Source organism: Gorilla gorilla, chromosome 2, assembly GCF_029281585.2.
Source record: "Gorilla gorilla gorilla isolate KB3781 chromosome 2, NHGRI_mGorGor1-v2.1_pri, whole genome shotgun sequence".
NCBI lineage: Eukaryota > Metazoa > Chordata > Mammalia > Primates > Hominidae > Gorilla > Gorilla gorilla.
The window spans coordinates 208,032,437-208,103,613 of record NC_086017.1 but is presented as its reverse complement, the minus strand read 5'-3'; the positions used below and the strand labels follow the sequence as shown (position 1 = coordinate 208,103,613).

At 44.3% G+C, this 71,177-nt stretch overlaps 2 protein-coding genes across 2 annotated transcripts; both read left to right on the top strand.

The window, feature by feature from the left end:
• Nucleotides 1-23,533: 23,533 nt before the first annotated feature.
• Nucleotides 23,534-31,352, top strand: SMCO1 (single-pass membrane protein with coiled-coil domains 1). Its single transcript, XM_031009679.3, has 3 exons — nucleotides 23,534-23,770; nucleotides 28,627-28,776; nucleotides 29,964-31,352. Exons 1-3 carry the CDS (start codon nucleotides 23,745-23,747, stop codon nucleotides 30,406-30,408), a joined length of 621 nt encoding a protein of 206 aa, XP_030865539.2. The 5' UTR covers nucleotides 23,534-23,744; the 3' UTR covers nucleotides 30,409-31,352.
• A 2,937-nt stretch (nucleotides 31,353-34,289) lies between these two features.
• RNF168 (ring finger protein 168) lies at nucleotides 34,290-68,750 on the top strand. The gene is made up of 6 exons (XM_031009680.3): nucleotides 34,290-35,282; nucleotides 49,603-49,679; nucleotides 50,707-50,886; nucleotides 54,364-54,485; nucleotides 62,946-63,027; nucleotides 65,488-68,750. Exons 1-6 carry the CDS (start codon nucleotides 34,982-34,984, stop codon nucleotides 66,439-66,441), a joined length of 1,716 nt encoding a protein of 571 aa, XP_030865540.2. The 5' UTR covers nucleotides 34,290-34,981; the 3' UTR covers nucleotides 66,442-68,750.
• Nucleotides 68,751-71,177: the final 2,427 nt, after the last annotated feature.

Here is a 71,177-nt window from a genome sequence, read left to right as displayed (position 1 = left end):
CTGTAATCCCAACTACTCAGGCGGCTGAGGCAGGACAATCGCTTGAATCCAGGAGGCAGAGGTTGCAGCGAGCCAAGATCGCGCCACTGCACACCAGCCTGGGCTACAAAGCGAGACTCTGTCTCAAAAAAAAGAAATAATTTCAAAAGTTTAAAAATTATTTTCCAAAAAATGTTATTTCCCAGGGTCATGGCATCCTTGTTTATGTTTATGAAACATCATTCATCTCTACTATCCCACTGTGTATTCCCATTGTCTCTTCCCATCATTGACTGTGGCCACTTCCCTCAAAGCTATGTCTTCTGAGACCAGTGGTTCATAACCCTGGTTGCAAATCAGATTCACCTTTGTTGATTTGAAAACTATCTAGGCCGGGCACAGTGGCTTACTGCCTGTAATCCCAACACTTTGGGAGGCTGAGGCTGGTGGATCACTTGAGGTCAGGAGTTCGAGACCAGCCTGGCCAGCATGGTGAAACCCCGTTGTCTGTACTAAAAGTAAAAAAATTAGCCAGGCCTGGTGGCTGGCGCCTGTAATCCCAGCTACTCAAGAGGCTGAGGGAGGAGAAACACTTGAACCAGGAAGCAGAGGTTGCAGTGAGCCAAGATCATGCCACTGTGCTCCAGTCTGGGTAACAGAGCAAGACCCTGTCTCAAAAAAAAAAAAAAAAAAAAAATTAATTTAAAAATAAAAATTAAATTAAAACTATCTAGATGTCTGGATCCTATCTGTCAAAAAACTGATTCAATGCCAATTACAGAATGAGTTTAACAGGTTACAGTATCATTTAGCATGTTGCAAATCAACTTATCCTTCCAGAATACTAACAAAATCTGTATGAAATATTTTTTAAAGTGAATATGTGCACTTATCAGAATGGTTAATATAAAAAATAGTGACAATACTAAATGCTGGTGAGTATGTGGAGAAACTGAGTCACTCCTACATTGGTGGTGGGAACGCACAGTGGTACAGCTACTCTGGAAAACAGTTTGGCAGTTTCTTATAAAACTAACCATGCTACTACTGTATTACCCATATTATCCAGCAATTGCACTCCTGGGCATTTATTCCAGAAAAATATTGGACACAAATATTTATAGCAGCTTTATTTGTGATAGCTCAAAACTGGAATAAGCCCAGATTCCTTCCACAGGTAAATGGTTAAACAAATTACAGTACACCCATACTATAGAATACTACTCAGAATTAAAAGAATCACACTTAGCTTAGCTTTTTGTTTGTTTGTTTGAGACGGAGTCTCACTCTGTTGCCCAAGCTGGAGTGCAGTGGCATGATCTTGGCTCACTGCAACCTCTGCCTCCTGGGTTCAAGCGATTCTCCTGCCTTAGCCTCCTGAATAGCTGGGATTACAGGCACGTGCCACCATGCCGGGCTAATTCTTTGTATTTTTAGTAGAGACGGGGTTTCACCGTGTTAGCCAGGATGGTATAGATCTCCTTGACCTCGTGATCCTCCCGCCTCGTCCTCCCAAAGTGCTGGGATTACAGGCGTGAGCCACTGCACTCAGCCTGTAATATCCTCTTAGCTTTTTGTCATCTGTTTACATGTATAATGATGTCCCCTTCTTCAATCCTGTTATTGGTTATCTGTGACTTCTCTTATTTATTAATCTTGTCAGGAGTTTTTCAGTATCAATAACCTTTTCAAAGAACCATTTAAAAATTGTTTATTTATTTATTTGGAGAGATGGTCTCACCCAATTGCCAAGGCTGAAGTGCAGTGGCACAGTCATAGCTCACTGCAGCCTCAAACTCCCGGGCTCAAGTGATCCTCCTACTTCAGCCTCTCAGGTAGCTGGGACTACAGGTGCACACTGCCTCACCTGGCTAATTTTTAATTTTTTGCAGAGACGGGATCTCCCTACGTTGCCCAGACTGGTCTCAAACTCTTGGCCTCAAGTGATCCTCCAACCACAGCCTCCCAAACTGCTGGGATTACAGGCTCAACCCACCATGCCTCGCCTAAATTTATTTTTTAATGACAAAAAATATATATATTTATGGTACATAACGTGATGTTTTGAAATATGTTTACATGTGGAGTGGCCAAATCAAGCTTGCTAACATATACATTATCTCACAAAAAAAGTCTGCTTTTTAAAAAATTCAACCCTCAAGTGGAACCAGAAAAGACATTTTATTTCTTTAGATATGTGGTCTTGGCATGTTGCCCATGCCAAGCTCAAGTGATCCTCCTGCCTCAGCCTCCCAAGTAGTTGATACCACAGGCACATGCCACCATGCCCAGCTTCTTACCATTTTTTTTTTGCGATGAATTGTTGTGGGAACTCAGGGACCCCGAACGGAGGGACCGGCTGAAGCCACGGCAGAAGAACATAAATTGTGAAGATTTCATGGACATTTATTAGTTCCCCAAATTAATACTTTTATAATTTCTTATGCCTGTCTTTACTGCAGTCTCTGAACATAAATTGTGAAGATTTCATGGACATGTATCACTTCCCCAGTCGAGACTCTTATAATTTCCTGTGCCTGTTTGTACTTTAATCTCTTAATCCCGTCATCTTCGTAAACTGAGGATGTATGTCACCTCAGGACCCTGTGATGATTGCGTTAACTGCGCAAATTGTTTGTAAAACGTGTGTTTGAACAATATGAAATCTGGGCACCCTGAAAAAGAACAGGATAACAGCGATGTTCAGGGAACAAGGGAGATAACCATAAGGTCTGACTGCCTGCGGGGCCGGGCAGAACAGAGTCATATCTTTCTTATTGCAGAAAACGAGTAGGAGAAATATGGCTGCATTCTTTTCCCAGCAAGGAATCACCCTGGGAAGGGAACGCATTCCCGGTGTGGGGGCATGGACGGCCGCTCTGGGGCTGTCTGCCTCATGCAGTTGAAGATAAGGGATGAAATAACGCCCTGCTCTCCTGCGGCGCCCCCAGGCTTGCTAGGATTAGGAAATTCCAGCCTGGCGAATTGTAGTCAGACCGGTTCTCTGCTCTTGAACCCTGTTTCCTGTTAAGACATTTATCAATGACAATGCGTGCACAGTGGGACGTGAAACCTCATCAGTAATTCTAATTTCGCCCTGGCCTTGTGAGCTTGCTCTGCCCTTATGCCCTTGTGATCTTTTATTGCCATTTGAATGAAGCGTGTGATCTCTGTGACCCACTCCCTATTCATACCCCCTCCCCTTTTGAAATTCCTAATAAAAACCTGCTGGTTTTGCAGCTCAGGTGGGTATCACGGAAACTGCCGACACGTGATGTCACCCCCGGAGGCCCAGCTGTAAAATTTCTCTCTCTTGTACTCTTTCTCTTTTTTTCTCAGACCAGCTGACACTTAGGGAAAATAGAAAAGAACCTACGTTGAAATATTGGGGGCTGGTTCCCCCAATAATGAACACACTTAAGAACTATTCTCTTAGCAAATTTCAAGTATACAATACAGTATTATTAACTATAATCACTGTGCTGTGTATTAGATCTCCAGAACTTATTCACGTTATACTGAAAGTTTGTACCCTTTGGCCAACATCTCCCATCTCCCTGGCCTCCTAACCAACCCTGGCAACCAACATTCTACTGTCTGTCCCTGCTTCTAGAAGTTTCACTTTTTTCAATTCCTCATATAAGTGAGATCATGCAGTACTTGTCTTCCTATGCCTGACTTATTTCTCATAGCATAATGTCCTCCAGGATCTTACATCTTGTTGCAAATGACAGAATTTCCTTCTTTTTAAAGGCTGAATAGTATTCCATTGTGTATATATACCATATTGCTTATTTACTTATTTTTTAATGTCATCCATGATGAGCATGTAGCACATTTTTTCAGCATATTGTTTTTCAAATTAATTTTTTTTTGTTTTGTAAAGATGAGGTCTCACTATGTTGCCCAGCCTGGTTTCAAACTCCTGGGCACAAGTGATCCTCTTGCCTCAGCCTTCCAAAATGCCAGGATTATAGGCATGAGCCACCATGCCTAGCATACCACATTGTTGATGGCTCCTTAAGTTGATTCCATATCTTGGCTATTATGAATAATGCTGCAATTAATGTGGGAGTGTAGGTGTCCCTTCGACACACTGAGTTCATTTCCTCCAGATATGCACCTAGTATATATCATTGCTGGATCATATGGTAGTCCTATTTTTAATTTTTTCAGAAACCTCCATACTGTTTTTCATAATGGCCGTACTAATTTACATTCCCATCAATAGTGCACAAGGGCCAAAGAACTAATATTTGCCTTTGATAATTCTTTCTATTATTTATTTCTTTCTATTTCATTAATTCCTGCTCTAATCTTTATTATTTCCTTCATTCTAATATCTTTAGGTTTAATTTGCTCTTTTTCTAACACCTTGAGATGAACACTTATCTCACTGAATATGTCCAGCTTTTATTTTGCATTTGAGACAAAATTTCTTCAAAGTACAGTTTTAGCTACCTCCTTATTGTCTTATGTCACATTTTCATTGTTTTTCAATGAAACATTTAAAATTTTCATTGTATTTTCTTCTTTGAGACATGAATAATTTAGAAACATGGTAAAACACTGAAACTTTCTTCATGATGTTGGTAACAAGAGAATAGAATGAAGCCTGTAATCCCAGCACTTTGGGAGGCTGAGGCAGGCAGATCGCCTGAGGTCAGGAGTTTGAGAATAGAATGAAATTCCCTTGATTAATTCTATTCAACATTCTGTTGAAGGTGTAGACATTACAACAAGACAAGAAAAAGAAATGAAAGACATAAGAATTGGAAAGGAAGAACTAAAACTGTCATTCACAGACAACATGATTGTGTTTGCAGAACAAGGGCGTATGCGGTGACTCACGCCTGTAATTCCAGCACTTTGGGAGGAAAAGGTGGGCGGATCACCTGAGGTCAGGAGTTTGAGACAAGCCTGGCCAACATGGTGCAACCCTGTCTCTACTAAAAATACAAAAATTAGTCAGGTGTGGTGGCATGCGCCGGTAGTACCAGCTACTCAGGAGGCTGAGGCAGGAGAGCCACTTGAACCCAGGAGGTGGAGGTTGCAGTGAGCTGAGATCACGCCACACTGCACTCCAGCCTGGGTGACAGAGCTAGACGAAAGAAAAGAAAGGCAGGCGGGCGGGCGGGCAGGCAGGCGGGCAGGCAGGCATCTACAGATGAACGACTAAGTGAAAAATGGATTTAGTAAGGTTGCTGAATAAAAAGGTAAATATAGAAAAATTGGTCGTATTTATAACAGCAATAAGAAAAAAATTAAATACTACTTACAACAGCATCAAGAAACATCAAATACCTAGTAATAAATCTAATGGAAAACATGCAAAAACTCTACAGAGGAAACTACAAAACACGACTGAGGAAAATTAAAGAGAATCTAAATAAAGATACATATCATATTCATGAATTAGAAGGCTAAATAGTATGAAGATGTCAATGTAATTCTACTCAATATCCCAGCTCGTAGTGTTCTAAAAATTAGCAAGCTTATTGAAAATTTTATATGAAAATGCAAATGGCCCAGAATACCCCAGATAATCTTGAAGAGCATAGCTGGAGGACTCACACTGTATGTTATTAAGACTTTTTAATGAAGTCAAAATAATTAAGGTTGAGTGTGATTTGGGCACAAGAATAAATAAGCAGACCAATGGAACGGAATAGACGATAGAAATAGATGCTTACATGTATGCAAACTTGATTAATGACAAAAGTCCACTGCAGAGCAGTGAGGAAACTCTTTATAATAAATGGGATTGAGTCAGTTGTATATCCATATGGAGAAGAAAAGAGTCTTGACCTTCTTCACATTAATCCAAAGATCTAAATTTTAGGCATATTACAGATATAAATGTAATAGGTAAAGTGGTGAAGCTTCTAAAAGGAAAAAAATATTTTCATGACCCTGGGGTAGGAAAAATTTCATATATAAGACATCAAAATGAAAACATGATAAATTGGACTACTTTAAAATTAAGAACATTAGTTCATGAAAACACACCATTAAGATGATGAAAAGAAAGCCACGGAGTGGACCGGGTGTGGTGGCTCAAGCCTGTAATCCCAGCACTTTGGGAGGCCGAGGCAGGCGAATCACGAGGTCAAGAGATCGAGACCATCCTGCCCAACATAGTGAAACCCCGTCTCTACTAGAAATACAAAAATTATCTGGGCTTGGTGGCATGTGCCTGTAGTCCCAGCTATTCAGGGGGCTAAGGCAGGAGAATCACTTGAACCGAGGAGGCAGAGGTTGCAGTGAGCTGAGATCGTGCCATTGCACTCCAGCCTGGGCGACACAGAGAGACTACATCTCAAAAAAAAAAAAAAAAAAGATACAATGCACTTTGGGTATTCAGGGGAAAGGGTGGGAAGGGGCGAGGGATAAAAGACCACACACTGGGTACAGTGTACACTGCCCGAGTGACGGGTGCACTAAATCTCAGAAATCGCCACTGAAGAACTTATGAAACCAAACACCACCTGTTCCCCAAAAACCTATTGAAATAAGTAAAAAGTAAATAAAATATAAAATCGTAAATTTTGTTATGTATATTTTTGCACAATTTAAACAAACTTTTCTGGCTCACACCTGTAATCCCAGCACTTTGGGAGGCCAAGGCGGGAGGACCACTTGAGCCCAGGAGTTGGAGACCAGCCTGGGCAACGTAGCAAGACTATGTCTTAATTAATTAATTAATTTATGGAGACAGAGTATTGCCCTGTCGCACAGGCTGGAGTGCAATGGCACGATCTCGGCTCACTACAACCTCTGCCTTCTGGGTTCAAGCGATTCTCCTGCCTCAGCCTCCCGAGTAGCTGGGATTACAGGTGCGCGCCACCAAGCCCGGCTAATTTGTTGTATCTTTAGTAGAGATGGGGTTTCACCATGTTGGCCAGGCTGGTTTCGAACTCCTGACCTCGTGATCCGCCAGCCTCAGCCTCCCAAAGTGCTGGGATTACAGGCGTGAGCCACCGCGCCCGGCCTCAGAAGCCCCACAGTGGGCCTCTTCTTACATTTCATGGGCCAGAATTCTGCCACCTGGCCGTTCCTAAACCAATGATAATGGCAATAATAATAAAATTGCTGTGATTGATTTATTCTAAGACTCACCCCCCACTCTCACACTGGGAAGGGGCTCGGCTTCCCCTGAAGCACGTGGCTGCCCAATACTCAAACAATATCTGGATTTTGCTAAGGAGAAAAAAGTAGTGGCGGGGATCAGGGAGGACCCAGCAAGGTTTTTCTCACTGGGGCAGGGACTGATTCCCTGAGGACGCCTAAGTTTTTCCGGAGACGCACCTGAGACGGACTGACTCCCACCCCGGAGTCCCTGGGGAGTTATAAATGTCCCTTAGATCTGTCCCCTCAGCTCTCCATTCCGGGGACCAGTGTTCTGAGCTCGGCCGCCATCGCCTCACGCTCAGCGACGGGCGTGGCCGGGAGCCGCCTGCGGATGGAGGAAGCGGCCGCCAGCGCCCCCTGGAGGCTCGGACCGGCTCCACTCCCGCGGCCCCCGCCACCGCCCAGCTGCCCGCGGAGGCGCCCAGGCCGGTCTGAGCCCGAGCCCAGGGCGGAACCACCGCGGCGGCGCTGCCCTGAGTGCAAATGCGGCCTCCGCAGCGGGAGAAGATGCTGGGAGCCGGGTGGGGCCGGGACGCGCGACACCGCAGTTCTCCGTACTTGAAGACACCCATCCAGGCCACCTTTTCAGTCGGCTGCAGGGACACGTCCTACAAGGGCGTGCTGGAGGCTGAGCTAGCAAAGCTGGGGCGAGGGCGGGACGGTGGATCATTCGCAGACGCGGAGGACTCGACATCATCACACCAGGGTGTCCGGCACCTTACCCAAGGCCAGGAATAGCAACTCAGATGTTAAATCGTGTCAAACATCTGTGGAGAAGATGGCACCTTTTTCTTCTCTTTCTTTCTCTCTCTCTCTTTCTTTCTCTCTCTTTCTTTCTTTCTTTCTTCTTTTTTTTTTTTTTTTGAGATGGAGTCTCGCTCTGTCACCCAGGCTGGAGTACAGTGGCGCGATCTCGGCTCACTGCAACGTCCACCTTCCGGGTTCAAGTGATTCTCCTGCCTCAGCCTCCCGAGTAGCTGAGATTAGAGGCATGCCACAACGCCCGGCTAATTTTTGTATTTTTAGTAGAGACGGGGTTTCACCATGTTGGCCGGGCAGGTCTTGAACTCCCGACCTCAGGAGATCCGCCTGCCTTGGCCTCCCAAAGTGCTGGGGTTACAGATGGGAGCCACCGCGCCTGGCTAATTTTTGTGTTTTTAGTAGAGACAGGGTTTCACCATGTTGGCCAGGCTAGTTTCGAACTCCTGGACTCTAGGGATCTGCCTACTTCAGCCTCCCAAAGTGCTGGGATTACAGGCATAAGCCACTGCCCAGCCAAGATGGCACTTTTGACAACATCTGTTTGTCCAGATCAGCAATGAGTCAGCAATTGACTTCTACAGAAGTTTGGCTTTGAGATGACTGAGACAAAGACAGATAAAGGATAAGAGGATGGAGCCTGCAGATGCTCAGGAGTTGCAGGAAAACCTCAAAGTCCCTTCCGATCAGAATGGAGATATGCAAAACACAACTGAACAAGTCACAAAATGAACCTTCTTGCACTTGCTTGTTGACAAAAAAAGACAAGCCCATTGATTTTCACCCCCTCTTTCTTGTAAAGCTTTCCTGCACTGCCATGTTTTTGTTTTTCCTTCTTTCTTTTCTTTTCAAAGTTTTAATACTTTCAAGGACTTTAAAAATGATCATGTTTGGGACAGGCGCAGTGACTCACTCCTGTAATCCCAGCACTTTGGGAGGCTGAGCTGGGCAGATCACCTGAGGTCAGGAGTTCAGACGAGCCTGGCCAACATGGTGAAACCCCATCTCTACTAAAAATACAAAAATTAGCCGGGTGTGGTGGCGTGTGCCTGTAGTCCCAAGCTACTCAGGAGCCTGAGACAGGGGAATCGCTTGAACCTGGGAGGCAGAGGTTGCAGTGAGCCGAGATCGTGCCACTGCACTCTAGCCTGGGCCATAGAGCAAGACTCCATCTCAAAAAAAAAAAAAAAGATCATGTTTGGATTGTTTCAGTTCTCTTATTTTTGTGAGGTGGTTTGATTGAAGGCAGGAGAAGGTAGATCTGTTTAATTTCACAGTTAAGATAAATGGTTCTAAAAATTTGGGTGTCAAATAATTTCACATTTCTTAGCTTGGAGTTGGACACCAGCCTGGGCAACATAGCAAGACTCTGTCTCTATTTTTTTTTTTGGAGACGGAGTCTCACACTGTTGCACAGGCTGGAATGCAATGGCGAGATCTCAGCTCACTGCAACCTCCGCCTTCTGGGTTCAAATGATTCTCCTGCTTCAGCCTCCTGAGTAGCTGGGAGTACAGGCGCCTGCCACCACGTCCGGCTAATTTTGGTATTTTTTTTTAGTAGAGACAGGGTTTCACCATACTGGCCAGATGGTCTTGATTTCTTGACCTTGTGATCTGCCTGCCTCGGCCTCCCAAAGTGCTGGGATTACAGGCGTGAGCCACCGAGCCTGGCCCTCTTAGCTGCTTTTTTTTAGTCCTGCTTTCACATCGAAGGGCAGAGCCTACAAAATATTGTATATTTCAAAAGACAGAAAGAAGCAGCCGTGATATCTTGTTTTCTAATTCATAGACGAGTTTAGTGTGCTTGTGGTACCTTGGGCTTTGAAAGCCTTTGTGGGATACCAATCCCTAGACATTATCTTCACTCCAGCTTTAGTCCTTCCGAGCACTCTCAGGAGTAGCACCATTGCTATCTCTGGAAGAAATGCTGAGCATATTTATTATTATTATTATTATTATTTTGGAGACACAGTCTTGCTCTGTCGCCCAGGCTGGAGTGCAGTGGCGGATCTCGGCTCACTGCAAGCTCCGTCTCCTGAGTTTAGGCGATTCTCCTGCCTCAGCCTCCCGAGGTACCTGGGACTACAGGCACGCGCCACCACGCCCGGCTAATTTTTGTGTTTTTAGTAGAAAGAGGGTTTCACCATGTTGGCCAGGCTGGTCTTGAACTCCCGACCTCCGGTAATCTGCCCGCCTTGGCCTCCCAAAGTGCTGAGACTACAGGGGTGAGCCACGGCGCCTGGCCGCATATTTTGATTTTTAAAGCAATTATTTCTTCTCTTCTTGCTGGTGGGTGGGGCACCTTGGGTAAGTAGTGTTATACTTTTATACTTTGGTCTAAGTATTTGAGTTAAACTGCTTTTTTGCTAAAATGAATGGGCTGGTTTTTAGCAGGTTTATTTTTCCTGCTATTGTTACTAATGGCATTAACTTTTAGAGTCGGAAGCGGTAAGACTGATTTTTAAAAATATCCCAGAGATATGGCTTCTAACTGACCTAGAGATTTGTTGTAATTTAACTTTTTTCTCCTGCCCTTTTTCTTCAGTAAATCCAACAATAACCCAGGTGTGGTGGCTCATGTCTGCAATCCCAACACTTTGGGAGGCCAAGGCGGGTGAATCACTTGAGCCCAGGAATTGGAGACCAGCCAGGACAACATAGTAAGATGCCTGTCTCTACATAAAAATTAAAACAAAAAAAAATTAGCCGAGCATGGTGGTGCATGCCTGTAGTCCCAGCTACTTGGGAGGCTAAGGAAGGAGAATCACTTGAGCCCACGAGGTCGAGGCTGCAGTATGCCGTGATCATGCCACTGCACTCCAGCCTGGGCAACAGAGTGAGACCCTGTTTCTAAAAAAGAGAATGTTGGCCGGGTGCAGTGGCTCACGCCTGTAATCGCAGCACTTTGGGAGTCTGAAGACCAGCCTGGGCAACATGGTGAAACCTCATCTGTACAAAAAAAATTTTTAAGTCCGTATAGGTTATTACCGCTAAATAAACGGAAGCAGGTGTTTTCTCTTGGACATACTGAAAATATTTAAAAGAAAGCTTAGATGGCAGCATGAGCATGAAGAACCAAGAAAGCATACTTGGAGTCAGTGCAAATGTTAGCTACCTTTCCTTTGCTTAATTCTAGTGCTCGAGTAAGAGCTATCAGCTCAGCTAATTGAGTGCTTGGAGGGAGAGACACACTTTCAATGACGTCATTTAGAGTGACTACTGCGTATCCTGCCTTATGGATTCCTTGTTCTACAAAAGAGCTCCCACCTGTGAAGAGGATCCAGTGTGGGTTCTCTAGTGGTTTCCCTGAGATCTTCCCTGGCTGCATAGGTCTGTATCAGGACTTGTTCACAGTCATGTTCAGGTTCCCTAGTTTCCTTGGGGAGGAAAGTGGCTGGATTTAGGCGAGAACAATTTTTTTGTTTTTGTTTTTGTTTTGTTTTTTTTGAGACGGAGTCTCACTCTGTCGCCAGGCTGGAGTGCAGTGGCACAATCTCAGCTCAATGCAACCTCCACCTCCTGGGTTCAAGTGATTTTCCTGCCTCAGCCTCCCGAGTAGCTGGGACTACAGGCATGCACCACCATGCCTGGCTAATTTTTGTGTATTTAGTAGAGATGGGGTTTCACTATGTTGGCCAGGCTGATCTTGAACTCCTGACCTCATGATCCACCCACCTCGGCCTCCCAAAGTGCTGGGATTACAGGCGTGAGCCACTGCACAAGTTTTTAATTGGATGTTGGAACCCTCTAACAGCAGGGCCTGATAGTTAAGGAGTCGACTATTTGTTAGCCAAAGGCTCCCCCTAGAGTACAGTAGTCCTGCCATGTTATGTGGGGTGTAAACAGTTAAATCATTTCCCAGGGTTAATTTGGGGGCTTCTGGGACCAGTAGGGCTACTGAGGCAATGGCTCAAAGGCATGCTGGCCATCCTTTAGCCACCAAATCAAGTTCCCTACTTAGGTAACCCACTGGCTGTTGAGCTGCTCGTCAAGCTTACGTTAAAACTCCCAGGGCCATTCCCTTCCTTTCTGATACGTACAGATGGAAGGTCTTCCCTACAGGAAGGCTGAGAGCTAGTGCCTTAAGCAAGGCTCGTTTTAGCTGGTCAAAGGCCTTTCGAGCTTCAGGTTCCCAGGTTAAAAGATGAGTTTTAGGCCGGGCGTGGTGGCTCACGCCTGTAATCCCAGCATTTTGGGAGGTCGAGGTGGGCAGATCATGGGGTCAGGAGATCGAGACCATCCTGGCCAACATGGTGAAACCCTGTCTCTACTAAAAATAAAAAAATTAGCTGGGCGTGGCGGCGCGTGCCTGTAATCCCAGCTACTCGGAGGCTGAAGCAGGAGAATTGCTTGAACCCGGGAGGTGGAGGTTGCACCACACTGCACTACAGCCTGGTGACAGAGCTAGACTCCATCTAAAAAAATAAAATAAAATAAAGATGAGTTTTAGCTCCCTGAGCTTCTTTTATGAGGTTATATAACAGGTGGACTATTTCACAATACCCAGGTATCCATAGTCTACAAAATCCTGTAATGCCCCCAAATCCTCTTAGTTGCTTGAGGGTTTAGGGAGAAGGGAGGAAGAAATAGGCTGAATCATTTCTTCCCCTAATGCTCCAGTTCCCTTGGACAGCACTAAACCCAGGTACTTCACCGAGGTTTTGCAAAGCTGGGCCTTGGGTTTTGAATCCTTATATCCTCTGTTACCTAAGAAGTTAAGAAGAGCTTCAGTGCCTTCCTGAGGAGCTTCCTTAGTTGGGGCACAGAGCAGAGTATCATTAACGTACTGCAAGACCCTAATTTGAGGATGGGAACACTCAGAGACGTCTTTCGACAGTGCCTGTCCAAACAGACGAGGCCTATCTCAAAATCCCTGAGGCAGCAACGTCCATGTTAACTGGGTGGTCTGGCTGGAGGGATCTTTGAAGGCAAACAGGTATTGAGAGTCAGGATGTAACGGTATGCAGAAAAAGGCATCCTTTAAACCTAGGACTGTAAACCATTTAGTTCCCTCAGGTATTTGAGTTAACAGGGTAAAGGGATTAGGTACCATTGGATGGATTGGAACTACAGCTTCATTAATGAGGCAGAGGTCCTGAACTAGTCTCCATTCCCTATTGAGGTTTTGCACTCCTAATATTGGGGCGTTGCAGGGGCTATTACAGGGTTTGAGGAGGCCCTGCATCTTTAGGTTATCGATAATGGCTGCTAGCCCTTTCCTAGCCTCTGGATTTAGGGGATATAGTCTCTGATTAGGAAAAAAAAATGGGATCCTGACTAGGCGTGGTGGCTCACACCTGTAATCCCAGTACTTCGGGAGGCCAAGACAGGTGGATCACCTGAGGTCAGAAGCTCCAGACTGGCCTGGCCAACATGGTGAAACCCCGTCTCTACTAAAAATACAAGAATTAGCCAGGCGCGGTGGCACATGCCTATAATCCCAGCTACTCAGGAGGCTGAAGCAGGAGAATCGCTTGAACTCAGGAGGCGGAGGTTGTGGGGAACTGAGATCACCCCACTGCAGTCCAGCCTGGGCGAGAAAGCAAGACTCCATCTCAAAAAGAAAGAAAAAAAAGAGAAAGAAAGAAAGGAAAATAAGTGGGATCCTTAAGATGAATCTGGACTGGCCTAGAGGTTATAGCTCAACCTCTTCTTTCTGGAGTAGCCCACACTTCTGGATTAATGTTAGCTTCCACCAGGGGGAGACAAAGAGTTTGTCCTGGGGCTGTAAGGATGCCGGCCCCCCTGCGAGCTAGAATATCTCTACCTGATAAAGGAGTGGGACTTTCAAGCATGAATAAAAAGCCATGTGTAAATAATAGGTCCCCTCCATCTGCAGCTAGGGGTGAAGAAAAATATCAGATTAGAGTTTTTCCTGAGACACCCCTTACAGTTGTGCTATGGGAAGAGGGGAGGCCTGGATTAGAGAGAAGAGAGAGTCTGCCTCCAGTATCCAGAAGGAGATCTACCTTCCTTCGATTTCCAGAAACACCTGGAGCTCCTGTGCTGTAATGGCAGTTTGAGCTGCTGGAGCAGGGGGTTGAGCCCTGGGACTCATCAGTCCTGCTGGACCATCAGTGAGACTGGTTCTGAACCTAGTGACCTCCATCTCTGGGAGCAGTTCAATCTCCAGTGGTCTCCATCACAGACTGGACAGGGTTGAGCTGGCTTCTTCTTGCTGTTTGGGCATTCCTTCTTAAAATGCCCTGACTTGCCACATCAATAACAGCTGGTGGGTGCACCATGGGGATCCTGGACTTTGCAAGCTTGCAATGCTGCCACTAGAGCCTCTGTCCTTCTCTTGTGCTTCCTCTCTTTTTCTTGGGCCTCCTCCTGATCCCTATTATCAAAGACCAAAGTGGCTATTCTCAGGAGGTTTTCCTGGGTGCTATTTGGTCCTATAGATTGCTTCTGTGGTTTCCTTCTAATATCTGGACATGCCTGTGTGATAAACTTGCCCTTCAGGATGAGCTGTCCCTCAGCTAAATCAGGGGATAAAGAGGTGTGTTTTGTTAGTGTCTCTCTCAGCCTTTCCATAAAGGCTGTGGGATTCTCATCTGGTTTTTGGTCTATCGTAGATAGTTTACAGTAATTAAGAGGTTTGGCTCTGGTTTTTTTAGGCCTCTAATATGCACATTAAAAGTGCTTCGTTTTCCATTCATCGACTGACCTATTGTGGTTCCCATGAGGGTTGTCTGCCAGAACTGCTTCTCTTCCTAGTGGGAATGGAGTTTCCATTTTTAGTTCACCTTCCCTATTTCCTTTTTCTCTCTTTGGTCTGCTATAGGAGACATGTTGCTTATCTCTGTAGGGTCCAACCCTACGGGGCTTAGCAGGTATTCTCCCCATGTACGGAGACGAAAGATGGTAAGAAATAAAGACACAAGACAAAGAGATAAAGAGAAAACAGCTGGGTCTGGGGGACCACTACCGCCAAGATGCAAAGACCCGTAGTGGCCCCAAATGATTGGGCATGCTGATATTTATTGCATACAAGACAAGGGAGCAGGGTAAGGAGGGTGAGTCGTCCAAGTGATTGATAAGGTCAAGCAAGTCACGTGATCATGGGACAGGGGGCCCTTCCCTTTTAGGTAGCCGAAGCAGAGAGAGAAGGCAGCAAATGTCAGTGTTTTCTTCTGTGCACTTATAAGACAGATCAAAGATTTTAAGACTTTCACTATTTCTTCTACCACTATCTACTACGAACTTCAAAGAGGAACCCGGAGTACGGGAGGAACATGAAAGTGGACAAGGAGCATGACTATTGAAGCACAGCACCACAGGGAGGGGTTTAGGCCTCTGTATGACTGCAGGCAGGCCTGGATAATATCCAGCCTCCCACGAGAAGCTGGTGGAGCAGAGGGTTCCCTGACTCCTCCAAGGAAAGGGAGACTCCCTTTTGCAGTCTGCTAAGTAACGGGTGCCTTCCCAGGCACTGGCATTACCGCTTGACCAAGGAGCCCTCAAGTGGCCCTTATGCAGGCGTTGACAAGAGGGCTCACCTCGTGCTTTCTAGGTCACTTCTCACAATGTCCCTTCAGCACCTGACCCTATACCCGCCAGTTATTCCTTGGTTATATTAGTAATACAAAAAGAGCAATATTAAGAGCTAATGATTAATAATGTTTATACTAATTATTGATAATATCCATGATCATCTCTATATCTAATTTGTATTATAACTATTCTTATTCTAACTATTTTCTTTATTATACTGAAACAGTTTGTGCCTTCAGTCTCTTGCCTCAGCACCTAGGTAATCCTTCACCCACACATCTCCATATTTTTCTGCTGCCTGAAGAACTGCCTGCTTTTCAGCAGCAGTGAGAGTCTGACTTAGGAGCAACACGTGAGGTCAAACACCTGAGTTAAATTTTGGAAAGTTTCTATATATCTATCGGGGTCGTCAGAAAATCGGCTTGTCTCCCTTTATTTGCTTAAGATCCTGTAATGAGAAGGGAACATGAACCTTCATAGCACCATTTCCATCAGGCATTTCCTGCAGAGGTAAGAGTGAAGTGGGCAAAGTGGGTGATATTGAAGATGGTGGAGCTGGAGGCGCTGATGGCATGATTGGAGGGGGTTCTGGATGAGGAGGACTAGAAGGGTTGGGACGTTCAATAGCTGTCTCAGATTGCTCCTCTGGAATCTGCTTTAGCTCTGGGGAATTATTCCCTATGGGCTTGCCTGCCATGGCTGCTAAAAGAACTGAGTCCATTGTACAAAACTTGTAAAGATCTGGGTTGTCTCACAGGGCAAAGAAAGCCTGTACATAGGGGACCTCAGACCGTTTGCCCTTCTGTCTGCAGAAAAGATCGAATTTTTGGATAATATTAAAAGCAAGGCTCCCTCCAGCGGGTTTGTCTGTCCCCAGGATGGTAAGAAGGCCATGCCCTTGTGCAATAGAACATGAGGTGCTTTTTCTTCAAAGTCTCAAGGTTGAAGAAGTCCCAGCGTTTTAGAATGTACTTGAGAGGAGTGCAGGTCGTAGATGGTCTGTTTCCCATCTAGAAAGAGAAGTGAGAAAAAGCCATCCATTTAGACTCCTTCCTTTTGGTGTGTGACCCAGGGTGGAGAAGAAGACAGTGGGAGCGTCCCCGCCGACTGTTTTCCCTCCTTGGTTCCTGGGTCCTGGCACCTTGTTAAATGTGCCGCCCGTGGTTGTAGGCGTGACTCTCCAAGCCATGGAACCAGAGAAACTAGAAGATGGGATTAGTCATGCCTACCCATGCTATCCTAGTTCTCTGTGTGTGGTTCCCCTTTTATTTCCTAGACTTGTGTGATCTGTGTGCCTCCCTGGAAAATGGATCTTGGGAAAAACTATGTAAAAGGCAAGGCTCCTTTAACGGAGGGAATGTGCTGGATTGGCTACTATTATGGCCCGCACTAAAGCATTTACCCTTAGGAAATGGTTCAGGTTAACTTCCAGACTTAAAATCCCCTTACTAATTAAGTACTGTTTTAATTGGAGACAGAATAGGTGTCTTAAAGGGACTTAAGGACCTAATGGCGATTTTCCTGCCGATGGGACAGTATCAGGACTAAAATTTGGCTGCAGAGGACATTTTACTCCTAATTGTTGGGGCAGAATTTTCCTATTCACAGAAGCAGCATAAAGAAAGCTGCAAAATGGAAAAATTGGGACAGAGAGGATTTCTATTTCCACGAGGTGGCGCTGTTGGCTTAAATATACCATGTGCTCACACGAGGAACAGTAGCGAGTGACCTCACTGTGTGGGAAAGGGGAGGCCCTCTGTTCCTAAAAGATCACAAGATCCTGAACTACATCCATGGTTACTACAGCATTTCCTGATCTTCCCTAACAGGATTACTTCCCTGGGCTGCAAAAATTCCCTCACATTTGACACACAGAGAAAATAAGAGACATAGTGATCGCAGATAGAAAAAGAAGGGAAATTTTGCAACAGGCTAGCTGGGGACCCTTTACCAACACCTGGGCAGGCTATTGGAGGCTGAGTCCAGTCCAGAAGCATTTGAATAACACAAGGGTGTGCACTGGCCAGAAATTCTCAATTGCTTAAGAACTTTTCCTGGCCTCACGGGATGGTTAGGTTTCCTCGTTGAAAGGAAGCCAGTTTGAAGCATGGCCAACGTGCCCAGTGACCCATGGGTATTGGGGGGGGTCTCCATGTTCTCCCCAGTAAGCCTGATATCCAAGTCTCTAAGAATGGCAGCCACACTAACCGTGTCTTTAACTGGCTGATGGATGCTTGTTATCGATTTGATTAGATTTTAAAATGGAGACCAAGAGCCTTGGAATGAAAGGACAGATTTTGAGTCCGCTCCTCTACTCATTGCTCCATTGAATGTTGTACCTTGGGATTCCGGATGAGCCCCCAAAAATGACATGGCTACGTTGTCTAGGGAAACACCCAGGGTCCTTTGTCTTGTGCCAGGGTCCTTTGTCTCCAGCACTTTGGGAGGCTGAGGCAGGTGGATCACTTGAGGTCAGGAGTTAGAGACCAGCCTGGCCAACATGGCGAAACCCCGTCTCTACTAAAAATACAAAAACTAGCTGAGCATCGTGATATGGCTCCATTGTCTGGGAAAACATCCAGGGTCCTTTGTCACATGCCGAGAAAATTAGCAACATAGACACACGTAGAGTGGATTAAGGAGTGGAAAGTTTAGTAGGCAAGAAGGAAGAGAACAGCTCCCCCGTACAATGGGAGGAGGGCTCCAAATGGAATAACCCCCTTTAGCAGAAAGCAGTTGGTTATGTCAGGAGGCTTGAGGAGGTGGCATCTGATTTGCATAGAGCCCAAGGGATTGGTTTGACCAGGTGTGGCATTCACGTAGCCCACAAAAAGACTGGCCCTCCCACCCTAGCCTTTTATTATGCAAATGCAGCTACCTGGCTGGTTGCCATGATGCCTGTACATGTTGCTTCTACCTGGCTGGCTGCCGTGATATCTGCACATGTGGCAACAAAGAAAAAGTAGCAGGAACTGCCATATTGGGTGAACCTGGCTCTTAGCCACCAGCATTTACATATGTAAGCCTGTGACTTGCAAATCAATGCTTGCAGGTCTGGTTTTTCCAGCCACTTTCTGTTAGAAAAGAAATGTTTGTGGGGGCTGCTTTTTTATTAAAAGAAAAAGCATTACTGAGGACTCTTTTACCCTTTCTAGCTGACTAAAATAATTTTTTAATAACTCCTGTAATAGTGGTGGTACACACCTGGAATCCCAGCTACTAGGGGGGCTGAGGCAGGAGACCTGCTTGAACCTGGGAGGCAGAGGTTGCAGTAAGCCCAGATCATGCCACTGCACTCCAGCCTGGGCAACAGAGTGAGAGTCCATCTCAAGAAAATAAAATAAATAGAATACAGATGAACAGGCAGCTTTAGTGATGCATAGGGGAAGGCATAGGGGGGTGCTGTTAGATATGTATAGGGAAAGGTATGGGGGGTGCTGTTAGAGATGCATAGAGGAAGATATGGGGGAGGGTGCTGTAGAGCTTCCACACCCTCTCCCCAGCACCATCCCACCAGCGCTTCCTTATATTTGGCAACCCAGAAGCTCATCAAACCTCATTGTCCAAGAATTTTTATGGAACTTAATCTCCAGCTCACTCATTTCATTTCCTAGAGGTTGGAGGGTGGGGCTGAAAGTTCCAACCTATAATCACTTGGTCTTTCTAGTGACCAGCCCCATCTGGAGGCTATTCTAGTTGCACCACCCTAAATCACCTCATTAGCATAAACTCACATGTGATCAAAAGGGGCTCATTATGAATAAAAAAAGACACTCCTATCACTCAGGAAATTCCAAGGGTTTTAGGAGCTTTGTGACTGAAATGGGGACAAAGACCAAATATATTTCATATTATACTACAATATCACTGCTAGATTAATCTTTTTTTTTTTTTTTTGAGATGGAGTCTCGCTGTGTCACCCAGGCTGGAGTGCAGTGGCGCAATCGCTATCTCTGCTCACTGCAACCTCCACCTCCCGGGTTCGAGCGATTCTCCTATCTCAGACTCCCAAGTAGCTGGGGCTACAGGTGTGTGCCACCACGCCCAGCTAATTTTTGTATTTTTAGTAGAGATGGGTTTTTGCCATGTTGGCCAGGCTGGTCTCGAATTCCTGACCTCAAGTGATCTACCCACCTCGGCCTCCCAAAATGTTGGGATTACAGGTGTGAGCCACTGCACCCGAGCCTAGATTAATCTTCTAGAACCAACAGCTCACATCTGTCCAAACTCCTTACCAAGCTAGCTAGAAGCATCCCCTCTCTTATAAGCCTTATGTGCTGTCTCCCTGCTAGTATGTTCCCTGAGGACAAGGATTTCGCCTTACTTATCACTATATTACCAGTGCCTGGAATAGTGCTGCTCATACATTCGTAGGTTTTATCCATTCAATTAATATCTATGATGTTCAGTAAATATTGAATAAGTGAATAAAGTATTCAATGAAAGAACAAATACGTGACATGGCTCTTACCAGTTTAAATGGTGTGGTTATTTTCTTTTTCTTATATGAATCTTTTGCTCAAAACATACCTACTCATTGTTTCCTGAACACATCATTTACATTGCCACCTCTGTGATTTTGCTCACACAATTTCTCCAGTTCGTAACACCCTTAACACTCTTCTCTGATAATCAAAGACCTTGACCTTTAAGGCCAAGCCAAGTACCACCTTCAGGGTAAATATTTCCCCAAGGACCCAAGATTTCAGTGACTTAGTCTCTCAACTTCTATTATTTTTATGGTCTCTATCTACTTAGCACACATCCCATATACATTTTCTATTTAAGGATATATTCTCGTCCCCTCCCAACCATAAAAACATATACGGCTCTCCCTCTCCCTCTCCCTCTCCCTCTCCCTCTTCCCTCTCCCCTCTCCCCTCTCCCCTCTCCCCTCTCCCCTCTTTCCACGGTCTCCCTCTGATGCTGAGCCGAAGCTGGACGGTACTGCTGCCAAGCCGAAGCTGGACGGTACTGCTGCCATCTCAGCTCACTGCAACCTCCCTGCCTGATTCTCCTGCCTCAGCCTGCCGAGTGCCTGCGATTGCAGGCACGCGCCGCCACGCCTGACTGGTTTTCGTATTTTTTTGGTGGAGACAGGGTTTCGCTGTGTTGGCTGGGCTGGTCTCCAGCTCCTAACCGCGAGTGATCTGCCATCCTCGGCCTCCCGAGGTGCCGGGATTGCAGACAGAGTCTGGTTAACTCAGTGCTCAATGGTGCCCAGGCTGGAGTGCAGTGGCGTGATCTCGGCCCGCTACAACCACCTCCCAGCCGCCGGCCTTGGCCTCCCAAAGTGCCGAGATTGCAGCCTCTGCCCGGCTGCCGCCCCGTCTGGGAAGTGAGGAGCGTCTCCGCCTGGCCGCCCATCGTCCGGGATGTGAGGAGCCCCTCTGCCTGGCTGCCCAGTCTGGAAAGTGAGGAGCGTCTCTGCCCGGCCGCCATCCCATCTAGGAAACAAGGAGCGCCTCTTCCCGGCCGCCATCACATCTGGGAAGTGAGGAGCCTCTCTGCCCGGCCGCCCATCGTCTGAGATGTGGGGAGCACCTCTGCCCTGCCGCCCAGTCCGGGATGTGAGGAGTGTCTCTGCCCGGCCGCCCCGTCTGAGAAGTGAGGAGACCCTCTGCCTGGCAACCGCCCCGTCTGAGAAGTGAGGAGCCCCTCCACCCGGCAGCCGCCCCGCCCGAGAAGTGAGGAGCCCCTCTGCCCAGCAGCCACCCCGTCTGGGAAGTGAGGAGCGTCTCCGCCCGGCAGCCACCTCGTCCGGGAGGGAGGTGGGGGGGTCAGCCCCCCACCCGGCCAGCCACCCCGTCCGGGAGGGAGGTGGAGGGATCAGCCCCCCGCCCGGCCAGCCACCCTGTCCGGGAGGTGAGGGGCGCCTCTGCCCGGCCACCCCTACTGGGAAGTGAGGAGCCCCTCTGCCCGGCCAGCCGCTCCGTCCGGGAGGGAGGTGGGGGGGTCAGCCCCCCGCCCGGCCAGCCAACCCGTCCAGGAGGGAGGTGGGGGGGGTCAGTCCCCCGCCCGGCCAGCCACCCCGTCCGGAAGGGAGGTGGGGGGGTCAACCCCCCACCCGGCCAGCCGCCCCGTCCGGAAGGGAGGTGGGGGGGTCAGCCCCCCACCCGGCCAGCCACCCCGTCCGGAAGGGAGGTGGGGGGGTCAGCCCCCCACCCGGCCAGCCACCCCGTCCGGAAGGGAGGTGGGGGGGTCAACCCCCCACCCGGCCAGCCGCCCCGTCCGGGAGGGAGGTGGGGGGGTCAGCCCCCCGCCCGGCCAGCCGCCCCGTCCGGGAGGTGAGGGGCGCCTCTGCCCGGCCGCCCCTACTGGGAAGTGAGGAGCCCCTCAGCCCAGCCAGCCGCCCCGTCCGGGAGGGAGGTGGGGGGGTCAGCCCACCGCCCAGCCTGCCGCCCTGTCCGGGAGGGAGGTGGAGGGTCAGCCCCCCGCCTGGCCAGCCGCCCTGTCCGGGAGGGAGGTGGGGGGGTCAGCCCACCGCCCAGCCTGCCGCCCTGTCCGGGAGGGAGGTGGGGGTTCGGCCCCCCGCCTGGCCAGCCGCCCCATCCGGGAGGTGAGGGGCGCCTCTGCCCGGCCGCCCCTACTGGGAAGTGAGGAGCCCCTCTGCCCGGCCAGCCGCCCCGACCAGGAGGGAGGTGGGGGGGGTCAGCCCCCTGCCCGGCCAGCTGCCCCGTCCGGGAGGTGAGGGGCACCTCTGCCCGGCCGCCCCTACTGGGAAGTGAGGAGCCCCTCTGCCCGGCCACCACCCCGGCTTGGAGGTGTACCCAACAGCTCATTGAGAACGGGTCATGATGACAATGGCGGTTTTGTGGAATGGAAAGGGGGGAAAGGTGGGGAAAAGATTGAGAAATCGGATGGTTGCCGTGTCTGTGTAGAAAGAGGTAGACATGGGAGACTTTTCATTTTGTTCTGTACTAAGAAAAAATTCTTCTGCCTTGGGATCCTGTTGATCTGTGACCCTACCCCCAACCCTGTGCTCTCTGAAACATGTGCTGTATCCACTCAGGGTTGAATGGATTAAGGGCAGTGCAAGATGTGCTTTGTTAAACAGATGCTTGAAGGCAGCATGCTCGTTAAGAGCCATCACCACTCCCTAATCTCAAGTACCCAGGGACACAAACACTGCGGAAGGCCGCAGGGTCCTCTGCCTAGGAAAACCAGAGAACTTTGTTCACTTGCTTATCTGCTGACCTTCCCTCCACTATTGTCCTGTAACCCTACCAAATCCCCCTCTGCGAGAAACACCCAAGAATGATCAATAAAAAAAAAAAAAAAAAAAAAAAAAAAGGATATATTCTTTCTTCCCAATTAGATTTTACATCTCATGAAAACAGCAGTCCTATTTTATTTCCACATTTATATTCAATTCCTAATCTAATATATATATAATTATATAAAATTATATATAATATATTTTATATAAGATATAAATTATATTATATATTATAATTATATATTATATATATATTTTTATATATAATATGTAAAATTATATGTATAATTTTATTATACATATATATATATCTCCTCTTGCCCAGGCTGGAGTGCAGTGGCATGATCATAGCTCACTGCAGCTTCGAACTCCTGGGCTCAAGCAGTCCTCCCACTTCAGCCTCTTGAGTAGCTGGGACTACAGGTGTGCCCCACCACTCCTGGCTAATTTTTGTATTTTTTGTGGAGACAGTCTCGCTCTGTGGCCCAGGCTGGTCTTGAATTCCTGGGCTCAAGCAATCCTCCCACCTTGGCTTCCCCAAGTGCTGGGATTACAGGAGTGAGCCACCATGCCCAGCCATAACAAGTATTTAGTAGTTTCTAATGATAGTTAGGTTTTTTGCTTTGATATCATCATCATAAAAGATCTGGGGCACTCTTTAAACCTAATTTAGGTTGTAATTGAATAATGAAGCTGTTAAAATATGACTAACATTTCCATCAAACTTAATCCTGTACGTTACATTAATGTATCTGTATATGCATTTACCATAATGTACACAGTCATTAATTATACATGGTTGTTGCTGTATGTTGATGTACTATGGTTCAGTTTTCAAAGGCAAATGTTATAGTGCATTCCAGGACACCTGTGTCCACACGATAAGTTCTTTGAAACTATATTTGGATCTGCAGGCTATTAAAAGCTTCTTGTACTGAGTGACCTTTCAGGCAGAATGTAGACTGAGTGCTCCTGCTGCCTGTTGCTGAGAGGAAGACCGCAGAAAATTCTGGATTCAAACATTTATTGCTTTTTTTGTTTTGCTTTGTTTTTGTTTTCTTTCCTTTTGCCTTCAGAAGATGAACAATGAAACCACAACCCTGATATCCTTGAAGGAGGCAATGAAAAGGTTGCTGAGGGCTATAGGGAGGGAGCAAGCATGGGTCTGCTATTCTGGGAAGATAGGTAAGAGAAGAATGAAGAATAGAAATAAAGAACTGCAGACATGCTCATTAGAATTCTGTCTCTGTGGCCGGTGCGGTGGCTCACACCTGTAATCCCAGCACACTGGGAGGCCGAGGTGGGTGGATCACAGGGTCAAGAGATTGAGACCATACTGGCCAACATGGTGAAACCCTGCCTCTACTAAAAATACAAAAATTACCCAGGCATGGTGGCGGGCGCCTGTAGTCCCAGCTACTTGGGAGGCTGAGGCAGGAGAATCACTTGAACCTGGGAGGTGGAGGTTGCAGTGAGCCGAGATCCTGCCACTGCACTCCAGCCTGGCAACAGAGCAAGACTCCGTCCAAAAAAAGAATTCTGTCTCTATTACAGTGGTTTAAGTCTTCCAGGCCCAAACCTATGTAAATTAACAATAAAGAAAAGTCTGCTCCCAGGTGCTGTAACTCCATTGAATGTATGCATATGCTAAATCCTAGATTTACAAAAATAAGTAAAATATGGTTTCTGCCCTCAAGGAGCTCACAGCCTGTAGGAAAGAGAAAAGTTTGAAAAACATTTACAATTTAATGTGACTGACCTTACAATGGTGATGTTCCTAAAGGTCCATGCGAACCTGAAGGGAGGATCAACCAATTTTGCCTTTGACACTAGAAAAAGGAACTCTTCATATAGGGTCATTTAAGCTGGATCTTAAAGTGCAAGTAGGAGTTTATGAGGGAGAAAAATATGGGAAGGCATTCTAGGCTGAGGAAACAGTGCGTATAAGCCATATGTAAGCTTGGAACCACATAATGTATTCAAGCAGCAACTAGATGTCTCGTGTAATTGGTAACTAGGATGGGTGAGGGGACTGGTGGAAGACAGGAGCAAAGGGTGAAGGCCCTTGACTTTCCTGCCGAGGAGATCCAGTTTGCCTCTGAGTATATCACTGGGCAAGCCAGGATGACATAAACCATTTGTAATCAGTTGAGTCACAGAATCGGAATTGTGTTTTAGAAGAATGTGTCTGGAGGATGGATGGGAAATGGAAAACGGGGGTCCAGTTAGGCTACGGTAATCTTGGGTCCTAGTGAAAGATGATGAGAAACTCATTTGGTGGAGATGGAGAGGCAGGAATGGGTTAGAGAGACATAAATCAGGGGAAGAAAAAACTTGAGAATTATTCTGAGATTTCTAGTTCAAGCAATTGATTGGATGGTGAGGTCATTAACGAAACTAGGGCACTGTACTAAAACAAAACAAAACAGCCTGCGCTGAGATTTGCATGTTGGTTGAGATTTATCTGGAACAGCCTGGGACTGTCCTTTGGTGAGAGGATTCCAAAGAACTGCTGCAACTGTAAATTTTTATACTGATTGACAAGCTAGACTTCTTCCCTAAGTTTCAAACTATGGATGACCTATAAGCAATATAGTCTTAAAGGTATAAAAGTTAACACAAAATAGTATATGCCAAATGCCTTTTTTTTTTTTTTGAGACAGAGTCTCACTCTGTCACCAGGCTGGAGTGCAGTGGCGTGATCTCAGCTCACTGCAACCTCCGCCTCCCAGGTTCAAGTGATTCTCCTGCCTCAGCCTCCTGAGTAACTGGGACTACAGGTGTGCATCACCACACCCGGCTAGTTTTTGTATTTTTGTAAAGAAGGGGTTTTACCATGTTGGCCAGGATGGTCTCTATCTCTTGACCTCATGATCCACCTGCCTTGGCCTCCCAAATGGCTGGGACTGCACCCGGCCAACTTTTTTTTTTTTTTTTGACACAGGGTCTTGCTGTGTTGCTCAAGCTGAGTGCAGTGGCATGATCACAGCTCACTGCAGCTTTGAACTCCTGGGCTGAAGCAATTCTCATACCTCAGCTTCCCCAGTAGCTGGGACCACAAGTGTGCACACCACCACACTAGGCTAATTTTTTATTTTTTGTAGAGATGAGGTCTCACTATGTTGCCCAAGCTGGTCTCAAACTCCTGGACTCAAGTGATCCACCCACCTTGGCCTCCCAAACTGCTGTGATTACAGTTGTGAGCCACTGCACCTAGCTCAAATCACATGGTTTTGACTTGTAGACAGAAATTACAGGCATATCAGGTCACACAGGCTTCTATTCCTACAAAATGAACATTTTATACTGAGTCTTATCTATGTGTAAAGCAGTGACAACATTTCTTCATAGTAATTTCTGAAGATGGGGGAGGTATTAGTAGGTTAAGCTTAGGAGAGTTGAGTTTGACATCTCCATCTTTGTGGAGATGCACAAAACATGTTGAAAATACATCTCTAGGCCGGGTGCGGTGGCTCACGCCTGTAATCCCAGAACTTTGGGAGGCCGAGGTGGGCGGATCACCTGAGGTCAGGAGTTCGAGACCAGCCTGGCCAACATGGTGAAACCCCATCTCTACTAAAAATACAAAAATTAGCCGATGTGGTGGCGCCTGTAATCCCAGCTACTCGGGAGACTGAGGCAGGAGAATCACTTGAACCTGGGAGACAGAGGTTGCAGTGAGCCAGGATTGTGCCACTGTACTCCAGCCTGGCGACAGAGCAAGACTCCATCTCAAAAAAAAAAAAAAAAAAAAGAAAGGAAATACAGGTTTAAAGCTTAGGAGAGATGTAGTACCTGAAGGTGAATTAGCCTAGGGAGAAATTCAGGACCAAGAATAAAAGATGATCAAGCATAGAATGCTGGGCAGTCACAAAGGTATTCAGGTCACTGGGGATATGGAAGCTCAGAGAAGTAGCATGTGTGTTGACGCATCACTTCCCTCATAATGACAATCTAGGTGGCCCAGGCAGGTTTCCCTCATAACGACAATCTGCTTGGCCCAGGCAAGTTTCCCTCATAATGACAATCTAGGTGGCTCAGGCAGGTTTCCCTCATAACAACAATCTACTTGGCTCAGGCAAGTTTCCCTCATAACGACAATCTAGGTGGCCCAGGCAGGTTTCCCTCATAACGACAATCTAGGTGGCCCAGGCAAGTTTCCCTCATAACGACAATCTACTTGGCTCAGGCAAGTTTCCCTCATAACGACAATCTAGGCGGCCCAGGCAGGTTTCCCTCATAATGACAATCTAGGCGGCCCAGGCAAGTTTCCCTCATAACGACAATCTAGGTGGCCCAGGCAGGTTTCCCTCATAACGACAATCTAGGTGGCCCAGGCAGGTTTCCCTCATAACGACAATCTAGGTGGCCCAGGCAGGTTTCCCTCATAACGACAATCTACGTGGCCCAGGCAGGTTTCCCTCATAACGACAATCTAGGTGGCCCAGGCAGGTTTCCCTCATAATGACAATCTACTTGGCTCAGGCAGGTTTCCCTCATAACGACAATCTAGGCGGCCCAGGCAAGTTTCCCTCATAACGACAATCTAGGTGGCCCAGGCAAGTTTCCCTCATAACGACAATCTAGGCGGCCCAGGCAGGTTTCCCTCATAAAGACAATCTAGGTGGCCCAGGCAAGTTTCCCTCATAATGACAATCTAGGTGGCTCAGGCAAGTGAATTGTGTTGCTCCAATCTTTGTGGTTAATTAGACATAATGCTGGTGCCACAGCAGCCTCTGATGATCATGGCTGTTCAGAGCTACTCAAATCCCCATTTTGGGTTACAGAACTCAGCATTTCATTCTCATCAAAGATGTCAAACATACAGGGAAAATGTTATTACTGTGCAAGACCTTTGCTGGGTATTGGGGGACAGACATAAAGGTATCTAAGAAATAGTCTCTGATTCCTTCCCTCCAAGAATGTAGTTTAGTTCATGAAAGGCTTTACCTAATAGTAAAGCAGGAGGTGGGGAGATGGGTTCACAGAGGCAGTGCTTGTAAGCGAGAAGCAGGAGGGCAAGGAGATCACCAGGTAGATGGGGATTCAAAAAGGCAGTGGATTTGAGCTGATTCTGGAAGAAAGGATAAGAGTTGGACAATTAGAATCGGGTAGAAAATAGGGTATAAGCCATATGTAAGCTTGGAACCACATAATGTATTCAAGCAGCAACTAGATGTCTCATGTAATTGGTGACCAGGATGGGTGAGGGGACTGGCGGAAGATAGGAGCAAAGGGTGAAGGCCCTTGACTTTCCTGCCGAGGAGATCCAGATTATATACTGGTCTCAGCACTAGCTAACTTTATGACATTAGGTCTCAATCCTCTTGAGACTCAATTTCTTGAATAGTAAAATAGTAAAAATGACTGCTTTACTTTTTATGGTTGCTGTGAACACCAAAGTAATGCTTACATAAAATATTCTCTAAAGCGTAAGGTATAGCCCGGGCATGGTGGCTCATGGCTGTAATCCCAGTACTTTGGGAGGCTAAGACAGGTGGATCACTGGAGCCCAGGTGTTGAAGACCAGCCAAACATAGCAATACCTGGTCTCTACAAAAAATATTTTTAAAAAATTAGCCAGGTATGGTGGCACACAACTGTAGTCCTAGCTACTCGGGAGGCTGAGGTGGGAAGATCACTTGAGCCTGGGAGGTAGTGATTGTGCCACTGCACTCCAGTTTGGGTGACAGAGTGAGACTCTGTATTAGAAAATAAATAAATACATAAAGTATAAGGTATAATACAAAAACAAGACACGACAGGCAATTCAAATAATTAGACAATTCAAAAGTTTGCAATATATGGAATGAAAGGACAAGGATGATGGCTAGAGGGAATGGCAAATGGAGCCATTTGTTGAAACTTTCAAATTCAAATAGCTACCCATTTTCCCTTCATAGTTTAAAGTAAAAGTAAAAAAAAAAAAAGTTACCCAAATTTGGTAATGGTTGTAAATAATGTATTAGAGCCTCAGCTTAAATCAAAACCTTAGTTTTGTCCTGTAACCTAAACTAACCCTTGATTCTGTTATCCTACAGAGTAGACCACAAACTCCAAGCGTTAGAAACACAGTTCAAAGAACTAGACTTCACCAAGGATAACCTGATGCAGAAATTCGAACATCATAGTAAGGCTTTGGCAAGCCAAGCAGCCCAAGATGAGATGTGGACAGCAGTTCGGGCACTCAAGTGAGTATCAATTGAGAAATCAGTGGGATTCTGTGGCTTTGTGAGAGCTTCCAGTGGTCATTGCAAAATTGAATTTCTTAGTATGTTTCCCACAATGGATTGTAAAGCAATTACATTTTCTTAGGTTCATTTATTTTTTTAAAAAAGGATTAATTTGGCCGGGCACAGTGGCTCACACCTGTAATCCCAGCACTTTGGGAGGCCGAGGCGGGCGGATCACGAGGTCAGGAGATCGAGACCACCCTGGCTAACACAGTGAAACCCTGCCTCTACTGAAAATACAAAAAAAAAAAAAAAAATTAGCTGGGCGTGGTGGCAGGCACCTGTAGTCCCAACTACTCGGGAGGCTGAGGCAGGAGAATGGCGTGAACCCGGGAGGCGGAGCTTGCAGTGAGCCAAGATCTCACCACTGCACTTCAGCCTGGGTGACAAAGCGAGACTCCGTCTCAAAGAAAAAAAAAAAAGATTAATTTGAGCATCTCTTTATATGCCAGGCACTATAGTACACATCTCATCACAGAGTCTCTTGCTTGCCAAAGCCTTATTTGCATTAATTTTTTTTCTTTTTTTTTTTTTTTTTTGAGATGGAGTCTCACTCTGTCACCCAGGCTGGACTGCAGTGGGGCAATCTTGGCTCCCTGCAAGCTCTACCTCCTGGGTTCACGCCATTCTCCTGCCTCAGCCTCCCAAGTAGCTGGGATTACAGGCGCCCGCCACCATGCCCGGCTAATTTTTGTATTTTTAGTAGAGACGGGGTTTCACCATGTTGGCCAGGCTGGTCTCAAACTCCTGACCTCAAGTGATCCGCTTGCCTTGGCCTCACAAAGTGCTGGGATTCCAGGCGTGAGCCACCACGCCCAGCCTATCTGCACTAATTCTAAAGTGAGTACTGGCTGGGCAGGATGGCTCACGCCTTTAATCCCAGCACTCTGGGAAGCCGAGGCGACAGGATCACTTGAGCTCAGGAGTTTGAGAACAGCCTGGGCAACAAAGTGAGACCCCGTCTCTTAAAAAAAAATAAAAGGTAAGTATCTGAATTTGAATTTAAATTCTAAAGTAAATATTTTCTAAATTACAACAGCTGGTTCTCCTAGTGGGTTCATATTGAGTTATCCTAAAAGAATTCATTTTCTGTTTCTATATAAAACATTTTTGGCCGCTTAAGAAGCTCTCCATATTTTTTGTAGGCTCACTTCAATGGAATTGAATGTTTTATACAGCTACGTCATTGAAGCACTTATCTGCTTGCATACTCGTGTGCTTGAGAAGCTGCCAGACCTGGTGAGAGGTCTTCCAACCTTAGCCTCTGTACTCAGAAGAAAAGTTAAGAACAAGCGCGTTAGAGTTGTATGGGAGTCCATACTGGAGGAGTGTGGGCTGCAAGAAGGAGACATCACAGCACTTTGTACCTTCTTTATTGCACATGGTAACAAGGCAGAACACTATACTGCTAAAGTGAGGCAGATGCACATCAGGGATGTCACGTTCCTAATTACTAACATGGTAAAGAACCAGGCTCTGCAGGACAGTTTGCTGAGGGCTGTGCAGGTAATTGAGAAGGGGAAAGCAGTTAGGACCCCTGAAAAGCAAAAGTCATCCCTCAAAGAGTTGATACCATCCGTCAAAAACTAACCTGTTACCCTATGACCCAGTGATTCCACCTACAGTAATTTATCTTGGAAACAGCAAAAAGTATGCACAATTTATTATAGTCTTATTTTTATAGCAAAGAGTGAGAGGATGTTAAATAAATTATGACAAATTGATACAATAGATACTTTCTTTGCAGCCATATAAAAGAATGAAGAAGCTCTTTGTGTAATGATATGAAGTGATCACCAAATGTATTGTTGTTTTCAAATGTTTATTTCCAATATACATTGCTAAGTGGAAAAAAGGTGACAAATATATATATCTATAAATATATATATAACACATATTAGTTTATATCTCCATAAACTTCTTCTGCAGAGATACACAAGACAGTGATAACATTAGTTGTCAGGAAAGAAAGCTAAGAGGCTAGGGGTCAAAGATAAGAGGAAGTCTTTTCACTGTTAATCCATTTTTTACATTTTCAATTTTGAACCATGTGAATGTATTACCTATCTAAAAAATAAACAAGGCCAGACATGGTGGCTCATGCCTATAATCCAAGCACCTTAGGAGGCCAAGGTAGGAGGATCACTTGAGCTCAGGGGTTTGAGACCAGCCTGGGCAACATAGTGATAGCAATAGGAGGCAGGTAAATTCCTAGGCAGACAGGGAGGGGTCCCTGGTGAAACTCAACCTTCAAGCCAAGGACAGTCTAAAGCCTGAAAACCAAGCTATGAGTTCTGGATAAATCCATGAGCCAGACTGAGAGCTCCCATTCTCGTCTGGCACCCTCTCTCCTGATTGGTCCTTACCCTTCACCTATTTTATACATACCTACCCTTCCGCGATTGGTCCTCTACACTATCGTGCCTATTTGTGAATGGTGCTTTGTCAAGCATAGCCACAGATCAATCAGCATGCACTTGCCCATTTCTAGCCCACAAAAACCCATAGACTCAGGCTCGTGGCCAGCAACCCACCTTCGGGTCCCCTCTTACTGTCAAGAGCCGTTCTGTCACTCAATAAATTCTACTCTGCCTTACTCACTCTCCAGTGTCCGTGTACCTCATTCTTCTCAGTCATGGGACAACAACTCAGAACTCATCAAAGTCGGGAGGAAGAGCTGTAACAATAGTGAGACCTCATCTCTATTTTCATAAATTAAAACAAAAACACCTAAAATATACATCATGAGATCCTATAAATTGTATCTTAATGTGTATTTGTTCTCTAATGAAGTACCATAGTTATTTATACCAGAAAGGAGATTCTTACATCTTGACCATTTATTTATAATATTTATCGAATACCAAATGCCATGTACTAGGTGCTGTGGATAACAGAAACATTAAAAATGTGGATCCTGCCCTCGAGGTAAAGATTAAGTGCCGATGCTTTATTTGGGAGGTACAAATTCAGGACAGCCAGAGTGAAGAAAGCTGGAAGGAAGTTAGGTAGAGAAGGATGTGAAGTAATACATGGCGATGTGTTACCTTGCTGTCCCCTCCTTGAAAATGAGCCACAAGAGACACAGCAGCTTTTTCAGCAGGCACACTCACTCAGTCTTGCCTGTCTCCAGACACACTGGAGAAACCATCCTTGGAAGGAAGAAGAAAAGGGAATTTAAGTATTGCGCTCGCTCAGTCCACTGGTTTCAATTGGCGAAAGTTACTCCATGGGGAGTGACCCCCCCCATACTCCCAGCATGCATTACCCAGGCCCTAGCAGCCTCTGAGAAGTCAGCTCCTGCATTGTTCAGAAGTGGCAGGAGAAGCCAGAGATTCCGGAAATGCGACTGGTGAGCCCCAAAAAGAGCAAGTGATTATGGGTACAGAAAGCAAACAAGGTGAAGGAAATCTGAGGAAGTACATGAAATATATCCATTACACAAGACATAAGCACCTGAAGATAGAAATCAAAATACAGGAGTTCAACAGTAAAACTGCAATAAAAATCAGTATCACTGGGCAATATATGACTGGGTGAGTTTAGAAAAGGGGCATTACTGGTGGTGGGGAGTGCATTAAATTGCACATAAAAGTGCACTCTGGAAGAAGTGAATTAATTTTTTTTTTTTTTTGAGATGGAGTCTTGCTCTGTCAACCCAGGCTGGAGTGCAGTGGTGCAATCTGGGCTCACTGCAACCTCTGCCTCCCGGGTTCAAGCAATTCTCCTGCCTCAGCCTCCCGACTAGCTGGGATTACAGGCACCTGCTACCACGCCTAGCTAATTTTTGTATTTTTAGTAGAGACTGAGTTTCAACATGTTGGTCAGGCTGGTCTCGAACTCCTGACCTTGTGATCCGCCCTCCTTGGCCTCCCAAAGTGCTGGGATTATAGGCATGAGCCACCGTGCCTGGCCCAACTGCATTAAATTGGTGTTTGAAGTAGGCACAGCCACAAAGCAACCCATTTAGGATGAACCGAGAAAGCAATGTCATGAAAGCAAAACGTTTGGATGACAGAGAATAAATCACAGTTGCATGTTTAAAAGAATAATGGGAGATTCGATGGGAAAAGCAGGTTGTGGACATATTAGGAAGCCTGAAGGCTGGGTGCAGTGGCTCACGCCCGTAATCCCAGCACTTTGGGAGGCCGAGGCGGGGGCGGATCACGAGATCAGGAGATCGAGAACATCCTGGCTAAAACGGTGAAACCCCGTTTCTACTAAAAATACAAAAAATTAGCCAGGCGTGGTGGCGGGCGCCTGTAGTCCCGGCTACTGGGAAGGCCGAGGCAGGAGAATGGCGTGAACCCGGGAGGCGGAGCTTGCAGTGAGCTTAGATCACACCACTGCACTCCAGCCTGGGCGACAGATGGAGGCTTCGTCTCAAAAAAAAAAAAAAAACAAAATAAATAAATAAACCTCAGGCCAGGCTCTTAAGCACTAGGGATCACATTCCTTATGTATTTCCCATCATTTTCATGGCCACATTCTGCTTTCTTCTTAGGACTCATTCTGTAGGATCAGTTGTCAGTTCAAAAGGTTAATGCCAAGGCATAAAACCTTACTTCAACATGCATAAAATGTGAAATTATATTCTTGTTAATTAATCTCCTTTGTAGAATTTTGATTGTTGAAACTGAATAAACTATATATTATCTAAATGATGCCCATTAATAACATCTAAGCTCTAGGACTGAGACAGCCTTGACGTTTGTTGCCCAAGCCTAAGGACCTCAGGCCCTTTTAGAAGGGAAGGAAATTCTAAAACAACCTACTCTGGGCTGCAGACTTTAAGTGGCTGGGCCATACAGAAGGAAATGTAAGTGTGTGTTAAATTGTCCCAGGTTTGTGGATTCTCTGACCACAATATTTCTTGGAGATGCTTTTGAAAGAATTTTGGCAAAGGACCTAAGGGGCTTCGTTACAAATCAACAGAAAGGAAAAGGTACTCAGAAGGGTACTGAGGGAAGTATTACAAAAATTAGGTTGGCTCTTTTTTTTTTTTTTTAAAGACAGAGTCTCGCTCTTGTTGCCCAGGCTGGAGTGCAGTGGCGCGATCTCGGCTCAGTGCAACCTCCGCCTCCCGGGTTCAAGCGATTCCCCCGCCTCAGCCTCCTGAGTAACCTGGACTACAGGCGCGCACCACCAGGCCCGGCTAATTTTGTATTTTTAGTAGAGACGGGGTTGGCCACGTTGGCCAGGCTGGTCTTGAACTCCTGACCTCAGGTGATCCGCCCGCCTCGGCCTCCCGAAGTGCTGGGATTACAGGCGTGAGCCACCGCGCCCGGCCTTGTTTGGCTGTTGATTTTGTTTTGAGGTTTCCCTTTTTCTACCCAGAAACCAAGAAACCAGGGGTGTCTGAGGCCTCGCAGAAATCTCAGGGAAAGGCCAGGCTCCACCCAGGCTGCACTAGGCGGGGCTGCGACGCCAGGGCGGGACCGTCTCCGGCTGGGAGGGAGGGCGGGCGGCGCGCAGACCCCGGAAGTCCCGCCCCGGGAACGTTCGCCCTTGGGCAGTTTTCTGGGTGGGAAGTGCGATTTTGGCGGGCGGTTGTGACGTTGCTGGCGCTTGTCCGGTGGCTGCTGCGCTGCCGCAACGAATAGGGTTTCTGGCTGCGTAGGAGGGACAGGGGCGCGGAGCTCTGGGAAACTGCGCCAGGCGCCCGAAAGGTGAACACGGGAGTCGCGCGTCTCCCCCGCAGCAGCGGTAAAGCGGAAGTTATGCTGCAGCCGGAGCCCGGGCTTCCTCCCGGAGCCGCGTCCCGGGGCCCGGCTGCCCCGAGCTGAGCGGAGCATCCTTTCCGGGTGAGGGGAGGAGAGGACTTGGCGCGTTCCCCTCGCTGCACCGGGAGCCGCAGCCGCGGTGTTCATGCCGCGGAGCAGCCAGGCTCCTCCGGCGAAAACCTGCATTTATTTGCTTGCGGGACGGTTGCCTTAAAAATGGACAAAGACGCCGCCCTCCGGGGTATTCCTGTTTGCCTGACCCTGAGAGCGCCGTTTTGCTTCAAGACGTGTTGGATGCTCCTGTCCTCCGAATTCTGATACGCTTCTGGGCATAATATTGAAACACCAAACTCTGCTTTTGCTCTCTCTGTGGTTGGCCGCAAATAGGATTCTTTTTCGTGCAGGTGTCGTTGTTTAGTCGGCTTTATTAACATATTGAAATGGCTCTACCCAAAGACGCCATCCCCTCGCTGTCCGAGTGCCAGTGCGGGATCTGCATGGAAATCCTCGTCGAGCCCGTCACCCTCCCGTGTAACCACACGCTGTGTAAACCGTGCTTCCAGTCGACCGTCGAAAAGGCGAGTTTATGCTGTCCCTTCTGTCGCCGCCGGGTATCTTCGTGGACTCGGTACCATACCCGAAGAAATTCTCTTGTCAACGTGGAACTGTGGAAGATAATTCAAAAACACTATCCCAGGGAGTGCAAGCTTAGAGCGTCTGGCCAAGAATCAGAGGAAGTGGGTGAGTAAACCATGGCGTGTTTGTTGGCCAAAAGCCGCAAATCTTTGAAAAGGTGAATCATCACTTTTCCATTTAAAAAGTAAAAACAAACCAAAAAACCCGACTAGTATTTGTCTAAATAGTTCCCAGAGGTTAGGGGGTTTATGGGTCTCTAAATGTCGATGGATTATAAAGTCAAGGGTAAGATTTTGTCCATTGTCAGAATGCCCGCGCTGTGTTCGATTGGTGTTTGTTGTGTTAAAAATTAAAGAATTGCCCCTCTAGAGCCTTCTTTTTTTTTTTTTTTTCTGAGACAGGGTCTCGCTCCGTCCTCCAGGCTGGAGTGCAGTGGCGCGATCTCGGCTCCCTGCAACCTCCGCCTCCCGGTTTCAAGCGATTCTCCTGCCTCAGCCTCCCGAGTAGCTGGAATTACAGGCGTGCACCATCACGCCCGGGGAATTTTTCTATTTTTTAGTAGAGACGGGATTTCACCATGTTGGCCAGGCTGATCTCAAACTCCTGACCTCAAGGGATCCGCCCGCCTCGGCCTGCCAAAATGCTGGGATTACAGGCTTGAGCCACCGCGCCCGGCCTCTGATTTACTTCTCTGTACGTCTCCATTCATTCAATTGTTTATTCTCCTAATCATGCGACGAGGCTAAAATCGCTTTTTTGTCACTAAACCCTGCACCCGGTAGACTCAGGAGCCCCAAACTGAACCCTTGACTCTTTCCTCCACTAATGTGAGCAATAAGCCGTGCGGTGGTTCCTGTCTGGGCTTAGGATATGGTGTCTCCGTTCTCTCGTGGACAGGTTTTTTGTTTTTTTTTTTCTAATTTTTTTTTGGTCACAGTTATGTGTGTACCTGCCTTTTAAACATACGTTTATTTTATTGTAAAAAAATGCCATTTTAAACATTTTTAAACAATAGTTAAAAAAAAAAAGCTTTATTGAAATGCTCGCAGACCATACAGTTCACCTACTAAAAGTGTGCGGTTGGCCGGGAGCGATGGCTCACAGCTGTAATCCCAGCGCTTTGGGAGGCGGAGGTGGGAGGATCTCTTGAACCCAGGAGTTGAGGCCGGTCTGGGTAACATAAATTCAATAAAATGTTTAAAAGTGTGCAATTTAATGGTTTTTGGTATATTGCGTTATTTTTAAAATATTGTCCAAAATGTATATAACAAACTGACATTTTAACCATTTTTAAGTACCGTTCAATAGCATTAATTACATTCACAATGTAACCATCACCACCGTTTCCAAAACTTTTCATCACCCCAGATAAACTCTAACCGTGAGGCACTGACTCCCCATTTCACCTTTCCCCCTAGCCTCGGCACCTTCTATTCCACTTTCTGTCCCTATGAATCTGGCCATTCTAGGTATTTCATAGGAGTGACTTATGCAATATAGGATCTTATGTGTCTAGCTTATTTCACTTAGCGTGTTTCTGAGGTTCATGTACAGTGTGGCATGGATCAGCACTTCATTTTTCGGGCTGAATAATAATTTGTTTTACGGATATACTTGTTACATTTTGTTTATCCATTGGATGGACATTGGTTTTTTTCACCTTTTCGTTATTTGAATACTGGCGATACGAACATTTATGTACCAGTATGTGTTTGAATACCTGTTTTCAGTTCTTTTGTCTATATATCTACGAGTGGAATTGCTGGATCCTATGGTAATTCTGTGTTTAGCTTTTTGAGGAACTGCCACATTTGTTTTCTACAGTGGCTGTACCATTTTACATTTCCATTAGCAGAGTACGAAGTTTCCAGTTTCTTCACTTCCTCACCAACACTTGTTGTTTTCCGTGCCATGCTAGTACGTGTGAACTGGTATCTTAACTCTGTGTTTCAAAAAATTGCGGGGCCGGGCGCTGTGGCTCACGCCTGTAATCCCAGCACTTTGGGAGGCCGAGGCGGGTGGATCACGAGGTCAGGAGATCGAGACCATCCTGGCTAACACGGTGAAACCCCGTCTCTACTAAAAATACAAAAAATTAGCAGGGTGTGGTGGCGGCGCCTGTAGTCCCAGCTACTCGGGAGGCTGAGGCAGGAGAATGGCGTGAACCCGGGAGGCGGAGCTTGCAGTGAGCCGAGATCGCGCCACTGCACCCCAGCCTGGGCGACAGAGCGAGACTCCGTCTCAAAAAAAAAAAAAAAATTGTGGTAAAATATAACAAGACTACCATTTTAACCACTTAAAAATGTTTTTGACTAGAAAGAAGGGAGGAGAATTTTAACCGTTTGTAATTGTATGGTTCAGTGGCATCGCCTCCATTCACACTGCTGTGCATCCGTCACCACCGTCCATCTCCAGAACTTTTTAATCCTCCCAAACTGAATTTCCATACCCTTGAAGCTCACCATTCCTCCCTCCCACTATCCCCTGGTAACCACCGTTCTCCTTTCCATTTCTGTGAACCCGACTGCTTCTAGGTACCTCCTATAAGTGGAATTTTCATAGGTTTTGTCCTTTTGTGTCTGGCCTGTTTTACCTAGCGTAATGTTTTCCAGGTTCATCCATACTGCATGTGACAGGATTCCCTTCTTTTCGAGGCTGAATAATGTTCCAGTGTATGTATATGCTACATTAAAAGAAATCTGTTCCTCTGTCAGTGGACACTTGGGTTGCTTCCACCTCCTGGCTACTAGAAATAATGCTGGTGTGAACTTGAGTATACAAATGTCTGTTCAGGGGCCTGTTTTCTATTCTTTTGGGTGTATACCTGGAAGTGGAATTTCTAGATCGTATGGTAATTCTATGTGTAATTGGTTTTGGAAACCGCCATACTGTTTTCCACAGTGACTGTACCGTTTTACATTCCCACCAACAGTGCGTGGGTGTCCAGTTTCTCTGCACCCTCGCCAATACTTGCTATTTTCTGGGTTTTGATAGTAGCCATCCTGGTGAGTATGAGGTGGTATCCCATTGTGGTTTTTATTTGCATGTCCCCAATGACTAAGGATGGCGAGCATCTTTGCATGCATTTATTGGCCATTTGCATATCATCTTTGGAAAAATATGAAATATCTATTCAAATCCTGTGCTCATTCTTTTTGTTTCTGTTTTTCTCCCAAAACCTAGAAAAAGCCACAACTTTGCCTGTCATTTAATCAGGTTGTTTTTTTGAGTTGTGGGCATTCTCCTGCCTCAGCCTCCTGAGTAGCTGGGATTACAGGCATGTGACACCACACCCAACTAATTTTTGTATTGTTAGTAGAGATGGGGTTTTACTGTGTTGGTCAGGATGGTCTCAATCTCTTGACCTCGTGATCCACCTGTCTTGGCCTCCAAAAGTGCTGGGATTACAAGCGTGAGCCACCGCGTCCGGGCTGTTTTAGTTTTTATCCACCATAGATGAGTTTTTTCTGTTCTGGAACTTCATATAAATGGAATTCTTTTTATTTCCTAGGGCTACTGTAACAAAGTACCACAAACTTAGCAGAAATTTATTCTCCCTCCGTTCTGAAGAGTAGAACTCCAAACCCAAGATGCTAGCAGGGAGCAGGGACATGTACATTGAAGGCTCTGGGAGAGAATCTGTTCCGTGCCCTTCTCCTTAGCTTCTGGTGTGGCTGGAATCCATGGTGTTCCTGGTTTGCAGCTGAGTCACTCCAGTCTCTGCCTCCATTGGCACATGGAGTTTCCCGGTGTGTCTGTCTTTATATGGCCGTCTCCTCTGTGTCTCTCTTTTTTTTTTACCAGGACACTAGTTATATTGGATTAAAGGCTCTGTACTCTTTGTATGAACTCCATTATATCTGTAACAACCTGTTTCCAGTAAGAGCACATTCTTAGTTACTGGGAGTTAGGACTTCAGCATATCTTTTGGGGGGTTATTCAGCATAAGGTTCAAGATTTATTCTTTTTTTTTTTTTTTTTTTTGAGACAGTCTTGTTCTGTCACCCAGTCTGGAATGCAGTGACAGGATCTCGGCTCACTGCAACCTCCGTCTCCTGGGTTCAAGTGATTCTCCTGCCTCAGCCTCCTAAGTAGCTGGGATTACAGGCACGCACCACCATGCCTGGCTAATTTTTGTATTTTTAGTAGAGATGGGGTTTCACCATGTTGCCCAGCCTGGTGTCGAACTCCTGACCTCAGGCGATCCACCCGCCTCGGCCTCCCAAAGTGCTGGGATTACAGGCATGAGCCACCGCGCCGGGCCTCAAGATTTATTCTTGTGTAGATATTCGTTTTTTAAGTATTATTCCACCATAGACTATGCTGTATATGATTGGCCATTCTCCACTGATATTGTGCCTCAGTTGCTTGCAGTTTTGGATATTATGAATAAAGTTGCTGAGAAGATTCTAGTACAAGTTTTTGTGTCTGTGTGTGTGTATGTGTGGCCTTATGTTTTCAGTTTTTTTTTGGGTAAATACTTAGGAGCTGGAATTACGCAGCGTAGAATAGGTACATATTTTTATAAGAAACTACCGGCCAGGCATGGTGGCTCACGCACTTTGGGAGGCCGAGGCGGGTGGATCACAAGGTCAGGAGTTCAAGACCAGCCTGGCCAAGATGCTGAAACCCCATCTCTACTAAAAATACAAAAATTAGCCGGGTGTGGTGGCGGGCACCTGTAATACCAGCCACTCGGGAGGCTGAGGCAGAGAATTGCTTGAACCCAGGAGGCAGAGGTTGCAGTGAGCCTAGATCGCGCCACTGCACTCTAGCCTCGGTGACAGAGTGAGACTCCATCTCAAAAAAAGAAAGAAGAAACTACCAGATCTTTTTCGAAGTGGTTGTGTCATTTTGTAATCTCACCAACAGCATACAGGTTCTGGTTGCCGTACATCTTACCAACTTTTGATGTTATCTGTCTTTTTAGATTTAACCATTCCGGTTGATTTGTATTGATAGTAGTATCTTGTTTTAATTTCAATTTCCAGGTAACTAATGATAGTGTTCTTTTTCATGTGCTTATTGACAGTTTTGCTCTCTTCCATTGTAAAGTGTCTGTTTAATTCTTTTTCCCCTAAATTGTTTATATTATTCGGTTGTAGACATTATTTATGTATTTTGAATACTGGTACTTTGCCAGATATTCTTAATTGTTTTGATGAACTGAAATTCTTAATTTTCATGAAGTCTCATAAATTTTTCCTTTTATAGTTTATTGCTTTTTATGGTCTAAGAAACCTTTAGCTACCTTCAGGCTAAGATATTGCTATTTTTTTTTTCTAAAAGATTTATAGTTTTACCTTTTTTTTTGGAGACTGAATTTCACTGTGTCGCCCAGGCTGGAGTGCAGTGGCGTGATCTCGGCTCACTGCAACCTCCACCTCCCAGGTTCAAGCGATTCTCCTCCCTCAGCCTCCTGAGTAGCTGGGACTACAGGCACACACCACCATGCCTGGCTAATTTTTGTATTTTTTGTAGAGATGGGGCTTCACCATGTTGGCCAGGCTGGTCTTGAAGTCCTGACCTCGTGATCCGCCTGCCTTGGCCTCCCAAAGTGCAAGGATTACAGGTGTGAGCCACTGTGTCTGGCCAGTGTTAACTTTTATGTTTAGGTCTTTGATCCATTTCAAATTAATTTTGATTATTGTATAAGATAGGGGGTTGAGGTTAACTTTTTCCCATATGGGTATCAGTTATTCCTGTACCTTTTGTTGAAAAGACTTTTTTTAAAAAAAAAAATATGGGTCTATTCTATTTCGTTGATCCGTTGATTCTAATATTAGTGTTACACTGTCTTGATTACTGTGACTTTAGAGTAAATCTTTTTTTTTCTTTTTGAGACAGAGTCTTGCTCTGTTGCCTAGGCTGGAGTGCAGTGGCGTGATCTCAGCTCACTACATCCTCTGCCTCCCAGGTTCAAGCGGTTCTCCTTCCTCAGCCTCCTGAGTAGCTGTGATTACAGGCATGTACCACCATGCCTGGCTAATTTTTGTATTTTTAATAGAGACGGGAGTTTCACCACATTGGCCAGGCTGGTCTCGAACTCTTGACCTCGGATGATACTCCCGCCTCGACCTTCCAAAGTGCTGGGATTACAGGCGTGAGCCATCGTGCCCGTCGGGAGTTTCACCACATTGGCCAGGCTGGTCTCGAACTCTTGACCTCAGATGATACTCCCGCCTCGACCTTCCAAAGTGCTGGGATTACAGGCGTGAGCCATCGTGCCCGTCCTCCGTGTATTTATTCTCTGTATGTAGAGACGGGGTTTTGCTGTGCTGCCCAGGCTGGTCTTGAACAGCTGACCTCAAGCAGTCCTCCCGTCTCAGCCTCCTGAAGTGCTGGAATTACAGGCCTGAACCGCCACACCCAGCCTATTTAAATTTTTAAATCAACTTACCAGTTTCTACTAACAGCCTGTTAGGAGTTTGATTGGGGTTGCATTGAACTTAATGGAACAATTTGGGGAGAATTGACATCCAAACAGCAACAGAGTCCTTGTATCCATGAAAATAGTATATTTCTCTGTTTGTGTAGGTCACCTTCAATTTTTTTCAGTAATGAAGTTAAAATAAGGTCATTAGAATGGGCCCTAATCCATGATGACTGGTTTCCTTATAAAAAGGAGAAATTTGGACACAGAGACAGACACGCACAGAAGGAAGATGATGTAAAGACACAGAGTACCACGTGAGGCTGGAGGACTGGAGTGATGTATTTACAAGCCAAGGAACGTCTAAGGTTATCAGCACACCGTCAGAAGCAAGGAAGAGGCAAGGAAGGATCCCCTACAAGTTTGAAAAGTGTCATGGCCCTGATGACACCCTTATTTTGGACTTTTAGCCAGAACTGTGAGAAAATAAATTTCTGTGTTTTCAAGTCACATAATTTGTGGTACTTTTCTATGGCGGCCCTAAGAAACTAATATTTATCCCTAATTATATTATGGCTTTTGAGACTGTTTTAAGTAAATTTTTAAAAATTTTCAGTATTGTTCATTGATAATTTATAAAAATATAATTGGTGTTTCTATGTTAACTTTGTTAACACATAATACATAAAGTGAATCTACTCATTTACTTTATGTATTTTTAATTTATGGAAGGAAGGTTGTAAGAAAGCACATATGAGATAGCTTTAAAAAATGAAGTATTTGAAAGTGAATTAGTGTGATGGAGACAGGTGTGTTTTACATTTGGATTTCTCAAAAAAGAATCCTATAGTAGGGAAGAATCAGCCTTAGAATGTCTAAATTTCCTTTCTGTTTGTGACTGTCACTGTAAAAATTGATGCAGGCAAGAATCACAAATGGATGCCAAAACCCCTGCTTGAAAATTTGCCGGAGAACGGAAGACTCATATAGTCTGAAAATATCACCTTACAGATTGCTTATTAATTACAAAGGGTGAAGGATACAGTCGAGAAGCCTGTTACCACAGTAATGAAGTGATCGCAGTTAACGTTATCCGTGGAACAAGCAAACATTGCGGTCCTCCTGATAGGACGAGTATAAGGCATAACCTGAATCTAACTGTGAGAAAACAAAAACCCGAATTGAAATTCTACAAAACATAGTTGTTAGTACCTCAAAAATGTCAGTGTCGTGAAGGCAAAGCCTTAGGAATCATTCTAGTTGAAAGGGAGATTAAAAGAATGACAGCTAAATGCAGTGCATGACCCTGGATTAGAACATGGATTAGGACAAAGGTTGTTATTAAAGGCATGGGGATAGATGGTGAAATTGTTATCATTGATATGATGGGTAATGTATCAATGTTAACTTTCTTGAACTTGATCATTGTATATCAAATCGAGATAAGGACAGCATCTCTTATGAGGTGGACACGTAAGGATTTGGTGAAGGGTTATGATCATGGAACTTTCAAATGGTTCAGAAAATACGCACACACACGCACACACACAAACACACACGAAAGGCAATGTGGCAGTTTAAAAACTTCATGAATCTAAATGCAGGTTAAATGGGGGTTTATCATACTATTTTTGCAATTTCTGTAGATTTGAAAATTTTCAAAATATTGAGGCAGAAAGTGCAAATTTAGTTTATGTTATTTTATTTTCGAGACAGGGTCTCACTCAGTCACCCAGGCTGGAATGCCAGGGAGCAATCTTGGCTCACTGTACCCTCCTCCACCTCCCGGGCTCAAGCAATCCTCCCACCTCAACCTCCTGAGTAGCTGGGACCACAGGCACACACCACTACGCCAGGCTAATTTTTTTATTTTTTGTAGAGATAGGGTCTCACTATGTTACCGAGGCTGGTCTTGAACTCCTGAGCTCAAGTGATACTCCTGCCTCATCCTCGCAAAGTGCTGGGATCACAGGTGTGAGTCAGCACTTTGCCCCTGATTGCCATTTATAGCCACACTACTTGGTGATGATCCAGCCACACTGATGTACATACTGCTTCACAAATCATATGCTTATTTTCCAGAGCAATTTTGGGCTTTTTATTTTTTAACTATCTCTTTATTTTGCACCCTGTGCCCAGCCCAGGAATGCACATTTAATTGGGAGAAGGAAACTGCCATTTACATGGAGCTGCAGTCTAGTTCAGTGATGGGAGGGCAGTTTTATGAACGCTCAACTGTTCAAGTTAAGGCTTATTATTTATTTTTATTTTTCATCCAGTATTATACATTCAGGTCTTTAACTAACTTGAATTTTTCCTTCAAAATAAAATAAAAAGCATGGGGACATATTTCCTTAAATGAGTCCTGGCCGCCTAGGAAGACCACTTGCTGCGAAGAAGCAAAATATGGAGTATAGTAGGAATGTTTAACCGACGTGGGTTCCAACAGAAATTCTAGAGTTAACCAGAACTGAAGAGTGTCGAGAGTTGTTTCCAACAGATGGCAAAAATTGTATAGTCACTTTAAGACTATAAAACTGAGATATTCAAATTTCTTATAAAATTAGAGTTGTTTAAGAAATAGCAAACAGGCCAGGTGCGGGGGCTCACACCTGTAATCTCAGTACTTTGAGAGTTCAAGGCAGGCAAATTGCTTGAGCCTGAGAGTTTGAGACCAGCCTGGCCAATATGGCAAAACCGTCTACAAAAAATACAAAAATTAGCCAGGTGTGGTGGTGGGCGCCTGTAGTCTCAGCTACATGGGAGGCTCAGGCAGTAGCATCGCTTGAGCCTGGGAGGTGGACACTGCAATGAGCTGAGATTGCACCACTGCACTGCAGCCTGGGTGACAAAGTGAGACTCTGTCTCAAAAAAAAAATAAATAAATAAATAAAGAAAGAAAGAAATAGCAAATGGAAGGCTGGGCACGGTGGCTCACACCTGTAATCCTGGCACTTTGGAAGGCAGGTGGATCACCTGAGGTCAGGAGTTCAAGACCAGCCTGGCCAACATGGTAAAATCCCCATCTCTATTAAAATTACAAAAAATTAGCTGGGTGTGGTGGGACATGCCTGTAATCCCAGCTACTCAGGAGGCTGAGGCAGGAGAATTGCTTGAACCCGGGAGGTGGAGGCTGCAGTTACCTGAGATTGCGCCATTGTACTCCAGCCTGGGCAACAAGAGCGAAACTCCATCAAAAAAGAAAAAGAAATAGCAAATGGACTGGGTGCAGTGGCTCACACCTGTTATCCCAGCACTTCAGGAGGCTAGGGCAGGAGAATCGCTTCAGCCAAGGGGTTGGAGGCTGCAGTGAGCTATGATCACGCCACTGAACTCCAGCCTGGGCAAGAGTGAGATCTTGTTTCCAAAAACAAAAGAAAAAGGCAAATGAAGACAATTTTAACTTGTGTCTGCAGTTGAATAACTCACTGATCTTAATTTAGATTGAGATTATGTAGAAATAAGTAAACTTTAAAAATCTGTCATTGCATGGTTTAACAAAAGTTCGGTTCTCTGCTTGCTGTAGTTGGGCATCTTCTGTAAATTGCACGTGCCTTTCCTTTGCCTGTTGTGGTTTTTAATTGATCTGTGGAAGTTCTAGTTATATTCTGGACACTAATTCTCTGGTGATTTATGTATTTGCAAATAACTTCTCGTTTGTTTTTAACTTTGTGATGTCTTTCATCACATGGAAGTTTTAATTGTTTTGGAATTTATCTCATATGTTCTTCTTAGTCGTTTATAGTTTTGTTTTTTCCATTTTTTAATCCACCTTGAATTTGAGTATTGTATGAGGTAGGCATCTTAACTCCCCCTGCCCTTGATTGCCACTTAATAGCCACACTACTTGGTAGTAATACAGCCACATTGATATACGTACTGTTTCACTAATCATATGCTTATTTTCCAGAGCAATTTGGGGCTATTTATTTATTTTTTATTTTTATTTTATTTATTTATTTATTTTTTTGAGATGGAGTCTCTCTCTGTCACCCAGGCTGGAGTGCAATGGCGCGATCTTGGCTCACTGCAACCTCTGCCTCTCGGGTTCAAGCGATTCTCCTGTCTCAGCCTCCTGAGTAGCTGGGATTACAGGCGTGCACCACCACGCCTGGCTAATTTTTGTATTTTTAGTAGACATAGGGTTATTTGCCTTGTTGGCCAGGCTGGTTTTGAACTCCTGACCTCAAGTGATCTGCCTGCCTCCACCTCCCAGAGTGCCGGGATTACAGGCATGAGCCACGGCACCTTGCCTGGGCTTTTTATTTTTTAACTATCTCTTTATCAGTAGCTGTGTCAGTACCACACATGCTTAGTTTAATTCTGCTTAATGATATGTTTTGCTTTCTAGTATAATACATCTGTCTTATTATTGTTTTCCTAAATTAGCTACTTAAAAAAATTTTTTTTGAACAAAGATGGGGTCTTGCTATGTTGCCCAGGCTGGTCTTGATAGCCTGAGCTCAAGTGGTCCTCCTGCCTCAGCCTTCCAAAGTGCTGGGATTACAGGCATGAGCCACTGTGCCCAGCCTCTTAGCTACTATTTTATTGTATCTAATGTGTAAAGTGATTTACTTTTTTTCCGGTTTTATTGTAAAAGATACATAACATAAAATCTGCCATGTTAACCATTTTTAAATGGACAGTTGCGTGACATGAAGTACATTCATGTTTTTGTGCAGCAGTCACCACCATTCATCTCTGAACTTTCTCATCTTCCAGGCTTGAAACTGCCCATTAAGCAGTAATTCCCCATTCACCCCTCCCCTGGCTGCTGGCGACGTCCATTCTTTCTGCCTCCACGTGTTTAATTGCTCTAGGTGTCTCGTATGAGTGGAACCCCACACAGTATCTGTCCTTTGGTGACTGGCTGTTTCATGCAGCATAGTGTCTTCAAGGTCCATCGTGTTCTAGCATGTGTCCATTCCATTTCCTTTTTTGACCGCATACTCCATTATGTGTGTGTATATATCTTAATGGATGACTATTATAAAGAAAAAAAACCAAGTGTTGGCTGTCCTCTGAAGCGGTATCTCTGTACTCAGGATTTGCTCTTCCCTAATGACTAGTAATGTTGAACATGTGTTTTTGTTTGTGAGATGGAGCCTCGCTCTGTCGCCCAGGCTGGAGTGCAGTGGCGTGATCTCGGCTCACTGCAAGCTCCGCCTCCCGGGTTCAAGCAATTCTTCTGTCTCAGCCTCTCGAGTAGTTGGAATTACAGGTGCCTGCCACCACTCCCAGCTTTTTGTATTTTTTGGTAGAGACGGGTTTCACCGTGTTGGTCAGGCTGGTCTCGAACTCCTGACCTCAAGTGATCCACCTGCCTCGGCCTCCCAAAGTGCTGTGATTACAGGCATGAGCCACTGTGCCCGGCCTACTGTCAGTTGTTTTATTTGGGTTTTTTGTTTGTTTCTTTGTTTGTTTGTTTTGAGACGGAATCTCCCTCTGTCATCCAGGCTGGAGTGTAGTGGTGCAGTGTCGGCTCACTGCAGCCTCCGCCTCCCGGGTTCAAGCGATTCTACTGCCTCAGCCTCCCGAGTAGCTGAGACTACAGGTGCGTGCCACCACGCCTGGCTAATTTTTGTATTCTTAGTATAGACGGGGTTTCACCATATTGGCCAGGCTGGTCTCGAACTCCTGACCTCATGATCTGCCTGCCTCAGCCTCCCAAAGTGCTGGGATTACAGGCGTGAGCCACCGCTCCCAACTTACCTTAATTTTTTAAATGAAAATAGTTTGACTTTGCAGTTTCCCTGAAAAAAAGTCTCAGATACCTCCAGGGTTTCGTAGATTCTACTTTAAGACTTGCTGATCTAGATCTCAGTTTAAGCCAGCTGAATATCCTACTTTTTAAGGAGCCTTATATATGTCTCTCCTGTATATACCATTGTATTGTCTTGAATAGATCCTCTTTAGTGACTAAAATAAATGAGAATTCAGCATACTGCATCCCTAATTGTTTTGGAGTTACATCACTGTTTTTTAGTCTCTCTGTTGCAGATTTTTCAAACTGCTGGCCTGCAGGCCATAGGAATCCTGTGTGCATGTTTTTCGTGACCCATCCAATGCCAGTATTTAAGTTGGAAGATTTCATATTAACATCTTGATTGCTGGATTTTCTTTTTTTTTCCTTTTTACTTGGATAAATTTATGGGGTGCAAGGGTAATTTTGTTACATGTATAGATTGCACAGTGGCGAAGTCAGGGCTCTTTAGGGTATCTACTACCCAAATAATGTACATTGTACCCATGAAGTCATCTCTCACCATCCACCCCTGCCGCCTCTGGGTTTTCTTGAGAAAGCAAAAAATATGGCACGGACAGGCCTGAGTTTCCTGGTAGTCGTAGTCAGCTAGAGTTGAGTAGCAGCTGCCCCATGAAACAGACAGATGCGTTCTCTTTTTTGGGTGTTCCCTTTTTACACTTTATAAAACAGTGTCTTGTTTTATAGAATAAAATTCTCATCAGATTTGTTGAGGATACATACACACATTTATGTTATTTTCTGACCCAGAATTATCTTTCAACTCCAGGGTGATGATTTTTTCTCTTTGTATAGCTTACTGTTTCTCTAGTCCTGCAGATGTATTTCAAATATCTGACGATCCTTGGATTAGCTTTTAGGTTTGAGAATGAGGCCCAGGACAAAAGCTCTGTGTATGTGGAAGGGTATTGGTGATGGGCAGACGTTGAGTTCAAGCCGATGGAAACCTGGCCTTTGTGCTTTGCCATCCCTAACTGCCCGATCGCAGAGGACTTTGTTCTGGGTCACCACCTATTATGTTAGCTGCTCTGGCTCTCTCTAGATCTGTTTCTGTAAAGAAATATGCGTGTGTGCACTTGCACCCATATCCAGGGAGAAATGCCGGTAAGTCGAGGATTCTGATTTAACAGCTTATAAATCTCAAGTTCTGTTTTCGGTCCCACGGTTACTCACTCTGGACTCTATGAGCCTCTCTCTAGGCAAATAGGAGGCAGATTCCCTTCTAATTCTACCTCAGCTGTAGTCTTCCCTTCCAAGGATTTCTTTTCCTTCATTTCTGCTGTATCAGTTGTCTCTATTTCATTGCCTTCCCATTTCCTAGAAATTTGTTAAAAATTTTTTAACTGGAGCCAGGCACAGTGGCTCACGCCTGTAGTCCCAGCACTTTGGGAGGCTGAGGTGAGCAGATTGCCCGACATTAGGAGTTCGAAACCAGCCTGGCCAACATGGCAAAAACCGGTCTGTATTAAAAAATACAAAAATTAGCTGGGCATGGTGGGGCATGCGTGTGATCCCAGCTACTCAGGACACTGAGGCACAATAATTGTTTGAACCCGGGAGGCGGAGGTTGCAGTGAGCTGAGATTGCACCACTGCACTCCAGCCTGGGTGACAGAGCAAGACTCTGTCTCAAAAAAAAAAAAAAATTTTTTTTTAATCGGTTCACCTCCTCTGCTAATTTTTGCTGTTGTACGATTACAGTTTTTAAACATTCCTTTACTGTTATTTTAATGGAGTTTAGAGGAAGGGTTAAGTATATGCATTCATATGCCATTTCAAACCCAAAACCCTAAACCTCTGGCCTCACAAAATGGAATTCCAGGCCAGGCGTGGTGGCTCACGCCTGTAATCGCAGCACTTTGGGAGGCCGAGGCGGGTGGATCACTTGAGGTCAGGAGCTCGAGACCAGCCTGGCCAACGTGGTGAAACCCTGACTCTACCAAAAATATAAAAAATTAGCTGGGTGTGGTGGCGCATGCCTGTAATCCCAGCTGCTCAGGAGAAGGCTGAGGCAGGAGAATCGCTTGAACCTGGGAGGTGGAGGTTGCAGTGAGCCGAGACTGTGCCACTGCACTCCAGCCTGGGCAGCAGAGCAAGGCTCTGTCTCAAAAAAAATAAATAAAATAAATCTAAAATAAATAAAATAAATTTTAAAAATGGAATTCCAAAAGGAGATATTGCTGTAGTTATTAATAGTTGTATATTTTAATTTTTCGTTTTAATGGAAGACCAAAGTTACCATAAAATTGTGTTGCCTATAATGTTATTTTCTTTTTTGATATGAAATAGCTGATGACTATCAGCCAGTTCGTCTGCTCAGTAAACCTGGGGAACTGAGAAGAGAATATGAAGAGGAAATAAGCAAGGTAGGTGCTAAATAGTTTTTTTTTTGGAATATTTCTCTGCTGTGTTTTTAGTTTCAGATTTTAATTTAGTTTTTTGTGCTTATATAACTAGTATATCTTGAAATATGGATAATTTTTTTTTTTTGAGATGGAGTCTCACTCTGTCACCCAGGCTGGAGTGCAGTGGCGCAATCTCGGCTCACTGCAAGCTCCACCTCCCAGTTTCATGCCATTCTCCTGCCTCAGCTTCCCGAGTAGCTGGGACTACAGGTGCCCGCCACTACGCCTGGCTAATTTTTTTGTATTTTTAGTAGAGATGGGGTTTCACAGTGTTCACCAGGATGGTCTCGATCTCCTGACCTTGTGATCCGCCCGCCTTGGCCTCCCAAAGTGCTGGGATTATAGGTGTGAGCCACTGCGCCTGGCCAAAATATGGATAATTTTAATGTACTTTATAAGGGCTTTGTTTTTTGCTGTAATTTACTTCTACATAATTAATGCTCTTATGTGATAGTGTTCCCTAAGCATTTACATATGAAGAAAATTTTTTAATTCTTCTTTTTCCTAATTTAATCCATACCAGGATATATTTTTATTTCCCCAAAGTTTTGAGCTTAAAGTAAAAGGGTGGTAGAGTATGGGTTTAGATGAGGAAAGGTTAAAGCGCTAGCTGTGAAGTTCCTAAATAGGAAAAGTACCTAAAAAGCAGCGTTTATAGTGAAGCATTATGTTTTAATTACATATGAAGTTATACATAAATAGAAATTTTTCTCTTTTTTTGTTAGTCTTCAAAATTTTGTGTATAATTTTCACTTGTAATACATCTCAGGCTAGGCGTGGAGGCTCACACCTATAGTTTCAGTGCTTTGAGAGGCTGAGATGGGACAGCTATCTTGCAGGAATCTACTTCTCCAGATTTGTACTTCATTTGAGATCATTTAAATTTCTGCCAATTTGTTCTTTTTCTACTTTTCTATTCTTGTTATGAAATATTGCAAGTATACCGAAACGTTCAGAGAAGGATTGCTCTTTATTAATCACTTTTAAGGTGGCAGCAGAGCGACGGGCCAGCGAGGAAGAAGAAAACAAAGCCAGTGAAGAATACATACAGAGGTTGTTGGCAGAGGAGGAAGAAGAGGAAAAAAGACAGGCAGAAAAAAGGCGAAGAGCGATGGAAGAACAACTGAAAAGTGATGAGGAACTGGCAAGAAAGCTAAGCGTTGATATTGTAAGTTTTAGGAGAGAACGCTGAGGTATGGTCATCCCTTGGTACGCGCTGCTGCAGAAACCGCTCATGGGAAGAGTCAGCTCCTTGTATTTCCAGGTTCTGCATCCCACAAATATTGTCTTTTCCACCCCAGGCTGGTTGGATTTGAGTGTTTGGAACCTGCTGATACAGAAAGCTAACTATTAACATTCCTATTGCTTTGACTGTGGTTTTCAAAGAACAGAAGAGACGGCGTTGCCATAATTAGAAGCTATTGATGGCATTTTTGCTTTACTTAAAATTGTTTTGCATATTGTTACATATTCGCTCTAATCCAGGTTTTTGGGGTTTTTTGTTTTTTGAGACAGGTCTTACTCTGTCATGCAGGTTGGAGTGCAGTGGCACAATCACGACTCACTGCAGCCTCGACCGCCGGGCTCCGGTGATCCTTCCAACCTCCCGAGTAGCTGGGACTACAGGCTGGCACTACCATGCCTGGCTAATTTTTTGTGGAGACAGGGCTTTGCCATGTTTCCTGAACTGGTGTCGAGCTCCTGGGCTCAAGCCATCCACCTGCCTCGGCGTCTCAAAGTGCTGGGTTTGTGGCGTGAGCCACCGCAGGTTGTTTTTATATGTAGGAAAGCTATTCAGTGAAGAATGAAAGCTTCCTTTTTCCTTCTTCCACCTCTCCACTCCCGTTCCTTTTCCATTTATATCAGTCTCTTTCCCCAAAGGTAACCACTATTAACAGTTTCTTACAACTTTTTTCTTGCCAGGGTGCAATGGCTCAGGCCTGTAATCCCAGTATATTGGGAAGCTGAGGCGAGAGGATCGCTTGAGCCCAGGAGTTTGAGACCAGCCTGGGCAACAAAGTGAGACTCTGTTTCTTCAGAAAAATTAATAATGAGCCGAGTGTGGTGGTGCATGCCTGTAGCTCCGCCTGCGGGAGGGGCTGAGGCAGGAGGATCCCTTGAGCCCAGGAGTTTGAGGTTACAGTGAGCTGATCTCACCACTGCACTTCAACGTGGAAGACCATCTCAAAAAAAAAGCTTTTTTTCTTTATTCACCTAAAAAGGATTATATAAAGCAATCACACTGTTTTGCTGCTTGCATTTTTTCCACTTGATAACATCGTAGAGATTTTTCATATTACTACATGTAGTCAATCTAATTCTTTTGAAGAGTGGAATAATATTCCATTTTATGGATGTAAATCACATTTTGAAAGTAAGGCACATTAAATTTTTAGATAATGTATTAAACTTGGATGTTCTGCTTCCTGTAGTTAAATTGCTGCTTGTAAGAAAATGAATTAAATGGTGTGTGATAAAACACATACTTTAAGATCAGAGGGTACTGTGGGGCCCAGTGGTTTGAACGAGCCTGGCAGAGTAACTTGGGAATGCTGTTGAAATACAAACTCTCATATTTACTCCAAATCTATTAAGTCAGAGTCTCTAGGGATGGGACCTAGGGAATACAATCTTCAGAGGCATGTAGGGAAGTGTGAAACATTCAGGTTTGAGAGCCTGTGAAAACAATTCCTCAGCTTTCAAACAACCAATATCTTAACATACACTTACCATTGAATCATGGGAAGTTCAATAGAATAAAAAAAATACATATATATGTATATACACTTAGCAAAATGAGTATATGCAGAATTGGGAATTTTTTTCTTTTTTGAGAGGCCTACCATTCATAATAATGTACCCAAATTTTGGGTTATATGCCCCTTTTTATGTGTCTTTTTTAAGTAGAATCGCTTTAGAAATAATCAGGAAACTAAATAAAAGTCATTGACCAATGGAATAATAAATGGAATAGGGAAGAAGTATATCTAGTTTTCCCATGGTATTATAAGAGTAGATTTATTGATACTGTAGAATAATTTTTTTAACTTTTTTTTTTTGAGACAAGAGTCTCACTCTGTCACGCAGGCTGGAGTGCAGTAGTGCAACCTCAACTCCCGGTTCAAGCGATGCTCCTGCCTCAGCCTCCAGAGTATCTGGGATTACAGGTGCCGCCACCACATCCTGTTAATTTTTGTATTTTTAGTGCAGATGGGGTTTCGCCATGTTGGCCAGGCTGGTCTTGAACTCCTGGCCTCATGTGATCCACCCACCTCAGCCTCCCAAAGTGCTGGGATTGACAGGCGTGAGCCACTATGCCCAACCTAGAATAATTTTCTGTTTATTTATGAAAGTTTGGTGGTTTAAGGCCAAATATTCACCATCACCATATATGAACTTTTCCATTAGGGTAGTAAGAAACTTACGAGACTGGTACAGCAAGTAAATATTTGTGATTTTTATTAATACGCCCTTAAAGTCCAGAACTAAAATATTATTACATAAAACTCTTCTTTTGGGTATATCCACAGCTCTTTGAATATGTCCATATAGATAAAAGTAATTATATAAAAGTATTTATTAGAAAAATCAACAGGCTGGGCACAGTGGCTCAGACCTATAATCCGAACACTTTGGAAGGCTGAGGTGGGGGAATCACTTGATTCCAATAGTTGGAGACCAGCCTGGGCAACATAGTGAGACCTCATCTTTACAAAGCATTTAAAAAAAAGTAGCTGGGCATGGTGGCACATGCCTGTGTCCTAGCTACTCGAGAAGCTAAGATGGGAGGATTGCCTGAGCCCAGGAGGTTGAGGCTACAGTGAGCTATGATCACTCCACTGCAATCCAGCCTGGATGACAGAGCAAGACTCTGTCTCAAAATAAAACAGAAACAACCCACCTAGCCAAGCCTGGTGGCTCATGCCTGTACTCCTAGCTATTTGGGAGGTGAAGGATCACTTGAACCTGGGAGGTCAAGGTTGCAAGGAGCCATGATTGCTACACTGCACTCCAGCCTGGGCAACAGAGTGAGACCCTGTCTTTAAAAAAAAAAAAAAAAAAAAAGGCCGGGCGCGGTGGCTCACGCCTGTAATCCCAGCACTTTGGGAGGCCGAGGCAGGCAGATCATGAGGTCAGGAAATCGAGACCATCCTGGCTAACACAGTGAAACCCCATCTCTACTAAAAAAAATACAAAAAATTAGCCGGGCATGGTGGAGGGCGCCGGTAGTCCCAGCTACTCAGGAGGCTGAGGCAGGAGAATGGCATGAACCCGGGGGGGTGGAGCTTGCAGTGAGCCGAGATTGCACCACTGTGCTCCAGCCTGGGCGACAGAGCGAGACTGCGTCTCAAAAAAAAAAAAAAAGGAGAGAAAAATCAACAGGAATTATCAGCTAGTGAGGTTAGTATTATGCCTTATTTTGTGCTTGATGTACAGTAAAAATGTAATTAATTTAGACCAACTTGGATGAACATAGTTTATTCTGATTTTTGCATGGTCAATATTCTTCAAGGGATGTATAGAATTTAAATATAACTATAATTTCTGAAAAATGCTGTGGATTTCTGAATTAGTCAAATTAATAGCTTATTTTATCATAAAGTTCTCTCTCATAATGTCTGTTATGCTTTTTCTATTGTTGAAGAACAATTTCTGTGAGGGAAGTATCTCGGCTTCTCCCTTGAATTCCAGAAAATCTGATCCAGTTACACCCAAGTCTGAAAAGAAAAGTAAGAACAAACAAAGAAACACTGGAGATATTCAGAAGTAAGTGAACATGACTATGAATTATTTGTTGACCTCCTACTGTATGCTAGCGTTTTCTGTTCATAGAGACTACTACTGATTCTCAAAGTTTGGTCCGTGAACTTTGTATGAAAATAGTCTGAGGTTGAGGTAAATTGAAAAGGAGAGAGCTACTCACACAGCTTCCTCTTGGCTTCTCACTCAGCCACTTACTGTGGCAGATTCATACTTTTATCTTACTGCCTCAGGATTTCCAGTTTTCTCAAAGTGAACCATTGGATTCCTCTTTCTCTTGGTTTAAATTCAGATGAAAAAAATGGGCCCCAGATAGGCTTGTCTTCATTGAAAGAGTTTACAATTTGTCATTTCTTCTCTATTACACAAAATGCATGAGCCAGGTAGACAAAGGTGGCGTGATTGAGTTTCACCACAGCACCCCTCCAGGGTCAGGTGCTAGGTGGAGTTGGTGGCTTTATGCAAACATCAGCTTTCCCATGGTAACTCACAGTTGGAAAAGTTTAAAAACCACAATCTAGACTTGAAAAATACATAAGGACTTCTGGTTCAACTGAGGAAATATGTGCAGGTAACTCATCTCCTTCCAAGATTTGTTGGAATTTTGTATTTGAGGTGGGAGGAAGCTTAGGAGAAGAGAATGTTAAATGAGGGAGGTACTATTAAAAAAAAAAAAGATGTGACAATATCAGTGTCACCAGTACTCATAATGTGCAAAGTAAAAATGAGAAAACCGCTAAAATGCAGAAGTATTTCATATTGATACAATATTCTGTTTAAGGCTATAACTCATGAATCTTTATATATCTAAATATATACTTTGAAATACATAAAAATAAAAAATTACCAGAGATACAAGAAAAAACTAAGGATTTAAAAGCAAAAATTGAGAAACTGATGGATTAAAGTTGTAACAATATTAAAAACAGATAAAGTCTGTTTTCTAGAATATATGAAAACTCTTATAACTCAACAACAGAAGACAAATAATTAAAAACTGGACAAAGGGACTTGAGTAGACATTTTTCCCATGATGTACAAATGGCCAATAAGTACACGAAAATATGTTTAACATCATTAGTTATTAGGGAAATGCATATCAAAACCACAGGGAGATAGCATTTCATACCCATTAGGATAGCTGTAATCCACAAAAAGGGAAAATAATAAGTGTTGACAAAGATGTGGAGAAATTGGAATCCTTGCGCATTGCTTGGTAGGAATGTAAAGTGGTATCGTGGCTGCAGAAAACAGTTGGTGATTCCTTGAAAAGTTAAACGGAATTAGCATATGACCCAGCAATTCCACTCCTAGGTATGTACCCAAAGGAATTGAAAGCAGGTATTCAAACAAATACTTGTACATGAATATTTGTGTCAACATTATTCAAATAACCGAAAGGTAGAAACAACCCAAATGTCCATTAACAAATGAATGGGTAAACAAAATGTGGCATTCCATTTTATGTGAATTACACCTCAATTCAAAAGTTTAAAAATGAGTAACAGGATTATATAGTTTTAAAATTAAGAAAAATTTCTTAACAACTTGTTGATTAAAGAGTAAATTTTGTTGGAAATACAGAACTGAAAATATGCATGAAAACTGGTATGTGGCTAAAGTGGTATTTAGAAGGCTTTACGTGCCGTATCAGAAAAGAAGAAAGGGCAGCCAGGTGTTGTGGCACGTACCTGTAATCCCAGCTACATGGGAGGCTGAGGCAGGAGGATTGCTTAAGCCCAAGGAGTTTGAGTTTGGGACCAGCTTGGATAGCATAGCAAGATCCTGTTTCTAAAAAAAAAAAAAAAAAGCCAGGGACAGTGGCTCATGCCTATAATCCCAGCACTTTGGGAGGCTGAGGTCTGAGGTGGTAGGATTGCTTGAGGCCAGGAGGAGTTCAAGACCAGCCTGGGCAACATAGTAAGACCCTGTCTCTACACAAAATAAAAAAATTAGCCAAATGCAGTGGCACATGCCTGTAACCCCAGCCACTTGGGAGGCTGAGGTGGGAGAATTGCTTGAGCCCAAGAGGTCGAAGCTGCAGTGAGCTATGATCATGTCTCAAAAAAAAAAACAGCAGCTGAAAACGTATTTAAAAAGACAATTCCAGGAATACATTGCTGGTTTAATGGTAGAAAATGAATCACTGCAAGTTATTCAATTAGCTGTATAAATATGAAATACACGAGATGATAATTCTTAATGAAGTGGTAACAGAAGGAAACTTTCTTAACCTGTTGAAGGATATCTACCAAAATCTTACATCACATATCATACTTATGTGTGGAACATCATACTTATAGTGGAACATCGAAATTATTTGCTTTTTTTTTTTTCCAGACAGTCTTTCTTGCCCTCTCACCCAGGCTAGAGCGCAGTGGTGCGATCATGGCCCGCTGCAACCTCAAACTCCTGGGTACAAGTGATCCTCCCGCCTGGGCCTCCCAAGGTGCCTGGATTACAGGAGTGAGCCGCCACGCCCAGCCATTCCCCTTGTAAGGTCAGGAATACGCAAGGGTGGCCTGCTACTCTCCACCTGCATTCAGACTCATGCTGGAGATTTTAGTCTGCACAGTAACACAATAAAAGATAAAACATATCAGCCTGGAAAGGAAGGAAAAAGCAGCTATCATTCTTCAGAGGTGGTATAATTATCTATGTAGAAAACCCAAAAAATCAGAGGTACATTTTTAGAATGAAGATTTTAGCAAGGTTGCCAGATATAAAATCTGTACAAAAAGTCAATTGTAAAATGTAGCTTTAAAAATACTCTGTCGACAGTAGTATCAGAAAATAAAAGTACTTAAAAATAAATGTATTAAAATCTGAGGCAAGCATGGTGGCTCATGCCTATAATCCCAGCACTTCGGGAGACTGAGGCAAGAGGATTGCTTGAGCCCAGGAGTTCAAGACGAGCCTGAGCTGCACAGGGAGACCCTATCTCTTAAAATTAAAAAATTAACCAGGCATGATGATGCACACCTGTAGTCCCAGCTACTCAGGTGGCTGAGGCAGGAGGATCACTTGAGCCTGGGAGGTTACGGCTGCAGTGAGCTGTGATTTTACCACTGCACTCCAGCCTGGGCAACAGACAAGACCATGTCTCAGAAAAATAAAAATCTGTGAGACCCGTGGAGAAAATTGTATTATATTAAATATACAATATTCATGGATTAGAAGATGCCTAATACTACAAAATGGTCAGATCTCCTCAGACTGATCTATAGAGTCAGTGCAATTCGAATCAGAATTCCAACTTTTCAAATTTTTTTTTTGAGACGGAGTCTTGCTCAGAATCACACAATACTAATCGCTAAAGTGTTTAGAGATGCAAAAGTGTGGTAAATCTGTTTTAAAAAGTAAGATATAAGAAACTCAGGATAGTATGAGGTGGGAGATGACGAGGCCCCATAGGAGACTTTCAAACCAATGATTTCTTTTCCCTTCAACCAAGTAATAAGCATATGGGCTTTCATGGTAATATAGATTTTTAAACTTTTTAGAAGAATAACACATTTTTTTGTTTTGTTTTTAATGGACCACAGAGCAGCAAACACATATTTTAAAGTGCACCAGTCTTCGGCACCATAAGACAGGGTAAAAAAGAAAAAGTAAAAAATTTAAAAAGACGGTGCACCAATCCTAAGTATACTTTCTGGTGAATTTTTGTGTGTGTATAAACCACCCTCCAGATGAAGACAGGGAATATTTACAAAGGTTTGCTCGTGCCCTTTCCCTTTCCAGTCAGTGTCCCGCTCCCCGTAACCGTGCTGTACTGTGATTCTTACATGTATTGTATGACTGTTCTCTCATAAACTTTGTTTTCATGAGGCAGACTTGGAAAGATCTTAAGACATTAGTGAAAAAAGCAAATCACAAGCCGGGCGCAGTAGCTTACGCGTGTAATCCTAGCACTTTGGGAGGGTGAGGCAGGCAGATCACTTGAGGTCAGGAGTTCAAAACCAGCCTGGCCAACATGGTGAAACCCCGTTTCTACTAAAAATACAAAAAAAATAGCCAGGCGTGGTGGCGGGCACCTGTAATCCCGCTACTGGGGAGGCTGAGCCAGGAGAATTGCTTGAACCTGGGAGGCGGAGGTTGCAGTGAGCCGAGGTCACACCACTGCACTCCAGCCTGGGCGATACTCTGTCTCAAAAAAAAAAAAAAAAAGCGTGAGGCTGGGTGTGTTGGCTCATACCTGCAATCCCAGCACTTTGGGAGGCCAAGGCAGGTGGATCACTTGAGCCTAGGAGTTTGAGACCAGCCTGGGCAACATGCGGAAACCCTGTCTCTACAAAAAATAACAAAAATTAGCCGGACGTGGTGTGCCTGTGGTCTCAGATGTTTGGGAGACTGAGGTGGCAGGATCACTTGAACCTGGGAGGTCAAGGCTGCCGTGAGCTATGATGGTGCTACTGCACTTCAGCCTTGGTGACAGAGCAAGACCCTGCCTTAAAAAAATAATGAAGCCAGGCACAGTGGCTCACACCTGTAATCCCAGCACTTTGGGAGGCTGAGGTGGGTGGATCACCTGAGGTCAGGAGTTCAAGACCAGCCTGGCCAACATGGCGAAACCCCATCTCTACTAAAAATACAAAAATCAGCCGGGTGTGGTGGTGAGCACCTGTAATCCCAGCTACTCGGGAGGCTGAGGCAGAGAGAATTGCTTAAAACTCAGGAGGTGGAGGTTGCAGTGAGCTGAGACTGCACCACTGCACTCCAACCTGGGCAATAGAGTGAGACGCCGTCTCAAAAAATAAAATAAAATAAAATAATGGCCAGGCGCGGTGGCTCACACCTGTAATCCTAACACTTTGGGAAGCCGAGGTGGGCGGATCACCTGAAGTCAGGAGTTCAAGACCAGCCTGGCTGTCCTGTCTCTACCAAAAATACAATACTTCTGAGGTCAAGCATTCGAGATCAGCCTGTCTCTACCAAAAATACAAAAATTTGCTGGGCATGGTGGTGCATGCCTGTAATCCCAGCTACTCGGGAGGCTGAGGCAGGAGAGTTGCTTAAACCCGGGAGGCAGAGGTTGCAGTGAGCAGAGATCGTGCCATTGTACTTCAGTCTGGGCGATAGAGCAAGACTCTGTCCCCCAAAAAATAAAATAACTAAAATAAACAAAATCAAAAAGAGTGTGTATTTCATAGAGATCATATTTTTTAAAAATTGATTACATATGTTAAAAGGAGAACCTTAGACAAATTAACAGAGTTTAATTGAGCAAAGGACAATTCACAAATTGGGCAGCCTCTTGAGCCAGAGTAGGCTGAGAGCGACTCCCATGGAGCCACATGGCGGAAGAAGATTAACGGACAGAAAAGGGAACGTGATGTATGGAAAGCAGAGATGAGGTGCAGACACAGCCAGAGTGGTTACAGTTTGGCATTTGCCTTATTTGAACATGATTTGAACAGTTGGCCCCCTTTGGCCAAAGCTTGGTGACTGGCACAAGAGTAGTTTACAGGCTGTTTACACCTCCATTTAGGCTGTAGTTCACTATATACAGAGAAATCTTTGGGCTGAACTTAAAATATGTAAGGAGGCAGCTTTAGGCTAAACTTAATTTAAAACATAAAAGGAAGCAAATGGCAATGGATCCCAAAAATTCAGACTCAAGGAAAAAAGAAAAAAAAAAGTTCTTAAAACATGGGAAGGGAAAGGGTTGATGACATATATTTCCTGTATTTCTGTTTTGTTTAAGAGACAGGGTCTCACTGTTACCCAGGCCATAGTGGCAAGAAAATAGCTCACTGCAGCCTCAAACTCTTGGGCTCAAGCGATCCTCCCACCTCAGCCTTCAGAGTAGCTGGGACTATAGGCACACGCCATTATGTCCAGCTAATTTTTCTTTTTAATTTTTTGTAGAGATGGGTCTTGCCGTGTTGTCCAGTTTTCGGACTCCTGGCCTCAAACGATCCTCCCACCTCAGCCTCCCAAAGTGTTAGAATTACAGGCATGAACCACCACGGCCAGTTCTGCTTATTTTCAGAATGAGCATGTATTCATACATTACTTGGTTATTATAAATAAGGAATATCCAAGAGAGTTAATGAATCTTCAGTGATTCTGTTGGATAAGTAATAACATTTTGTTCTCTGCTTATGAACGTCAAAACAACTGTTATAACAGTGATACTTTGGTACTGGTATACCTCGTAAGTAGTGGTCCAGCATCGGCATTGGCAGAAAGAATTCTTCAGCCTAAAGAAACTAAATGAGACTAAGCTTCTTTTCAACTGAAAATTTGGTTCTTGTTCTTCAAAGTTAACAGAGTAAATATATAGATTGATATAACTAAATATATGGGTGAGGTACTCTTGTTTGCCCATAATGAATATTCATTAGTTCTTTATATGAGATCTTTGTTTAGGTTTGATTGTTCCATATGCTACTTGTTGGTGCTTTTGACACAGTGTAACTTATGGATTTGTCTATTATTTATAGTCACTTTTTTTCTTTAATTCTAAAAGCAATGGCTAGCTGTTCTTTGAAAATCACCCAAAGTTACCACCATTTGGAGACAACCAACATTTTGGGAAATTTCTGCCATTTGTAAACATAGTTATATGCATGTTTGGATATTTTACAATTTTTAAACTATACCTACCATCTTGTAGCCTGCCTTTTCTATTCCCCGTTCTTTTATAACATTTTCCATTCTATTAAAAATGTAGTGTTTTCAGTGGCAAACAGCCTGTTATATTGAAGATTCTTAGAAATGTAAAGATATGACCAGGTGCAGTGGCTCACGCCTGTAATCTCAACGCTTAGGGAGGCCGAGGCAGGCGGATCACCTGAGGTCAAGAGATTGAGACCATCCAGGCCAACGTGGTGAAACCCTGTCTCTATTAAAAATACAAAAATTAGCAGGGCATGGTGGCGTGTGCCTGTAGTCCCAGCTACTCAGGAGGCTGAGGCAGGAGAATCGCTTGAACCCGGGAGGCGGAGGTTGCAGTGAGCCAAGATCATGTCACAGCACTCCAGCCTGGCGACAGAGTGATACTCTGTCTCAAAAAAAAAGAAAGAAATCTAAAGATATGTGTTTCTAAGAAGAGAGTTGAAGGCCAGGCACGGTGGCTCACGCATGTTATCCCAGCACTTTGGGAGGCCGAAGCAGGCGGATCACCTGAGGTCAGGACTTTGAGACCAGCCTGGCCAACATGGTGAAACCCCGTCTCTACTAAAAATACAAAAATTAGCTGGACGTGGTGGCACATGCCTGTAGTCCCAACTACTCAGGAGGCTGAGGCAGGAGAATCGCTTGAACCTGGGAGGTGGGGTTGCAGTGAGCCGAGATTGCACCAATGCACTCCAGCCTGGGTGACAGAGCAAGACTCTGTCTCAGAAAAAAAAAAAAGAAGAGAGTTGATATAAAGGTATATATGATAACATCTCTATACCAGAATAGTAAGGAATTTAATCGTGGACTTTTTCCCAATAGTAGAGATTTAAAATGTAGTGAACAGCCAACATTTCCAGCATAAAGAAGAAACTAACATATCCTTTCTCCTAGTTTAAAGCATCATTTTCATTACTTTTGGGAAGACTATAGAGTCTTGCATTGTTTTGATGCTATCTGCTTTTTTAAGCTTTTTTCAAGAATTAAGAAATATTTACACCGGGCGCAGTGGCTCACGGCTGTAATCCCAGCACTTTGGGAGGCTGAGACAGGTGGATCACCTGAGGGTCAGGAGTTCGAGACCAGCCTGACCAACATGGTGAAACCCGTCTCTACTAAAAATACAAAAATTAGCCGGGCGTGGTGGCGGGCGCCTGTAATCCCAGCTACTCAGGAGGCTAAGGCAGGAAAATCGCTTAAACCCGGGAGCGGAGGTTGCAGTGAGCTGAGATCGCGCCACTGCACTCCAGCCTGGGCGACAGAGGGAGACTCCGTCTCAAAAAAAAGAAAAGAAAAAAAATATTTAGCCAGGCTCAGTGGCTCACGCCTGTAATCCCAGCACTTTGGGAGGCCAAGGTGGGCGGATCACGAGGTCAGGAGATCAAGACCATCCTGGCTAACACGGTGAAACCTCGTCTCTACTAAAAATACAAAATATTAGCTGGGCGTGGTGGCGGGCGCCTGTAGTCCCAGCTACTTGGGAGGCTGAGGCAGGAGAATGGCGTGAACCCGGGAGGCGGAGCTTGCAGTGAGCGGAGATCGTACCACTGCACTCCAGCCTGGGTGACAGAGCGAGACTCTATCTCAAAAAAAAAAAAAGAAAAAAAAATATTTAGATTTGACTTTTACTTCCTTTTCTGTTTTTCACTAAAATATCAATACTCAATCATTTAAGTTTTGTCCTGGAATTGACCAAAATATCTGAAGCACGGAAATGAGATACACTCTGATAAAACAGCCAAGCAGCAAACCAGACAACCTTCGGTATAAATAGCTTTATTATGTTGGGTACATACCATCTGTCTTTGAAAGCATTGAAACTTTGGTAAACTTTTCTTTTAGGTATTTGACACCGAAATCTCAGTTTGGGTCAGCCTCACACTCTGAAGCTGTGCAAGAAGTCAGGAAAAACTCCGTATCTAAGGTATGCTGAAGATGTTCTGAGTTTTGCTAGTTCATTAATGCTATAGATTAGTGCTATCCATAGTTTTCTACCTTTTAACAAAAGCCACTATAGTTAATCAAACACCCTGTCTGAGTCCTCTTAGGCTCACCTAGAGAAAAAGCACTTTTTCTCTAAAGGAAACTACAATTTTTTAAATAAACATACTACAAAAAGCAAAGTTTTTCTCTAAGAGAGTGAATATTTTCGCCTTTGCGGTTAGTATGATCTGTGTCACAGCTTCTCAGCTACGCTGGTGTAGTGTGAAAGCATCTGTAGATAATATGTAAACACATCAGCTTGAATGCATTCCAGTAAAACTTTGTTTACAAAAACAGGCAGGAGGCTGGATTTGGTCCATGAGCCATAGATTACTGATCCTTGACCTATGTAATCCAAACTCACAAAACTGAATAGGTTATACCTGGCACCAGCTTCACTTAGAATGTTACAAGATGAAGCCGAATGCGGTGGCTCACGCCTGTAATCCCAGCACTTTGGGAGACTGAGGCAGGTGGATCATCTGAGGTCGGGGGTTCGAGACCAGCCTGACCAACATGGAGAAACCCCATCTCTACAAAAAATACAAAATTAGCTGGGTGTGGTGGTACATGCCTGTAACCCCAGGTACTTGGGAGGCTGAGGCAGGAGAATTGCTTGAACCTGGGAGGTAGAGGTTGCGGTGAGCTGAGATCGTGCCGTTGCCCTCCAGCCTGGGCAACAAGAACGAAACTCTGTTTCAAAAAAAAAAAAAAAAAAAAAAAAAAAAGAATATTACAAGATGGGAGGCCAAGCACGGTGGCTCATGCCTGTAATCCCAGCACTTTGAGAGGCTGAGGCAGGCAGAAAGTTGGGAGTTCGAGACCAGCCTGGCCAATGTGGTGAAACCCCCATCTCTACTAAAAATACCAAAAAAAAAAAAAAAAAAAATTAGCCAGGTGTGGCACATACCTGTAGTCCCTGCTACTCAGGAGGCTGAGGCAGGAGTATTGCTTGAACCCAGAAGGTGGAGGTTGCAGTGAGCTGAGATGGTGCCATTGCACTCCAGCCTGGATGACAGAGTGAGACTCCACCTCAAAAAAAAAAAAAAAAAATTACAAGATGAGAAAAAGTATGCTAGTAAGGCAGCATCAGGCATGTGTGTTCAGCAGGAGTCCCCAGCAGCAGAGCTCCAAGGTGATAGCCTGGAAAAAGGCCACACAAGTGAGTGTATTAACTACTTTGAGACCGCATGCCCTGTAAGGGTCAATTATTTCATAACAAACAATGGGTGTAGCTTCCAGGGGTCTTGGTGAGAAATACACCCAGTCAAGTTACTTATAGAAGTAACTTATAGAAGTCCCAAGCTTTGTCTTCCAAACACTAGGTGTTCTTTTTTGCTTGTTTGTTTTGTTTTGTTTATTTTTTGAGAGAGAATCCATCGTCCAGGCTGGAGTACAGTGGATGCTCGGTGCATCCTCAGCTTCCCTGGTAGCTGGGACTACAGGCTTATACCCCCACGCCCAGCTAATTTTTGTATTTTTAGTAGAGATGGGGTTTCATCATGTTGGCCAGGCTGGTCTCAAACTCCTGACCTCAGGTGAGCTGTCCGCCTCAGCCTCCCGAAGTGCTGTGATTACAGGCATGAGCCACCGTGCCCAGCCATGTTACAGATATCTTTAAATATCATTTATACTTATCTCTACATTGATATTAGACTGCAGTTGTGCCTTGTGGCAAAACAGAGAGTGGGTGTACTACCTCAGGGATGACACAGATAATGAGATACTATGAGTTATTAGACTGGCTGGTAGATCCTATTATTTAGTGTATTATAGATGCACATTATTACCTCACATTTTTTTGAACCTTTTAATGATTGTGTTTACAACATAAATTGTTCCTTTTGTAAAGCTACTATATATATTAATTTTTTAGTTAAAAACATTATTCTCAGAAGTGGTCTGTAAGCTTCACCTAAATGCCAAAAGGAGGGTCCACGGTAGAGAAAAGAGTTAAAAACCCCTATGCTGGCAGACCTTTGTAAGGTGAAAGAAGGTCAGGTCCTGATACCAGCTATTGGCCATATTTGGAATCTAGTCTGTGGGTTTTAATCTGTAGGTTTTCATGGGAGTGAAAATGAAGTAATAGCTTAATCTAAATTTGCCCATGAAATAAAAATACTATTAAGAATAAATATACACCTACTTGGGAGGCTGAGGCAGGAGAATCACTTGAACCTGGGAGGTGAAGGTCGCAGTGAGCTGAGACTGCGCCACTGCACTCCAGCCTGGGAGACAGAGCACGACTCTGGAAAAAAAAAGAAAAGAAAGAAAGAAATATACCTTATTAGTAATAATAATGTATAGTGACAGTTCAGCTGTAGTATCAGTGTAATCAGACTTACATCTTACGATTTGATATTTTCCCCTGGTTCACTCAGTCTTTTTCTGTTTTCTGCAGGACATTGACAGTAGTGATAGGAAAAGCCCAACAGGGCAAGACACAGAAATAGAAGATATGCTGACACTTTCTCCACAGATATCCCTTGGAATTGGAGAACAAGGTGCAGATTCTTCAATAGAGTCCCCTATGCCATGGTTATGTGCCTGTGGTGCCGAATGGTACCATGAAGGAAACGTCAAAACAAGACCAAGCAATCATGGGAAAGAGTTATGTGTCTTAAGTCACGAGCGACCTAAAACCAGAGTTCCCTACTCGAAAGAAACTGCAGTTATGCCTTGTGGCAGAACAGAAAGTGGGTGCGCCCCCACATCAGGGGTGACACAGACAAATGGAAACAACACAGGTGAGACAGAAAATGAAGAGTCGTGCCTACTGATCAGTAAGGAGATTTCCAAAGGAAAAAACCAAGAATCTTCCTTTGAAGCAGTCAAGGATCCATGCTTTTCTGCAAAAAGAAGAAAAATGTCCCCCGAATCTTCCCCAGATCAAGAGGAAACAGAAATAAACTTTACCCAAAAACTGATAGATTTGGAGCATCTACTGTTTGAGAGACATAAACAAGAAGAACAGGACAGGTTATTGGCATTACAACTTCAGAAGGAGGTGGATAAAGAGCAAATGGTGCCAAACCGGCAAAAAGGATCCCCAGATGAGTATCACTTACGCGCTACATCCTCCCCTCCAGACAAAGTGCTAAATGGACAGAGGAAGAATCCCAAAGATGGGAACTTCAAAAGGCAAACTCATACAGAGCATCCAACACCAGAGAGAGGCTCAAGGGGCAAAAATAGGCAAGTGTCTTTAAAGATGCAGTTGAAGCAGTCAGTTAATAGAAGAAAGATGCCAAATTCTACTAGAGATCACTGTAAGGTATCCAAAAGTGCTCACTCCCTACAGCCTAGCATTTCACAGAAAAGTGTTTTTCAGATGTTTCAGAGATGCACAAAGTAAGGCCTGGTAAAGGGAGTGCTTTGTGATCTAGTAAAGCTGGAATGTGAAGCTCTTTCCTGTCATGGAATCTTCATCCATGTGTCATTCATGCTGCTCTCTAGGCACACTCATTGTCCTTAATGAAGGTCTGTGTGATCGTAAGGACTGCATAGACACATGAGCTTCTGCACAGCTCAGCGGTAAGCAGGGGTCCCCTGTCGTTTCCCTTCTTAATAACAGATGTGTATTAAGCTTTACAATTCTTGGAGATATCTTAAGCTTTGGCCAACTCCAGGAAATCTTCAAGTGCCATTGTCTTTCCAAAAACTGCATGTTTTATGGCCTTTGCTCACCTTTTTGTCGTGACTGGTAATCAAAGCAAGATTATACTATTCTGAGTGATTAAGGAGCCCATGCAAGGTTTAAAATCCATTTTCTTGCTATTGTCCAATGTTTACAGAGTACTCAAAAGGTTTTCCTAAAGTAATCTAATTTCCATCTCCAATTTAATTCAATTTTCAGCATTGTAGCATTTCCTTTGGTGTTTTTTTTTTTTTTTTTTTTTTTTAAGACGGAGTTTCAAAATTTGGATTCATATTCATATGTGGGAAATCCCAGATTTTTTTTTTTTTTTTTTTGAGACAGAGTCTTGCTCTATCACCCAGGCTGGAGTGCAATGGCGCGATCTCAGCTCACTGCAACCTCCGCCTCCCAAGTTCAAGCGATTCTCCTGCCTCAGCCTCCCGAGTTGCTGGGATCACAGGCATGTGCCACTACACCCAGCTATTTTTTTTTTTTTTTTTTTTGTATTTTTAGTAGAGATGGGATTTCACCATGTTGGCCAGGCTGGTCTTGAACTCCTGACCTCAGGTGATCCACCTGCTTCGGCCTCCCAGAGTACTGGGATTATAGGCGTGAGCCACCACGCCCGGCCTGTTTCCTTTGGTTTAAAGTGGATTCGAATCAGTGTTAAATCTGAAAATCAGGGTTTTCTAGGAAATTGGGAATTAGTTGCCAGAAAGGAAACTGAACTATGCAGAAGGAGTTAAGAGCTGGGATGAGGCTGGATGAGGTGACTGACAGTCTGGATCATTGAAACTGATTGGGTGGTTGGTCAGAAACGGGTCCAGATGAGGATGAGGCTGGATGGGGTGACTGACAGTCTGGATCACTGAAACTGGTCCACTCTGACGCAGCAGGGGCAGTTTGGCAGAGCATCCTCTTCCCTTGTCCTTGTGAAAGAACACAGGAAACATTTGGGTTTTACAGCTTTTCGCACCCTACTATCAGGCATCAGAATCAAAATTAGTTACTAAATTGGGTGAATTTTTGGAAACCTGCATTTCTATTCATCTGCTATTCCAGAAAAAAATGGGAATGTATTACAGGAGAGTTACCTCACAGTGTCTTATGTTGTGGAACCTGAAACATAACCACGTGTTTTCTTATATGATCATTTGTGTTGATACTGCTTTTATTTGAGTTTATGAACAGAAATAGAAAGTATGGTGCTTGGATTTTGCCCTTTCTTACTCCTGAAAGTTAAATCAGAAGACACTGATTTCATTTTGTGAAATTTAGCTCAGAGACGATTGATCTTTTGTTTCATTAATATGAACAACTATTAGTAAAAAATAGCTTTAACAGCATTTCTGCTGATATCTAGTAATCTATTCTTTTAATGTGAAAATACGATAAAATGTCCTGGAGCTAATTCTAGCTTAAATTTGCCAGTATTTCTGTATGTCATTAAGGTTTTTTCCTCTAAGTTTGGTAATAGAAATTTTGTTAATCTTTGCATACTTGATGGCATCTGTGTCAGTGCTGATTGGGTAATTATAAATTCTGTGCTAATTTAAAACTTAATTTGCCTCTTAAGGTGATTGTCCTCTGAGTAATGATTGTAGTTAAATGAAGTATAGCTTGCAACTATACTATCACATGGGTCGTTAAGTAAAAATAAATAAACTAACCAAATTTGTCTGAGACAGGCTAAGATCAATCTTCTCATCAAACCAATTTTTCTCTAAGAGCAATTTCACTTTAAGTTTTAGGGTGGACATTCTTGAATGCCTCAAATTAAACGTTATCTATTTAATCTTCCTGGAATAGTCTGTGACCAAAAAGGAGGGTGTGATGTATTTAGGTGTAAATATATCACATATATGGTGAGATATATTTGGGATTTATATATTCAGCTCATTCTCTGTGAAGAAGTCTTCCCGACTAAAATTGGTTTCAAGATAAACTAATTTCTCTGTTAGTATTTCTACTCTGCCTACCATGTATGCCTTTTTGTTAGAAACTAATAAATGTATCAGTCACTAGCATGTACTGGTCCTTTTTCCTCTCATTTTTGTGGAAAGGATATGCAAACGTTGAATTTCTCAGGGAGTACTAAGGCTGTGCAGAGGCTGAGAATCTGAAAAATAAAATACTAAAAATAAAAACGGATTATTATGTGTATTTTACCACAACTTAAAAATATGTAAAAATCAGCTACGTGAAAATTAAAAGTTCTGCATAACAAAAACTACCATCAAGGGAAATTGGAAGCTGTGGCAAACTTGGGAAGAAATAGTTGCAGTTCATCACAAAGAGCTAATTTCCTTTATGTAAAGTATCCTCCAGTTCATTAGGAAAAGACCAATAACTCGGCCGGGCATGGTGGCTCACACCTGTAATCCCAGCACTTTGGGAGGCCGAGGCAGGCAGATCACCTGAAGTCAGGAGTTTGAAACCAGCCTGGCCAACATGGGGAAACCCCATCTCTACTAAAAATACAAAAATTAGCCGGGTGTGGTGGCGTGTGCCTGTAATCCCAACTATTTGGGAGGCTGAGGCAGAGAATTGCTTGAACCCAGGAGGCGGAAGTTGCAGTGAGCCAAGATTGCGCCACTGCACTCCAGCCTGGGTGACAGAGTAAGACTCCATCTCAAAAAAAAAAAAAAAGAAAAAGAAAAAAAGAAAAGTCCTCAATAGGAGAACTAGAAATGCTTATGTTCCCAAGAAACATCATTCACAAGAAAGTAACTATAACCGGTTCTGAACTATTAGGTGAAGAGATGCATAATATTATGCTAATACTCATGTTTGTTCATCCTTCAGATGAGCCAAGATGAGGGAATTTTTTGTTTTTTTTTAATCTTGGCAAGACTGCGAGGAACTAGGCATTCTTATACATTGCTTGGTATGAATAGATAATTGAAAATCTCTGGAGGTAAGGTTGACTATTCTAGGAATTTCTTAAGGCTGTCTTCACATGTATGCAGAATGACATGTAGGAGAAATTTTTGGCTGGGCGTGCTTGCTCACGCCTGTCTCACAAATAAGCTGGGCATGGTGACATGTGCCTCAAAAAAACAAAACAAAACAAAACAAAAAGGTCGGGGGGTCGGGCACGGTGGCTCATGCCTTGTAATCCCAACAACTTTGGGGGGCCGAGGCAGGTGGATCACCTGAGGTCAGGAGTTTGAGACCAGCCTGGCCAACGTGGAGAAATCCCATCTCTATTAAAAATACAAAAATTAGGCGGGTGCCTGTAGTCCCAGCTACTCAGGAGGCTGAGGCAGGAGAATCGCTTGAACCCAGGAGGCGAAGGTTGCAGTGAGCCGAGATCGTGCCACTGCACTCCAGCCTGGCAACAGAGCGAGACTCTGTCTCAAAAAAAAAAAAAAAAAAAGAGGCCTGGTGTGGTGGCTTATGCCTGTAATCCTAGCACTTTGAGAGACTGAGGTGGGCAAATTGCTAGAGCTCAGGAGTTCGAGACCAGCCTGAGCAACATGGTGAAACCCCCTTCTCTATGGAAAACACCAAGTGTGGTGGACGCTTGTAGTCCCAGCTACGTGGGAGGCTGAGGTGGAGGATCGCTTGAGCCTGAGAGGCGGAGGTTACAGTGAGCTGAGATTCTATAAGATTGTACCACTGCACTCCAGCCTGGGTGACAGTGAGACCCTGTCTCAAAAAAAAAAAAAAAAAAGGAAGGGGAAAGAAAGAAAAAAAAAAGGAAGGAAAAAGAAAGGAAAATAGCATTGTGAGGAATTTTTGACTTATTTAGCTTTAGTGAACTATTTTTAAAATATTTGAAAAACAAAACTTACGCTTTTCAGATTGGATTGCAGGACATTTACAATCCTGTGAACAATGGGAGAAGCCAGATAAAAATATAAAATTACTTAAAAGCATTAGTGAGCTACTGAAACAATGAGGGCCAAAGGGGCTAAGATTCTGGAGAGGGGAGACCGAAAAGGCAAACTGATGTTTGCAACCACTTTTTTCCCTGCTAGTCTGAGCTAGTTTGTAAGATAAGGCTGGGCGACGTGGCTCATGCCTTTAATACCAGCACTTTGGGAGGCTGAGGCAGGAGGATCACTTGAGCCCAGGAGTCAGTTAAAGACCAACCTGGGCAATACGATGAGAATCCAACTCTACATAAAATTTAAAAATTAGCCAGGTGTGGTGGTGCGTGCCTGGAGTTCCAGCTACTTGGAAGGCTGAGGTGGGAGGATTGCTCAAGCCCAGGGGTTTGAAACCAGCTTGGGCAACATAGTGAGACCTTGTCTCTACAGAAAGAAAAGAAAAAAAAAAAAATTAGCTGGGCATGGTGGCTTCAGCCTGTAGTCCCAGCCACTTGGGAGGCTGAAGCAGGAGGATCACTTGAGCCTGGGAGGTCAAGGCTGCACTTCAGCTTGGGCAACAGAGTGTGAGAGTATCTAAAAAAAAAAAAAAAGAAAAAAGAAAACCAGAAAGGAAATTGA

Bases quoted from the DNA above. Each gene is read 5' to 3' on its own strand.
- RNF168 (XM_031009680.3), top strand. From the start codon at position 34,982: ATGGCTCTACCCAAAGACGCCATCCCCTCGCTGTCCGAGTGCCAGTGC. The intron at 49,680-50,706 runs GTAGGTGCTAAA...ATCACTTTTAAG, and splicing joins ATGAAGAGGAAATAAGCAAG to GTGGCAGCAGAGCGACGGGC. The intron at 63,028-65,487 runs GTATGCTGAAGA...TGTTTTCTGCAG, and splicing joins GGAAAAACTCCGTATCTAAG to GACATTGACAGTAGTGATAG.
- SMCO1 (XM_031009679.3), top strand. From the start codon at position 23,745: ATGGGTCTGCTATTCTGGGAAGATAG. The intron at 23,771-28,626 runs GTAAGAGAAGAA...GTTATCCTACAG, and splicing joins CTGCTATTCTGGGAAGATAG to AGTAGACCACAAACTCCAAG. The intron at 28,777-29,963 runs GTGAGTATCAAT...TATTTTTTGTAG, and splicing joins ACAGCAGTTCGGGCACTCAA to GCTCACTTCAATGGAATTGA.